At 49.2% G+C, this 71,467-nt stretch overlaps 2 protein-coding genes across 9 annotated transcripts in view; both read right to left on the bottom strand.

Annotated features, from left to right (window-relative positions):
• DOCK3 (dedicator of cytokinesis 3) overlaps positions 1 to 16,019 on the bottom strand; it is a 288,068-nt gene extending 272,049 nt beyond the window's left edge. For all 8 annotated transcript variants that reach the window (XR_006264627.1, XM_043443221.1, XM_043443227.1 and 5 more), the window contains exon 1: positions 15,613 to 16,019. Coding sequence is in view for 7 of the 8 variants with exons in the window: in XM_043443221.1 (XP_043299156.1) it covers positions 15,613 to 15,997 (385 nt within the window). In the remaining variant the exon portion in view is untranslated. The remainder of the gene's footprint in view (positions 1 to 15,612) is intronic.
• Positions 16,020 to 39,116: 23,097 nt separating this feature from the next.
• On the bottom strand, positions 39,117 to 67,497 carry MAPKAPK3 (MAPK activated protein kinase 3). Its single transcript, XM_043442843.1, has 11 exons — positions 67,320 to 67,497; positions 66,784 to 67,059; positions 47,532 to 47,671; positions 46,271 to 46,335; positions 45,774 to 45,853; positions 43,843 to 43,966; positions 42,553 to 42,628; positions 42,102 to 42,226; positions 41,567 to 41,652; positions 41,208 to 41,288; positions 39,117 to 40,550 (listed from the first exon to the last, which is right to left on the bottom strand). Exons 2-11 carry the CDS (start codon positions 67,006 to 67,008, stop codon positions 40,398 to 40,400), a joined length of 1,155 nt encoding a protein of 384 aa, XP_043298778.1. The 5' UTR covers positions 67,009 to 67,059; positions 67,320 to 67,497; the 3' UTR covers positions 39,117 to 40,397.
• Between the last annotated feature and the right edge of the window lie 3,970 nt (positions 67,498 to 71,467).

Here is a 71,467-nt window from a genome sequence, read left to right as displayed (position 1 = left end):
GGGTCCCAGAGTCGGATATGACCGAGCTACTGAGCATGCACGCATGCACAGACAGGGGAGTTACAGCTTTCTCTCCAAGAATTTGCGACTCAGGAGCACAAGCAGTGCACACACTGCAGCTCCAGCACTGATTTAGAGCTCAGGTGTCAAAAACCTCAGTTACACAGGCAGTTTTGAGAATTCTTAGTAATTAAAAATATATATATATATATACATATGTATATGATTAGAAGAAAAAAACATTAACATGTAGCACCATACTTCAGTTTTAGAACCTGTTTCTCTCATTTACCTAATTAAAGAATTCAAAAGAAAATGCAACCCAAGGTATTTAGTTCCATTTACTTTATGAGCTAATAAAAATGTAAAGATCATTTCCTCAATCAATAATCTATTTCCAACTTACAATCTCCAAATACCACAGAGAAAAATACTCTCATATGTAGCAAAGTTAGTAAGTCATTTATAAAGCAATAATGCCTACTATAACACAATATTTTCTTATTGAAACTATACATAAACTCTAATCTAGAGTTAGTAAAGATTAGTACATTGCATTTATTTTACTGAAGAGGAAAACAGAAGGTAGTTAAGTGATTTGTTCACAATCCTTACAGATTTTCCATGTGAGGAACAATAGTGACTAGTTCCTGTGAAAATAAATTCTACTATTCTTTTATCTCTTTCTCCTGAATCTAAAATCACTCTTATGCTCCTCCATTTCCATTCCTAAAATTGCTTTTTCCCTTGATCAAAATGTTTCATTGGCTCCCTACTGCCCACAGAATAAAACCCATATTCCTCCTTACACCCAAGGCCCTTGACACTCTAAGCCAAACCTGCCCTCTCAGTCTCCTCCCAATGAATAAGACTTGGTCTAGTCACTGTTCTCCAAAACGAGTCTCTAGTACATAACCTTGCACAAGTCTCCCTTTCATACCTCACTGCTTCCTACTGCCTGGATCCTCTCTCCTGCTTTCTCTTCACTGACAAAAATCCTATCCACACATCAAGACTGTTTTTGCACTCTTGGAAAGGAATCCTCCAGGCCTTGAAGTCCTCTGGCACATTCTACTTCTATCACACGACTGACCCTAATTGTAGCTTTGTGTATATGTGCATCAAGTAGCCCTATCACTTCACTGTTCGGTATGCCCAGCATTCCTAACTCTCAGGCTTTACAGAAACTGTCCCACTCGATGTGATTTCAGTGGGGCTATCAGTCAGACCCTCTCCACCACCTCCAAGTAGGCATGTAAAATAGACCGGGCCACGCCATTCACTCCCTGAATCTTTCCAACAGGAACTAACTCTTCCCTATTCCATCATGAATTGTAAAGATGTAACCCCAGAGGTGCCAGGAGCTATGGTCCCCAAAGTGAAAACAGTAAATTTTTTGAAGTTAATGACTGCAGAAAATAATTCAAGACATAAGCATCTGCCAAAATGTAAAATGGAAACAGAGATATCCTGACATGTTGAGGCCCTGATCCCAGTCTCCTGAGGTCAGATCCACTCACACCTTTTTTAGTTATATGACCCAGTAAATTCTCCTTTCTGCTTCAGTTTGAGATGGATTTCTAATAATTATAATTGAAAGAATCCCCGCAGTTTCTCAGAAAACTAAAAATAGAATTACCGTATGATCCAGCAATCTCACTTCTGGGCATAGGCCCAGACAAAACCATAATGTAAAAAGATACATGCACCCCTATGTTCTCAGCAGCGCTATTCATAACAGCCAAGATATGGAAACAATCTAAATGTCCATCGACAGATGAGTGGATAAAGAAGACATGGTACATATACACAACGGAATATTACTCAGCCATAAAAAGAATAAAAGAATGCCATTTGCAGCTACACGGATGAACCTAGAAACTACCATACTAAACAAAGTCCAAAAGAGAAAGACAAATACCATGTGATATCACTTATATGTGGAATCTAAAATAGGACACAAATGAGCCTATCTATGAAACAAACAGAATTATGGACATAGAGAACAAACTGGGGGTTGCCAAGGGGGAGAGGGTTAGGGACGGGATGAAGTGGGAGGCTAGAGTCAGCGGATGTAAACTTTCATACGCAGAATGGACAGACGGCAAGGTCCTGCTATACGGCACAGGGAACTGGATTCAGTATCTTATGATAAACCATAATGGAAAGATATACTTTTTAAAAGAATATATATATAATTTTATATATAATATATAGTAATAATATATATATAACTGAATCACTTTGCTGTATAGCAGCAGTTAACACATTATAAATCAACTATAGGTCAATTTTTTAAAAAAGATTCCTCAAGAACTAGAGTGTGTTTGTTTACTCCATTAAATTTTCCACAGTGCAGGTATTCAATAAATATTTCTAGACTAATTCCTATCTTCTGGTGGTTTTACACAAGATTCAATGATACAGTTGTTGTTTTTTTTTTAAGCCTTTTTAGGGAATCAGTATCTGAATTCAAGACCCAAATAGCCAAACTGTATAACTTTGAGTAAGTTACCATATGCCTCTGACCTCTGCCATCTGAAAAATAAGAACACTGTGTTACATTACAGTCCCTTCTAGATCTAAAGTTCCATAAATATATAATTCTTAGCTAAAAATTCTTTGTCTACTTGCATTGTTTTAACTACTAACTTCATAAAACTTCCCTAATCTAATTTTCACAATCATCTAGATTAAAGGTCTTGAAAGTAGGTAGATCTGTATAGTCTTCCTTCATTGTTCCCCAGAGCCTCAGTTCAGTTCAGTTCAGTCGCTCAGTCGTGTCCGACTCTTTGTGTCCCCAGAGGCTAGTACATACCAGATCTTCTATAAATGTCTACTAAATCAATAAAATAATCCATTTGAAGTATCTGCACTTTCCAATTAGACTTGTATTTTGAATTTCATGTTACTACCTGTTTTTCATTACCTCAGAAAACCTCCTCTGCCACTCCTGTCAAGAAACAAAGTTTAACTTTCTTTTCCCTTTTGTAGTTCCTGCAACAAACTATAGTTGATACCATCTTGCCAATCTCTGTAACATGTAATCTCAGTATCATCTTTATCCTCCACCTTCTAATCACAACTGAAAATAATTTCAAACCCTATTTTCAGAGCCAAATTGTTTAATAATTTCTATCAACTTATATCTTCATTTAAATATGTTTGAAAGGCTTTCACCAGTCTACAAGAATTGCATGAGTTCCTTTCTCTCAATGTTGGAGTTTATTTTAAACTACATACTCTCTATGAAGTGAAAATTGGGGACCATCCAGAAGAAACATCCCGAAGTTAAAGTATATTTAAGAACCACTCTAGGGGCTTCCTTGATGGCCCAGTGGTTAAGAATTCATGTGCCAATGCAAGGGACACAAGTTTGATCCCTAGTCTGGGGAAATCCCACTTGCCATTGGACAACTAAGCCCATGTGCCACAACTACTGAAGCCTGAGCACTGGGAGTTTGTGCTCCACAACGAGAAGCCACTGTGATCAGGAGCCCCCGCCTGCCACAGTTAGAGAAAGTTCATGCACAGCAACAAAGAACCAGCACAGCTAAAAATAAAATGTTTTAAATGGGCAAAGTACTGAGTAGACATTCCTCCAAAAACAATACACAAATGGCCAATAAACACATGAAAAGATGCTCAACTTCACTAATTACTAGGGAAAATGCAAATCGAAACCACAGTGAAATACCACTTTACACCCATTTGGATATCCATTTATAAAAAGCTTTTTTTAAAAAAAAAAATAACAAGTATTAGCAAGGATGTAAAGAGACTGGAATCCTTGTGCATTGCTGATGGGAAAGTAAAAATGGTACAGGCAATACAGAAAACAGTATGGGTGGTTCCTCGAAATAACTAAACACAGAATTACCAAATACTAAGTACTTCCAAAGGATTTAAAAACAGGTAGTCAAACAGGTACTTGGATGGCAAATGCTCATTACAGCATCATTCACAATAGTAAAAGACAGAAACAACCCAAGAGTCTGTCAATAAAGAATGGGTAACTGGGAGACTGGAACTGTCTTACATACACTCCTATGTATAAAACAGCTAATGAGAGTGTACTACACACCCAGGGAAGTCTACTCGGGGCTCTGTGACGGCCTAAAGGGGAAGGAAATTCACAGCAGAGGGGATCCAGGCGTACACACGGCTGATCCACCTCGCTGTACAACAGAAACCGGCACAGCAGTGCAGAGCAGCTACACGCCAATAAAAACAACAACAGTAAACAACCCCTCCTGCCTCCTGGTTCTCCTCATGATGACAAGATGGCTGTCACAGGACCAGATGTCTTACCTACATGCAGCTGTCCAGAGGGGAGACTGCCCCTGCATAGACCAAACCTGCACGCGACTCTACCACGCCCAGCTCACTGCCTCTGGTCCAAAGTCAGCTGTTCCCACGGAGCGCAGCCTTGGCCAGGAGTTAGATCTTTTAGCAGCCCTAAGGTTTTCATAAAGGCACTAAATCTCACTCCAAAGGAAAGCAAAGGAGCCACTTCTGTCTTTCACAGAGTTGATTACCCAGTTTCCCATGCACAAGTTCAATTCAGGTTTAGCTTGAAAATGCATGACTAGGGAAAGAAGTAAAGGGCAGAGAGGCTGGCAAATAGGAAAAGATAAAGAATAATACTCGAAGTAGCTACAGAGAACAGAGATGAAGAGAGTTAGAAAGAATATCAAAACAAAACTATCATTTCAAGTCGCTGACACCAAGCTGACGGAGTCTCACATATTCCCAATCCACCCTTGTCTGTTCCTCTCTGTGCATGCTCAGTCGTGTCCAACTCTCTGCGACCCCATGGACTGTAGCCTGCCAGGCTCCTCTGTCCATGGAATTTTCCAGGCAAGAATACTGGAGTGGGTTGCCATTTCCTACTCCAGGGGATCTTCCTGACCCAGGGACCAAAACCACGCCCTTGCATCTCCTGCACTGGCAGGTGCATTCTTTACCACCAGCACCACCTGGGAAACCCATATTCCCACCACCAACACCACCACCCCCAAATTCCCAGAGAGCATCACAGCCAGATGAGAAAAGTAATAAACAAACGAGCGAACCACTGACTGGAATTAATGATTTTCCTTGGGATTTCAGTAAGAAAGCAAACAAGCATCACTCCATTACTGTTATAATGCCTTGTTTGCATTAACAACATCCAATAGTCAGAAAGTCCAGTTAAACAATTGATGCCCAAGAAGTTGAAATGGTAGTTACAGAAGACTAGTTTTGTAATGCTTCAGAATTTATTCCACCAAGCCTGTATCAACTTTGAAATTTCTGAAGATGCAAATCTGTGGAGAAAATGATGCTCTATACTGCTGAGGGTGCAGAGAAGCAAGTGCTCTTACTGTTCTGGTGATAGTTAATTTCTAACAACCAACCGCTCAGAAGTAGGAGATTAGACAAATCACAGTACCTAACACAGTGCCTGATGGAACAGCAGTCATCAAAACAGTGGCATTCCAGATATAAGAGAAGGTTTGTAGTAGAACAGATTTTAAATAAAAGACTGTCGGAACTTCCTGGTGGTCCACTGGTTAAAACTCCACGCTTCCACTGCAGCAGGCACAGGTTCGATCCCTGGTTGTGGAACTAAGATTCCACATGCCATGCAGCCCCGCCAAAATATAAATTACTTGTGTTTTAAAAAATAAAAGACTTCTATGATAATATAAACAGTACAGCCCTAAATTTATTTTAAATGCTTGCATCAGAAAAAAAGACTGGAAAGATATGCCAGCATGTTTTGAGGGGTTATGTCTGAAAATAATAGCATATCTTAAAAGTAAGATATCATCCTTATTTTCTTTTTTGTGTATTTTTCTGTATTTACTAACATGTCTATAATAAACATGTATCTTATGTAGTGAGAGTGGAAATATTATACAGAAAAAGCTCAAATGTATTCAACATATTGAATTCACAATACAGGAAAGAACAGAACATATTATTTTTTATATTAAACTCCAACAGAAATCTTTTCTTGGTATTTTTAAAGGTTTAACCTTGAGTTCTATGGAAAAGTCACTCATCTAAAACACAGCTTCCTCAGAGGTGTCAGATGAAAGACATATTGTTGGCATTAGTCCAAACTGCATCCCAATTATCTGCTACAAGTTTTCTGAATCACTGCCGGGATAACTGTGAAACTCTAGGTGAGATGGATTCACACTGGAATCCTACAGGCTTCCACCCAAAAATCAGTCATCTAAACTCAGCCACAGGCAGTAAACCTTCCTAACAGGTTCAAGAAGGAGAAGAGCTGAGAAAAAAAAAATTGTATTCATGATGTCACAAATTTCTAATAAGTAAATATTATTAGACTTACAGCCTTTTAAAATACTATCAGGATCAACAAAGCAAAATAAAACTCTTCACTAAGCTGGATTCCTAATTAAGCATTTATTGATCCCTCACTATGTGCTAGGTCCTGGGGTTACAAAACATGAAGACAAAATTCCTTGTCCTTGAGAAGCTCAATCCCTCGAGGCAAAGAGATGCAATTAAGCATGATCTAAAAGGATACGTGCCATAACTAGAGGTTGGTACCAACTGCTGCAGGAGCAAGAAGTAGTGCTTATTACTGGGCAGAGCTGGGGAAGGCATCAAAGAAGAGGTGACATTTCAGCTTTTTAAGGGGGCATTCCTCAGGCAGAGAAAGGTAGTCGCTGCATTCTTGTCATATTATAAGAACTGAGCAAAGTGACAGAGGTAGGAAAGTTTTAGGTTTGTCTGGAAAAGGGTGAGCTGTCCAGCGTATCTAAAGTGTCGGGATGTGGAAAGAACAACAGAAACAAACAAGAAGGGCTTGGTGCCTCCCTTCCTCCTGTTCATGAAGATGAAAACAGGCTTAGGATCTTTTTAATGCTAATGTATCTCTGTCATTTCCCACACTTAAAAGAAAGGCCACACACACCTCTTAGCAGCATCCTCCCTCCTAGGCCATAAGCCACAGTCTGGCCAGGAAGCCACCTAACCCCAAACACTATCAGGTTCACAGGCGGCACAGGCACAGCTGGCACTGCCAAGAAATGTTCGACAAGTCACCCAAATAATCTGCATTCAAAACACAACAAAGCAAAATCTACTCCTTTATAAACTGGACACATAAATTTTTTTCCCCTATTCTGTTCAACATTTTTATCAGCTCACTTGGAAAAAGTCAGAAAACAGGTTTATCAATTGTGTAAGTAAAAAAGTTCAAGGAAAAGATAACAACAGGTGGGATGACAAACTCAAGCTACAAAAAAAGACTTGACAAGTTGTACTAATAAGCCAAATACAGGGAGCCTACTCTTCAACTTAGGGCCAATGAGATGAGCCAAATATGCTCTCCCTCAATGAAATGTAATGAAAATAAATGTAAAATCTTTTTAAAATGAAACTAAAGTTTTACATTCATGTCTATTATCAATAACACACGTTCAGGATGCAAGAGATCTAACTTGACTTCAATTCATATGAAATAAAATCTAGAACTTAGCTGTTATGAAACCAATGAGAGTAATTAGTGTGAAATGGCAGATGAAAAGTCTCCAAATATCAGGTTTTATACCACATTAACAAAAAACATCCAATTCAATCCTACAAATACGTATATGAAACCTTCTGCATGCCTGGTACTGAGTAATGTCTGTCAAGAACACAAAGATACAGTTGACCCTGTAACACATGGGTTTAAACTGTGCAGGTCCATTTATATGTGAATTTTTTCAGTAAATACAGTACTTGTATTTTCATTTTACAGATCTTTAAATCAACTAAACATGGGGGGAAATTTGTATTTAATTAGAGATCACAATATGTGGAATCAAAAGAACCAGAGTTGAAGTTCTGATTCTATTCAAACTGTTTTAGCTCTTAAGAGTCCCGACCAGGGATCAAACCCGTGCCCCATGAAATGCACTGGAAGCACAGAGTCTTAACCAATGGACTGCCAGGGAAGTCCAGCACAATCCCTACTTTTAAGAGTTTACAACCTAAAGCAGAGTTTTTAAACATGGGTCACAATATCAACTGAGTTGCCATCCATGTTTTTTAATGGAAATAGAAATGAACAGAAACTCCAGAGTACACTCTACAAAGTACTATATCATGAAACTTCTAATTTTTTCATGTGTGTGTATAGTGTAAACATATACACATAAGACGTAATATTTTAAATGTGTTTATTGTAGATCATAGTCAAAAGTTAGAAGGACATTAATCTAATGGAAGAGGATAAATTAAATATATCACTACAAGATATGAAGTATCACAGAACTTAAAAGAATAAAATCTATCTGGTTGGAGAAAGACAGGGGTATGGTCAAGGGTCTAGAAAAAGATGTACAAAGACAGTAATATATGATAGAAGCCTTTACAGACAGGAAAGAATCTGAGACAAAGATGGGGTTGGGAGCAGGTACCGCATGTAGAAAGAATCATATGAACAAAGACATGAAGCAGCAATTAACAAGAAGGGTTTACTAGGTGGCACAACTCGTACTGGCACATGGCAGCAATGGTGTAATTAAGTCCAGACAGAAGAACTTGGGGAAAGTTCAGTTTGGCTAAAGTGTAAAGTACAAGCAAGTCAGCAAATGCAGCTGAAAAAGCAAATTTGAGCCATAACATGCAAGTGCTAGGCACAGAGTAAACACTTAGCTCTTCCATTGGTCTTATTTATTATCCCTGGAGCCTCAAACCAGATCAGATTTAAGATGCCTCACAATTCTAAAATTTTATGAATAACTGAAGGGCTATGATGGAAGTTGTTTATATGTAGACACAGAACACAAACTTATAAGAAATTACAAGGAGTCTATTCAACAAGGAAGAATTTTCTCATCACAGCTAACAATAAAATTGGCCATCTCAAAAACTGGTGAGGGCACTGTCACTAGATGTATTTGAAGAAAAGTCAAAGTATGATACCAAGTCTGTACTATAAAGTCCTTCATTTATCATGCAGTAATTCTTCCATCAATTTTTGTTCTCATTCATCAACTGACAACAGCTCATGAATGAGTTCTGAAAAGAGAGGGAGAAACAGATGGAAGCAGGAGGTTGGGATTTTATTCCCATCATAGATAAGTGGAAAAACAGAAAGTTTCTGAACGACAGTTCCCAACATAGTCATTATTTTTACTAGAGTGTCCTAATGTGTGATATAGCAAGTCAACTCACGTACTTGGGCCACAGCTAAAATAATTTGGCAGTGTACTTCTGTAAAAAATTTTAAAGTTCCCAGAACCTTTATGTGAAAAAAAAATCTTGCTTTTCTATACAAAATCTGTCAAGAGGGGGTATGTAAGAGCCTTTAGAGCATAATCATAATAAACAGATTTGTTCATTATGGTAAAAGTATAACATTGCAATTAAAGTCCTAATATAGCATATCCAATAATGCTTACACACTGGGAATAAACTCAGATCATTCTTCTCATCAAGAATAAAGATGCAATAATTCAAAAAAGATTCATAATACAAACCATTAAAAATTGAAATTCAGCACCAGTGCAAAATATGGTATGAATATAAAGTACTTTCAACTTCAATGACCATTCTTTTGAGACATCATGCTTCAGAATGTGTCTAAAAATGACAGAAAATGTGTCATTTACAATTAAGCTTTTTATTTCTAAAGCACATTCTCTCATAACACTGCATGATAAAATTGGCCGTAACATTTGTATAGTCTATAAAATATTGTTCCATATTGACTTTTCTGTTAAAATGTTGATAATTTCCTGCTGATTATTTCCTGCTTACTTTACAGAATGGCAGATCAAAACAAAGCCATCTTGATTTAAGGAGGCATTCAATAAATGTTTGCCGAAATCAACGATTTTCTTCCCTACTAAAAATGCCTTTAAAAAGAGGACAGTAGTTACTCCTGGGCATATACCCAGAGAAAAATATGGTCTGAAAAGATAAACGCATCCCAACATTCACTGCAGCACTGCTTACAATAGCCAAGACATGGAAACAACTTAAATGTTCACTGACAGAAGAATGGATAAAGAAGATGTGATACATATATACAATGGAATATTACCCAGCCATTAAAAAGAATAAAACAATTCCATCCACAGCAATATGGATGGACCTAGAGACTCATTCTGAGTGAAGACAGACAGAGAAAGGAAAATATCATGATATCATTTATATGGAGAATTTTTTTAAATGATACAAATGAACTTATTTACAAAACAGAAACAGACTCACAGACTTAGAGAAGGAACTTACGGTTGGCGGGGGGAGGTGATGGGGAGGGATAGTTGGGAAGTTTGAGACTGACATATACTTTTAAACACACTGCTATTCTTAAAATGGATAATCCAACAAGGACCTACTTAGAGCATAGGGAACTGTGCTTAATATTCTGTAACAATCTAATGGGGGAAAGAATTTGAAAAAGTGTGTATAACTGAATCACTTTGTTGTACACCTGAAACTAACACAACATTGTTAATTAACTGTGCTCCAATATAAAAAAAATTTTTTTTAAAAAAAGAGGGTAATAGTACCCAATATACTCCTCAGGGCTGTTAAAAACCTGCCTTCTGAATTGTCATGCCTTCAGTCTGTTCCCATCGGCAATGCAAATCATTATATTCAGGAGCAGAACAATCAATACTATGCAGTCTCATAAAAATGCCTAGTATATAAATAAATTTTCTTAAATATAACTATCCAATTTAAGTCTGGAAGCCTTTATCTTTTGAGCCAGACACACACACTGCTGACAAATTCTTTTCAGAGGTAACATGGTATAACAAAAGCAGCTGTGGATCAGAATCCCAAAGTCCTAGGTATAAATCTCAAATCAGCACTTCACTGGCTTAAGTATCTTTGGTCACTTAATTTCTTTCTGTTAAAGTTTCTTTATCATCTGTTTAAAAAAAGTGGGGACAGGTGATATTATGGTGTCAGGCTCAGGCAGGATTATGACATGGAAGTTTCCCTGTAAACACTAAACCCCTGACCATAAAACATCAAGCACATCCCTACTTTTCAGAACAAAATTAAGTCCCGGGTATATGATGTCTTCTCTACTTCTGGTGGATGTCTTTACCTCTGAGAGGTATGGGGCCCTTTCAGAGGCTTCAAAGGATAGGACTCCCTTATGAGGCAAGTAACTAAAGAGCCCAATGCCCTCACACTGTTTCACTGAGTTGCAGTTCATTTACCAACAGATTTAGTCAAATTCTGGGAACACTGATTCTTTTAGATCTGGTTTCATAGACCTAGTCCCTGCCTACCTTCGCATGCCTCTGCACCACAGGCTCATTAGAAGTTAAATTTCTTTTAAAGATTTAGGGCTTTTTTTAAGTTTATTTTTTTTTCTTCTATCTGGGGGAAATCAAACAGAAAGAAATCAGGTAAAAATAAGGCAGAAAATATGCATTGTTTTTAAATAAGAAAAGAAATAAATATGACATCACAAAACTAAAATAGTGGTATTCTGGTCAGTAATGAGGAAATTTTTTTCATAGACTGCTAAGTGAGGATTAAAAAATAAGCAGTAATCACTCTAAATTATTACAAAATTTACCTCATGCAGTAGAATAAAAAAGACGACTTATGATGGAGCTACCACTTCTCAGTGGCCAAACTAAAACACATATATTCAAACCTGCTATTCTATTCTAGGAGTTTAATTACAAACTCTTATTTCATCTATTGGTGGTGTTCACTGCTGCTGCTGCTGTTAAAGGGTGAGAAAAATATTTGCTTGCTCTTTGGTTTCTATATTTGGTAGTTTGGATGCAATCAAGATGGGAAAAGACAGGTATTTCACAAAAATGGTTGGATTTTTTCTCACCTAATGCACTTTAGAATAGGAAGCTTCCTGAAAAGGTAAAATTAAGAATGAAAAGATGCAAGGCTTTCCAAGTTATTTATGGCAACAGAACTGGAAAGCAGAGAATCTCTAAAAGGGAGAAAGACCTAAGGAGTTAGAACACAGGTTATAAGGGTTCAGTAAAGAACAGTTCCTTGTAATACTAGAGAATGGCAGTAAAAGAGTCAAGTATATGACAAAACATTACCCACTGACGAGAAGAAAATTAACAGGAATATTCAATTGCTGAAGGACAAAAAGGACTGACATTCTCTGAGATCCAACTTCATCATCTGTATAATGAAAACAACCTTAGGACTGTCACCCCCAGCACACTGACCGGCCCATCACTGATCTTCAAAAAAGGGTAGTTTCTTCTACAAGCCAGAAGGGAAAGGCACAATATACTTAAAGTGATGAAAGGGAAGAAACTACAGCCAAGAATACTCTACCCAACAAGACTCTCATTCAGATCTGATGGAGAAACCAAAAGCTTCCCAGACAAGCAAAAGTTATGGGAATTCACCACCACCAAATCACCTTCACAACAAAGGATAAAGAAACTTCTCTAGGTAGGAAACACAAGAGAAGGAGAAGACCTACACAAAATAAACTCAAAACAATTAAGAAAATGGTAATAGGATCATACATATGGATAATTACCTTAACTGTAAATGCACCAACCAAAAGACTGGGCAGATGAAAACATATGCATGTATGCACTTCCACTTGCCACATGACTCTACTTAACCCCCCAAACTGCATGTAATTATTTTATATTGTCAGGTTAATCATGTTTCTATTATGGCTTGCAACTGTAATGATCGTTTTTGTCTGGCTATTTCTTGTGAAAACTGATAGACATCTTTAACTATCCTGGGGGAAAAAAAAAGGGTAGTATCCGCCCCTCCCTCTAAACTCAATCACAGAACATTACAATGGAAAAGAGAAGTTCAGACATCACTTAGTCCCTAGCGAATAAATCAAATGATTTGAAAATGTTACAACCTGTACAGAATTTGTATATCATAAAAGATTTTAAAGGCATTAAGGTATTGCTACAGGATCTCAAAAACCTTATCGAGGTCAAATACAGATGAACAGCTGCAGTGGGAGAGACTCCTTGGCACTGCTCCAACAGGGGACTCCTTCCCTCACCAATATCTAAGCAACTTATCCAAATTGGTGGGAAGAATGTCTAAGTTCTCCCTCCTTGCTATAAGAATTGTGGATGAGCAAGCAGAGAATAGAAATGTGTGCTCCAATCTGCTCGTAAAAATCAAAGTTGAAATGCAAAACGTTTTCTCATAGGAATTAATGATAACAGATTCTCAGGCTAGCAATTAACCAATGCAGCTAACACTCCAATTTTAACTGACTGTTTTTCTAACTATAATGTTTAGGCTACTTCATAGACTGAACTGGCTTTTATGAAAAGGCCAAGAAGTGTAACCCAAATATGCCTATGAAAAAAAATGTATTCTGGGTTTTGAACAATTCACACAGGAACTTTCAGACCACAGCTGAGGAAGGGATAGTAAAAGAAAGCTGTGAGAGAAATAGGAAGGAAGTTTCTTTGGCAGAAAGGACAAATAAACTACACGAAATTACAACTGCTAATCTCTTCAGAATAACTGTCTCTCTCATATAACAAGCATTTAAGTCGTATCCTGTGCCCAATGCTGTACCCCTCCACAGGGAAAAACTTTTCTAAAGCTAAACCCACAGTCCCAGAAATGCAGAAATTTCCTCCCATCTTCCTGAGTAAATCACACACCAAATCATAGTGCTTTGAGATTCACATATGCCTATCTTGATGACCTTGCACTGTCTCCGTCTCAGAACCAACACACCTGAGGATATGCCAAGTGCAGTTATTACTCTAAGTACTGTACTAAAGGGAAAAGAAGAAATTAACATTTATTAAGCACTCGGTAGGCTCTCATTTGATTTTCACAACCCTGTAGGTAAATATTATCCCCAACTTACACATTAAGAATGATGTTAAATAATTTGCCCACAACACCAGTAAAGAGAAGACAGGACTCAGAAATCTGCCAACTCCGCTACTCAGAGGTTCCTACCCAGAAATTACTACTTAGCTGCCAGTGGACAGTTGACCACTTTCACATCAATTATTTGTTTTTCTAATTAAGCAGGTCTGAGAGCAAATTATGGGAAAGATACACCACCAACTCTTCATGTCACAGAATATATTTAGTATTTAGGGAATGCTCCAAGAGAAAGGACAAAACATTCCCAGAGGTGAATCCTAGCTTTCACATCATTTCCCAGTCCCATCTCAATAGACTCTAGCACTAGGGCTCCTTTGATCACTTCCATCCTAGCCTGTATCAACGTGCACTTGTCATTTAGTCACTAAGCTGGGTCTGACTCTTGCAACCCCATGAACTGTAGCCCACCAGGCTCCTCTGTCCATGGGATTTCCCAAGCAAGAATAGCGGTGTCAGTTGCCATTTCCTTCTCCAGGGAATCTTCCTGACCCAGGGGTCAAACCCATGTCTCCTACACTGGCAGGCAGATTCTTTACCACTGAGACACCAGGGAAGTCCCATCGTGCCCTTAGAGCATAACAAATTAAAAACTTCAGAAAGTTACCTTTCAAAACAAGATTTTCTACCAGCACAGAGCTCTCTGCAGGTCCTTAAATTTAAATAATTCAATTTCTACATAATTTGCCTGATGGGATCCCTAGATGTTTGTTACCACTGACAGTTTAAAAAGTTACTTTGTAGTGAACTGTGAACTAAACCTTCATTGAGCTGCAGAAAATATGGAAAACAAAAGTCTATGTTCAGACAGATTTCACTATCTAAAATTCTCCATTAAAACTTCAGGGGGGAAAACCTGTACACTCATTTTTCTATCTAACTGAATAAGATGACAGGTGACTTACAATAATGCAATGTGGCTCAACTCTCTTGCATAATCACCACGAAACACTAACACTGTAAAAGTAAAACTAATGTTCAAGCCCTTAAATTATCGAACATTCTTTTCAAAATAATTCAACACTGTAAGAATTATTTAGCTTCTGGAGTTTAACACTTGTAACAGATTTTTTAAAAAGGGAATTTTAAGAGGAATAACGGTCTCATCTAAAAACGGATTCATCTGTTTCCTAACAAAACCATGACCATAATATACACTAAATACTGGGGCATGTGCAAGAACACTTCCTATTGTAACGTAATTACTCTTTCTAATATTGAAGCAAAACAAACTAAAACGGATCAAACATTTCCAGTCAAATGTCTGCAAAATTCTGAATAGAGAAAATGATGTCAACGTATTTTATCCCTTTTTTCTTCCCGTAAGGTTCAGTCCAAAAATAAACAGTCATCCGGCTCATCAACTCAGGGGCAGAAACTCATTAAAACTGAGGTTCGAGAGCAGAGAAAACAGATTCCCAGAAATTAGCTTCTTGGGTAAAACTGCCCTGTGCCCCGCACCAGAAGCCTCGGGAGGCCACCGGGGCCCTGCCCGCCCCTCCCGCCGGCCGCACCTGCCGAGGCCGCGCTGCCAGCGCCCCCTGCCGCCCTCCGCGCGCCTAGAGACCCGCTCCCACCCCCGCGCCTCGCGCCCGCACCGCCCCCACCCCGCGCACACCTCGCGCCGAGGCCGCGCAGCCGGCGGGCCGTGGCGGGGGGCGCGCGGGCGCGAGTCGAGGCGGGGCCCGCACGAGGCCGAGAGCACGGGCGCGTCCCCCCGAACCCCCGCCGCGGCCAGGCCCGAGCCTCACCTACCTACGCCGTATTTCTCTTCCTCTGTGGGGGTCCACATGGCCGGGCCGGGCGCGGCCCCGTGGGCGCGGCGGCCGGGCGACAGCGCGGCGGGGACGGCTGCGGGCCCGGCTGTGGCGCACCGCGAGCCGAGGCGGGGGAGGTCAGGCGGCGCGGGGCAGTGGGCGGCGCATCCCTCACAGGCCGTCCGGGATGCCGCCGCCGCCACGTCCGGACCGTGAGGCTCCGCGGGCGGCCCGGCAGTCCCGGTCGGCGCGGGTGAGGGCTCGCCACCTGTCCGTCCCCGCCGCTCTCGCGCCGCCGCTTCGTCCCTCACAGCTTCGCTGCTCGGCTCCCGGCGCCGCCGCGGTTCGGCTCGCCTCAGCGGGCTCGCAGGATGCCCGCGCATGCGCCGCTCCCCGGCGCGCGGGGGCTCGCGCCGCCCGAGCCCGCGCGCGAGCCCCCACGCGCCGGCGCCGCCGCGCGCCAGCGGAGGGAAATCCGCGAGAGGCGATTGGACGGCCCGGCGGGGGTCAGGACTGGCTCTTAGGCAGGCCCGAGGCCCTGGGTGGCCCCAAGCTCCGGAGGAGGCGGGGCTGGACAGGTGGGATGCCCTCGGGCCCCCACAGGCTTCGGTGTCCAATTCCCCCTGCCAGGCACCCAGAGATCGCCAGTCGGAGAGGAGAGAGCAGGGAAGAGGGAATGATACCGCTTTAAGACCCATTCAGCCGTCATCCACAGCCCTGTCACGACCCCATCCCTAGAAAGACCCCTGGTCCCGCAGGGCGGGGTCGCCGTGCCAGCGTGAACGAAGTCAGGCACACTCAGGCCCCTCGCTCTTTGGACTCTGGAACTCCTCCTAGGCCAAAGCCGCTGGCGCCTCCTTGGTTCTTGTTACCCTGAGTTGGCCTGTGTGGTAGATGTTTGGGGTCAGAACAATAACTGCACCCTTCCTAGTAAGGAAGCACTTGCTCGTTGGGGGCGTGGGGGTGGGGGACAGGGGGTGGTTGTTCCTGCACTGGGCACCGCCTCTGCTGCTCCTTGGTCTCTGTCTTACAGGCCATCCTGAGTTTCCGGTTTGGTCCCGATACTTTCCTCCTTTCTCTCCTCCCTAAGAATCCATTCACTCTTAGGTCTGCAGATATCACCTCGTGACCCTAGATCAGTGGCTCATCAAAGACCAGGGAGGTTTTGGCAACTGCAGGATTTCTCCTTTCCACCTGCATCTGGATCGCACAGTGTTCCTGGCCCTAATGACAGAAGATCTGTACATCTCTGTCACCAGCACCACCAAGTCAAAACCCTGGTGTTACCCCTCACTGTCCCTCCTGAACACTCTGACTCTTCAAAATCCAGTCCAAGGCGTCACCTCCAGAAAAACCTTCCCTGATCCTGCAGCTAGCAGTCTGGATCCTTATTTTGTCTGGGATTCAAGCTGTGTGCTTTTGTGTCTTACTTTTCCTGGAAGACTGTCAGCTCCCAAAAGGCAAACTCCAGGCTAAAGTTACTTTTCTGGTCCATCATGATGCAGCCCAGCACCTGACACACACTTGTTGAATAGGAAGTGAGACTAATGCAAGAATATCTTGGTAATCAACAGATCTTGTTGATTCTTCATTCACCATATTCTTTATGATTCATAACTCTTCCCAGACCTGATTGTGCTCACCTGGATCATTGCCACAGACTCCCATCTCTTCACCTATAGACCCCACCTCCCACCAATGAAGGCTGCCCACTCCTGCCCCCTGAAAAATGTTCTGTAAATTACTGAGTTTCTTAATAGCTTGATAACATTTTGATCCAAGAACATACTAAAAGACATATCCTCACTTATGTTGCTTTCTCTTCCAGAGAGCTAGACCCCTGCCCAATGGCCACCGTGGGATGTTTGCCACAGAATTCCCACAAAGCTATCTCCAGGGAGCTATCCAACAAGAGGTGTCAAGCTACACAGACCCTCTGAACAACCTTTTAAGAGCTCTTATTTCATCTTGTAGTTCTACTCCCGTTGACTGATATATGTGATGATAATCTCAGAGCCTAAGAACTAGTTTTCCCAAAGTTCACCTATTCCCTGTCTCAATCCATCCTAGATGATGACTTCCCCCATATAAAGACAATTCCAATCCATGTCTCTACAGTTCAGCTCAGGGGTGGGAGGGCTTTAATCCCAATTGGCAGAGAAGAGAGGGGGCCAAGGTGAGAGGGAGGGCATCTGATAAGTCCCAGACTCCTACAGTCTTGCTGTTTGCACTAAATTTAGCACGTTGACTTGAGTTGAAGCAAAAGGGCAAAGCACACATTGTGGAAAATCAGCATTTAGCGGGACAATGCACCTGCTCTCCTATACCTACAGCATCTGCTCTGAGCCTCTCCTCTCAGTCCACTCACCTACGGAGGCTCTCGATCCACTCTCACCCCACTCAAGCACACCCCTTCCAGCATATGAACCAACTTCCAGCTTGCCTCTGAAAATCAGGACCCTCAGTGCCCTACCCTCTCTTCCTTTCCACCCACTCTTCCACGTTCCGACCACCAGGAAACCACTGCACCATTGTTGCTCCCTGTCCCCCATCTTCATCCTCTTCTGCTCCACAGGCTGTTTCTGTGGTCCCATGAACACCTATTGGTACTCCCATCCCCTATTCCCTCTCTCTTCCTTTTCTCTCTACCTGACTTCAGAGAAGAGCTACCCATTCCAAACCCCTTTATTTCACCACAATGTATTTGACTCTCAGTTCCCTATGTTCTGGTTTCTGACACTGTCACCTCCAGGAAACTGCTCTCATGTAAGTCCCCGGGGCTATTCCAACCCCAGACACAAGCATATGCTATTCCCTGGCTCTTCCTGGACCTTTGTATATAATATCCCTCAGCCTATGTATTTTCCTCTCTTGAAACTCATGGATCCTCCTCACCCTTCAAGGACTGCTTTCCCCAGGAAAACTTCCCCAGCTGCCTCTGGCTAAAGGGGATTTTGCTCTTCCATAAGGAATTTTCCTGCAGCTGTTACTCATCCCACCCTCCTCCAAGAGATCAAATATGTCCACCTTGCACATTGCCAAACATTTGTGTCCCTCTTCAGTGGTAAAGATTGCTCTTTACTTATTTTTACCCCACACAGAGACTAACATGGTGCCTGCTACCTATCAGGAATTCAGTATATAGTCTTGGGTGGATGATCTTATATGTTTTCCAGGAACGTAATGAAGTAGATTGGGAAAGAAAACTGAGAAATTTACTTCAGGAAGTTACAAATCTCCAAATTCAGAAACTTGAGTTAATTAAGGTAAATTTCTCTGATACAGGCACACTGGCTTTAATTAAAAATTCATCAAGACATGTTACTGAGTATCTATACAGAAGATAAACATGGCAAAGTAATTTATCTAAGAAATAGAAATAGAGAATTTTCAAACAGTTTGACTTAACACATCACTATTACTTTTGGGTCGAACTGATTACCTCAGATAATAAATCATATCATAATAAATGAGAGAAGAGGGAATCAAGTTTTCAGCAGGATATTCTTTAAGATTGGTGACTATTAAAAATAGCCTAAAACCAATGGATGAAGAGGACGTGGTACATATATACAATGGAACATTACTCAGCCATGAAAAAGAATGAAATAATTCCATGTGCAGCCACATGGATGGACCTAAAGATTGTCATACAGAGTGAAGTAAGTCAGACAGAGAAGGAGAAATACCATATGACATCCCTTATATGTGGAGTCTGAAAAGAAATGAGACAGATGAACTTACTTGCAAAACAGAAGGAGACTCACAGACTTAGAGAATGAACTTACTGTTGCTGGAGGGAAGGATGGGAGGAAGGGATAACTAGGGAGTTTGGGATGGACATGTACACAAGGTTATACTTAAAATGGATAACCTTACTTAAAATGGATAACTGTACATCACTTGAAACTCTGCTCAACGTTAAGTGGCAGCCTGGATGGGAGGAGAGTTTGGGGGAGAATGGATATATGTGTATGTATGGCTGAATCTCTTTGCTGTTCATCTGAAACTATCACAACCTTGTTTGTTAATCGGCTATATTCTAACACAAAATAAAAAGATTTTTAAAAATTTAAAAATAGCCCATAACCGAACAGATTTTATAGTAACATAAATGTGGACAGCATCATCTTTTTCTCCTAAGTGGAACTCAAGTTAATCAACCACTGTTTAACATAAGCAAATTCCGTAATGATGATCCCCCCTCATTATCGTTGGTGAATGAGACTGGCCCTCTATAAACTCAAGGAGCTACACTTCATATCTTTTCTCCTCATTTTCTGCTGCCTGGAGAATCAGCCAGCAGTTTTTAAGGAGTCAGCCAGTCTGATGACTCAGCTCATAAAACAATGTGTGGCCACAAAGATGATGTTTATCCAGGAGCATCCTGGAGGCTTTTGCGACTGAAGTCGGCAAGCAGTAAGGCAAGTGGTACACGATGCTCATTCTCCAGAGAGGTTTTGGCCATGGTGCCAGAAGCACTCACTTCCCTCTCCCAGCAGCTGAGCTCATCTGGTGCTCTGTCCAAGCAGAATGATGGGAAAACTTTAGAGAAATGCAGCAGGTACAGAGGCAAGTCCAAGCAAAGTGCAGGTGATAGTGATGACATTTTGCCTTCTCTTCATCAAGAGGTGCTGCGTCTACAGCTTATGGCCATCTGCACCCCAGGAACATGTGGCTAAGAGGCTCAGAATACATGTTATCCAACTTCTCTCTCCCCTGCTGGGTTCATCTAGGAATGGGTCTTCTCTGGTTAATAAAGCATCTACAGAGCAGGTTTCCTTCATGGTAAGCTAGTCTCACTTCACCACCACCCCTTATGCTCCCCCAAAGCAACATCTTTTAGGAAACCTTCTCTCGGGAGGTAACACTGGAATAAAAGGCTAACAGAGTAGGTTAACACAGAGATGGCTGACAAAGTTAGGGTCCTTTCAGGTAAAGAGACCTAAGTAACGCAGATATTATTAGTATTTTCCTTTAAATTTTGTTGCATCTGAATATCTTTGCAGTGGGGAGGGGACAAGGAAGAGTGTGAAAACGAGACAGATTAAGCAGTGCAATATTTCATTATTTTCCCTAAAATGACAAACTTTAACCATCTGTTCCTATTTTACCAACCCATTCAAAATATCATTAAAATGCAGATTACTTGCAGTTAGCCAGGGTCTTTCAAATGAGAAGTGACCAAAGCCTCCCTGATTTTAACCACCAGAAATTGATGTGACACTTCTGGATGGGCTGTAGCTATCAAGCCTCACCAGGGGAAGCACCCTGGGATGTGTCACAACCTCAGCACCTTCTTCCTGACCATTCAGGACTTTGAGCTGGACTTCCCTGGTGGTCTAGTGGTTCAGGATCTGCCTCGCAACAAGGTTCAATCCCTGGTCTGGGAAGATCCCACATGCTGCAGTGCAACTAAGCCCATACGCCACAACTACTGAGCCTGTGCTTTACAGCCTGGGAGCCACAACTACTGAAGCCCACCCACCGTAGAGCCTGGGCTCCACAACAAGAGAAGAGACCACAATGAGAAGCCTGTGCGCCATAACTAGAGAAACCCCTTGCAACGGTGCAGCCATAAATAAACAAATAAAGACTATGAGCTACCTAGAAACAATGGCTTTTTTTTTTTTTCTGCTTCCTCAGTGCTTAACACACAGGATCTGACACATAGTAGATACTCTGTAAATATTGCTTGAATGAATGCATTAGTGAATAAGTGCTTTCCCCCTCCCCCAAGAAATGTAAATCTTTGTTCCAGTATGGTTTTTGTTTGTTTGCTGTTTGCTTCTGGCTAGGAAAATAAAAAAGAGACAGAATCAAAAACAAGATTCCCCCTGGAAGGAGGAGCAAGATGACAGAAGCTTGGCTTCACTTAGTTCACCTTTTCCTTTGGGGGAAATAACTGTGCCCTTGAATTTCTACACTAAGTCATCAAGGAGGAATTGAAATTAAAAACCTTGGAGAGTAATTAGCAACAAAACGTTCTAATGTCAAGAAGTGAATTTTATGGGACCATATTTGTAATATTAATTGGGCCTCTGCGTAGCCAAAGGGTGAAATTATTGCTCCAATACAAATAGGCCCAAAAGAGAAAAACAGCCCAAAATAGCACAGATATTGCAAATCAGAACAGAGGTAATTTCTCTACACATAAAAAGCAACCAATTGCAAAGCCTTTACCATTTCGCTTAAGTGCGAAACGAAGCCTGTTTGTTTGGTGTAGCACCACCTACCCCATCTCTGAATCGCTGTGGGGCTGGAACTAGAAAGGGAACTCAGGCTTCATTTTCACCAGCTCCTCATACTTTTTACCTCCAAGTTTATGGAAAATTTTAATCATTCCCCTAACAAATATTTATTGAGCACCTATTATGGACCAGGTCCAGGGCAGCTGTTCAGTCTTTCCCGTCACAGAGTTTAACCATTCAGTTGAGGGGAAGAAACCCTGAACCAATTATCACACAAGCAAATCTCTAATTAGAGACAGAAGTACTAGGACAGAAGAGTACACTTACAAAGGGAGCATTCACCAAGGGAACTGACCTAGTTTGACAAGTCTGGGAAGACTTCCTGGAGGAAATGATGTTTAAACTGTAACCTAACAGGAGAAGCCACCGCAATGAGAAGGCCGTTCACCGCAACAAGAGAGTAGCCACGAAACAACAAAGGCTCAGCGCAGCCAGAAGTGAGAAAAAAACAAATCCAAACCGGAACCTGACAACGCAGACAAACCAGCCAAGGAAAGAAGGAGGGAATGTGCCCTAGGCAAAGGGAGCAGCATCTGGGGAGGGAGGTCAGGTAAGGAAGGAGTTCAGTGTCTCTGAGGAATGGAAAGGCCAGTGTGACCAGGGTGTGAGAGTGAGCAAGTAAGTGGAGAGTGGGGAGAGATGTGGCTGGAGGGGGAGGCAGGGCCAGGTCTTGGGACCTGACTGGGTCTCGTGACACCGGGGCACCAACCATTGCCAGGCCGTGGGTCAGAACCACTCCCCAGCCAGGGCCACTCCAGGCTGCCCTCCCATTTTGAGTCAACCCTTCCTTGATTCTCTCACACCTGAGCAGAGACTTAGCCCTCATCTCCGAGGCTCAGAGGGGAAGAGTAACTTACCTCCTACAGAGCACTTCCCAGAGTCTAAGAGGGGTCCTGGGTCCACTGGTTAACTGTGATCTCGACTCGGTTTATCCCCCAGATCTGCCCATGCCAAGGGGCTAAGGCAAGAATATCACCAAACATGCCAAGAAGCAACTGGCCCTGAATCTGATCAGGGACCACTGCTAATCTCTCTCTTGAGGAACATTTAGTGAGTGCTCGCTCAGTCGCTCAGTCGTTTCTCTTTTGAGACCCCATGGACTATAGCCTGGCAGACTCCTCTGTCCATGGGACTTCCCAGGTAAGAATACTGAAGTGGGTTGCCACTCCCTTCTCCATGGAATCTTCCCAACCCAGGGACCCAACCAGCATCTCCTGCACTGGCAGGTGAATTCTTTACCAACTGCACCACCTGGGAAGCCCAACATTTAGAAGAAGATGAAAAAAAAAAAAACAAGACAACAAAAACCTCTAAAGAACTCTCTTGTGGAACTTCTCTGGTGGTCCAGTGTGTAAGACTGAGTTCCCAATGCAGGGGGATTGGGTCAATGCCCGGTCAGGGAGGTAGATCCCACATGCTGCAACTAAGAGTTTGAATGCTGCAACTAAAAAATTACACATTCCCCAACTAAGACCTAATGCAGTCAAACAAATAAATTAACTTTAAAAAAAAAAAAAGAACTCTTTCCTGAGAACAAACCTTAAGTGAGTACTCAGAATGTGTAAGACCCTGATCCAGGAAGCAGCAGCAGTACTCACCCTCTTGCCACTGAGAAAGAACAACTCTAAGAAATGTAGATTATTTTGTTCTCCAATTAGCACTGAAGGAGATGGATCAGAATTTATAATATGCAGTCATGAATTATGGAACAATCGTGGAAGTGACTCTGACCCGGAAACCTGCCATGCCAAGAGCCATGGCAATTTTTCACAAGAGCTTGTCACCAAGCTCTCTCACTGCCGAAACCATCACCCACACTCAGCCTCCCCCAACCCCGACCCCAACCTGTCACTTGAGGCTGCTGCCAGCCCTTGAGCTTTCTCAAGTTGTCAGTGACCAAGGAACAGCAAATAGAGTTTGAAGGCTCTGGCTTCACACCCAGCTCCAGACACTTCCCAGCTGGGTGACCCCGGTTTCCTTCTCTGTCAAGTGGAAACAATAACAGCTTCTATATCAGGGATTCTTCTGAGGAGAATGCCTGGGATGCTCTCAACACAGAGCCTGCTCCTGCTATTTAGCCACTTAGTCGTGCCCGACTCTTTGAGACCCCAGCCCACTAGGCTCCTCCATCTGTGGGATGCCCACATGAGAATACTGGGGTGGGTTGCCATTTCTTCCTCCAGGTATCTTTTCGACCCAGGAATCGAAACTGCATCCAGCCTACCAGAAAGTAATTGTTCGCTCAACATTGGAACCTTGCTCCTACCCCATCAGCTCAGATTGCTTCCCAGAAACACTGGGTCTCCTTCTGTTTGGGGAACCTACTTCTCCTCTGATCCAGCCTGTAAGAACTGGTTTCGTCACCCCATCCAGCTGGGCTGACCTCCTGTGTCCACCTCTCACTGGCCAGCACTTAGCTCAGCCCCAGTCCCTTCTTGCTATTTAACACCAAAAGGTATTGATTTCCTTGAGCTATTTCCATAATGCAACACTACTGATAACTGCATATCCCATCAGTTTCCTCTGTGACCATCATCCCCCCTGCTCACAACCACTTCCCCTAGAGCCCCAGCTGCCAAGGCTCAGGTCTGTTTCATTTTGCACTGATGGAAAGGTCAAACATGAATTTCTCCCCATTATTGTACTGTGTCTTGTCACACAGACTCTCTCTGTTTCATGCATTAGTCACAGTCTTGCTATCAAATTAAATATTCCTCGGTAGTTATTTTTAGAGAAATCTTTTTCTAACGCTACATGGTGCAATGATGTGTGTGCACCCACAGCTCTGGAATCCAAGCATTACCAGGTGGGCTCCAAATTGCGTGAGGGCTCAGATTCCTCTGGAAAGCAGCAGCAGCCAATGGAGCAGCGGTCTGTAACCTGGCTCTGTCCATGGAATCCCCTGCCCAGCCAAAAATAATTAATCCTCCAGACCTTGGACGACCCAGTCATTCATCATTCGGTCCAGGAAAGGCCCAAAGGAGGTTCTTAGCACAATTGTGAGTTAAGCAGAGCGTGTCTGTACCATCCCAACTGCTTGTTTGGCTGTCTCCTGATTCCTACTACAAGGACACCGAGACTAATTGCAGTCCCAGGCCCTGCACCCCATGGAAGCCTGCCTTCAGGAGGCCTGAGTTAATGACAGTGGTTACATCCCTACCCACTCCTATAGGGTCCTCATCGACCGAGGCCAGCATTGATAGAGAAATGAAGCCCTCAGAACAGAATTTCTAACTTAGTTGGGGCGTGTATACAGGAAGAAGGAGGGGCTTGCTAAAGCAAGTCCTTTTGATCCACTTGAAGGCACTGTGAGAAGTTATGCATACCTGAGCTTTAGAGCTTACAGTGGAAGTAAAGCAACAAAACCCACTGAAATTGACTAGAAAATAATTTAAGACACGATAAGGGGCGTGGACTGTGGGCTAGAAGGTGGATTTCTCACTTCCTTCCGATGTTCCCTTCCACATGCAAGTCCTCATTGGTTGTGGTACCCCAGTCCTCACTCACCCAGGGCAAGTGAGACTGGGGGACAGGGAAGAGGTGAGCCTAGTTCTGGGCTTAGTTCATGAGCCCCTGCATCCTCACACTAAGTTCCTTCTTCCCCCTCAGCCTCCATCAGTGAAGAAGGTTTGGCCAAGGATGCTTTGGCCTCCAACTGGGTTTGTATTTCCCGAGTTCTTCTGAAGCTGAATGGAGGACAGGGGATGACTTACTGAAGACCCTCTCAAAGAGCCCCTATAAACTATATATGCTATAGACATTCGGAAGCAGGGGGCCAGGTAGACCAGAAAAATCCAGGTAAGGCTCAGATGAGGAGGCAAGATCACAGATGACAGAAGTGATTGAACACGGCTCAGGAGTAAAGAGGGGCACTCTTGATGGAGGTTTCACAAACCCAGGCACAGAGCAATGGAGAAGCAAGGACAGGCAGAAAGCAGTAACAAGGCCAAGGTGACTGGAGCCCAAGAGCTCCTCGGGACAGGCGGCAGGTGGGTGGAAGCAGATGACAGAGTTCCTAGCAGTCAGTAGAGACTAGATTGGTCAGTTGGTCAAGGCATGTTTCCCAAAGACTCTGCCAGGTCCAGGGCAAGCAGCCAGGACAGAGTTGATGATGGCTCAGAGGAGAATCTGTGCAGCAGGCTGAGACACTGCTGTGACTATTCCACAGTTCCCTGATGTGGGGATGTGGGTCTGGCCTGGGGAGGGACACTGAAAACTGGGCAGCAGAAACTACATGAGACCCTCAGGAGGAAAGATGTGACCATAAAAATTGGTTAGGGCAGTGGAGGGGGAGGGGCATGGAGGGTGGAACCAGAGAGCCCACTTGGAAAAGTACAGGTGGGGGTCTCTTGATAGGATCTGCTTCCTCCCCTAAGGGGGAAAAGAACCAGCAAGTGAACATATAGGAAAATGAGTATCTTCTATAATCTTCAAGAAAGACAGCTTTTTAAGATTTTTTTATGTGGGCCATTTTTATAGTCTTTATTGAATTAGTTACAACATTGCTTCTGGTTTTTTTTTTTTTTTTCTGGCCAGGAGGCATGTGGGATCTTAGTTTCCCAACCAGGGATTGAACCTGCACCCCTGCACTGAAAGGTGAAAACTTAACCACTGGACCACCGGGGAAGTTCCCCGAAAGACCACTTGGAGCTGGAATGAGACCCCATCTTGGGCCTATCAAATAAAAAGAAACATTTTAAATGACAGTGTGCAAGCAGTTAGGAATATGAGAGTAGGCTGCCTCATGTAGTGTTTTCTCAGCAGGGTGGGTGTAGCTGACTCCCCACCAGCAATATGGCAAGTGGGTATCACAAACCCCAAAAAAGTTAGTTCTGTAAAAATGGATCCAGGGAAAACTCCACACACATAGATATCCAATGCAGTACTGTCTCTAAATACTGGAAGTAACCCAAATGACCACCGGGAGGGGATGAGTTAACTGAACATGGGGCATTCCCACATACAATTTTATGCAACTGATAACAACAGCGAAAGCTATATAACAACATGGAGAATGTCTATTATGTAACATTCAGTGAAAAATAATCAGGCCCAAAACTCTGCTCACAGCATGGTTATAATTATGTAAGAACAATTGCATGCAGAAACAAACCAGAGTCAAATACACCAAGAAGTTAACCTCTCCCTCTTTTCTGCAATTTCCCAATGCATATGTGGTGCTCTTACAACAAACTAACCTATATAAACCAGTGTAGCTTTCTCAGGAAAATAACATGCATAGGCAGGACGTGGAGCTGCCCTGTGAGTCCACCCTCTCCCTCCCCCCTTGCAGCCCATCCCTCGTGGTGATGAGCATAGAGGGCTTCTTAAAGCTGGACTGATGATAGCAAGCCAGGGAAAGTGCTGGGCATGGATTCCTGTGCCTATTTCATCCTTTCCTCTCTCCCCAGCCTGTCTCATCTACTCATCCACATCAGCTGGCCCAGGCTGTAACTTCCAGAGCACAGGGCTCACTTTTCTCTTTTCACACGGCCAGTGAGAGCTTTGGTCTCTCAGCAAATGCCTAGAGCCCTCAAGGCTCCTCACCAGGTGCTTTGGAGAAAGGCTGTCTCTCCCTTCTCTGTGCTCACTGCCACTGCTTCCATGTCTACATTTCCCACCTCCCCAGCTGGGCTTTCAGCTCCCTTACTCCATATCAATGCCTGTGTTGAGGTCACCAAGATGCCTGTAACAGAACGTCTTGTGTATCTCTGACCTTCTCCTATTTTTCTTGCTTAACAGCATCCAACACAGTGACCATCCCTTTCTGGGAACACTTGCACCAAGACACTTCCAAATAACTATACTCTCCTGGTTTTCTTCCTACCTCACGGTCACCTCTCAGTCTACTTTCCTGGCTCCTTCAGGTCTCCCTACCCTCTACCCCAGGATGAAGTCCCCTTTTCATCCTTCTCTGCGTTCTCTCCTCTCTTGTCTGGTCTTGTGGCTTTAGAGTCCATCTAAATCATGATGTTACCCAAAAGCTGTGCCTCAAGTTCCATCATTCCAGCTGCCCTCCTGAGACCTTGAAAGTCTAACAGTATTCTGAAATGAAAGTGGTCAAGGGGCTTCCCAGGTGGCGCAGTGGTAAAGAATTTGCCTGCAGTGCTGGAGACCCAGGTTCAATCCCTGGGTCAGGGAGATCCCCTGGAGTAGGAAATAGCAACCTGCTCCAGTATTCTTGCTTGGAGAATTCCAGCCTGGTGGGCTACAGTTCATGGGATTGCAAAGAGTCGGACATGACTGAGAGACTAGAGACTAGAGCCAATGCAGGAGACTCACATTTGATCCCTGGGTGGGGAAGATCCCACATGCCAAGGAGCAACTAAGTCTATGCGTGACAACTAGTGAGCCTGTCCTGTAGAGCCAGGGAACCACAATTACTGAAGCCTATGTGCCCCAGAGCTTGTGCTCCACAATAAGAGACGCCACTACAACTAGAGAGGAACCCCCGCTCTCCACAACTAGAAAAAAACCCTCGCGGCCATGAAGACCCAGCACAACAAAAATAAATAAAAAAGAAAGTGGTCAAAGCTGCACCCTCAGCCCCAATTTCTTCATCTCAATCGATAGCCTCTCCATCCCCAATCCCCCCAGTGGCTCAAGGCAATACTCCAGCGTCATCCTTGGTTCCCCTCTCCTTCCCCCACAGTGAATTCTGTGACTCCAAATACATCCCAGATCTCCCATGATTCCAGCCTAAACTACCCGCCTCTCTCACTTGGAATTCCGCAGCCTCCTTATCAGTCTCCCTGCTTCCCCTTTTGCTGTTACAATTCTTCCCAGGCAGCCAGAGGAATTTTTTTTAAGTGTAAATCACAGCATGGCGTCAATAGAATGGCCTCCCAAGAAACAAAGCCTCGGCCACACTGGCTCTTCTCTCTGCTCTCACACTACTCTACACTGTATTAAAAGTCCCAACCAGTGCACAGGCAAGAAAGATAAAAGCATAAAGACTGGAAAGAAAGAAGTAAAGCTCTCGTTATTCACAGATAACGTTATTGTGACCATGGAAAACTACTAGAGCTAATGAGAAAATTTAACAATGTCACAGAATACAGGTTAACATATAAAAATCAATTGTCTTTTTATAAACTATTCATAAAATAGTGATAAACTATTGAGAAATTAAATACTTTTTAATTCTACTTACGATAGAATCCGAAAACTAAAAATACTAGGTAGGAATTAACGTAATGCTAGATGCTCAAGACGATAAGATATTGCTAAGAAGCATTAAAGAAAGCCTAAATAAATAGGAAGATATGCCATGTTGATGGACTGAGCAAAGTCAAGACAGCATATGGTATTGGCAAATACATAGACAATCAATGAAAAAGAAGAGTCCAGGTTTATATGTAAGCAAGTGGTTTTTGATGAGTGCCATAGTAAGAAATATTTATTTTTCTTCCAAAATGCTGTTGTTGGGACTTCCCTGGTGGTTCAGCGGTTAAGAATCCACCTGCCAGTGGAGGGAACACTGGTCCAACCCCTGGTCCGGGAATGTTCTACATGCCAAGCCGTGGGGCCGACTAAGCCTGTGCACCACAACTACTGAGCCTGTGCTCTGGAGCCTGAGAGCTGCAACTTCCTTCGATTGCCCAGAGCCTGCACTTCACAGGTGCCTAGAGCCTGTACTAGAGGTGCCTAGAGCCTGTACTTCGCAGCAAGACAAGCCACCACAGGTGCCTAGAGCCTGTACTTCGCAGCAAGAGAAGCCACCACAATGATAAATCCACATAGTGCAGAGAAAAGTAGCCCCCACCCACTGCAGCTAGAGAAAGCCTGTGCACAGCAACGAAGACCCAGTGCAGCCAAAAGTTTAAAAAAAAAAAAAGAATGCTGCTGTCTAGATATCCATATGGAAACATATAAAACTCAATCCTGAGTTCTCGCCATATTCAGAAATCAATTACAGATGGCACATGGTCCTAAATGCAAAAACTAAAATTATACAGATTCTAGAAGAGGGGAAAAACAATTGAAGAATATCTTTGTGACTTTGGGATAAGTAAAAATTTCAGGTCAGAGGAAACACTAATCATAAGAGCAAACAATGATAAATTGAATTGCAAAAAAATTAAAAACTTCTCATCAAAAGCACCACAAGAAAATGAATAAGCAAGCCCTGGCATAGGAGAAAACATTCCCTAACTCATATCCTTTGACAATGAGTGTATATCCAGAAAATATAAAGAACTCCACAAACTCAGTAATAAAAAGACAAACAATCCAATGCTTGAAAATAAGCTACAGACTTGAACAGATATAACAATGGCCAGTAACCACATGAAAAAGTCCCCTACATCATTAATCATCAGGAAAATGCAAACTAAAACTACAATGAAATAACACTCCATATCCAACAGAATAGTTAAGACAAAAAGGACTGATAATGCCAAATGTTGATGGGGACGTGGAGTAACTGGAAGTCTTGTAAATTGCTGGTGTGAATGTAAAATGATAACAACCACTTTGAAATCTGGCAGTTTCTCAAAAAGTTAAACATACATTTAATATATGTCCAGAGAGTTCACTAGGTATTTAGTAGCCATTTCAGTCTAAAAGAAATGAAAGCATATGTCCCTAGAAAGACATGTACATGAGTATTCATAGCAGCTCTACTCATAATAGCCGAAAACCAGAATCAAATAACCACCAAACTGTGGTACATTAGTAAAATAAAGTATTCTTCAGCAATAAAAAGGAACAATAAAAAGGAAAGAGCTGCTACTCCATAAACATGCATGAATCTCAAATGAAGCAAAAGAAGCCAGACACAAAAAAGCTATCTACTTCCATACTGTATAACTTCATTGATATGAAAGTCTAGAATTTATCTGTGATGATAGAATCAGATCAGCATTCTGTGACGGGGGTTATTGGAGACTTTCTGAGGTGATGAAAATGTTCTCTATCTTGACTGGGATCCTGGTTACATGCGTACATACACTAGTTTAAAATTATCTAATTTTTTAAAACATTTTTATTGGAGGATTGAGAGAGTAGCATGGAAACATACACATTACCATATGTAGTAAGCCAGAAAGATAAAGAACATTACAGCATACTAACACATATATATGGAATTTAGAAAGATGGTAACGATAACCCTATATGCAAAACAGAAAAAGAGACACAGAAATACAGAACAGACTTTTGAACTCTGTGGGAGAAGGTGAGGGTGGGATGTTTCAAAGAAAGCATGTATACTATCTATGGTGAAACAGATCCCAGCCCAGGTGGGATGCATGAGACAGTGCTCGGGCCTGGTACACTGGGAGACCAGAGGAATCGGGTGGAGAGGGAGGTGGGAGGGGGGATCGGGATGGGGAATAAGTGTAAATCTATGGCTGATTATATCATGTATGACAAAACCCACTGAAATGTTGTGAAGTAATTAGCCTCCAACTAATAAAAAAAAAAAAAAAAAAAAAAAAGAAACATACACATTACCATATGTAAAATTATCTAATTTTACATTGAAGATTTCATTTTTTATAAATTATACCAAAGAATCAAACTTTGGAAGCTACTTGTTTGACTTTAATAGTGGCCAACAAACCTATGGGTTATTATCAAAGCCCCATCATAGACCCAATGCTATTCCTTATGAAAATCAAAGTATGGACTCAGATATAGCGTGGATGTGGTCGGGAGGGGTTGGATAAATCAGGTCTGGGAACACACTGTATGTATTTGATCTGATTCATTCATCAGGACCAAGCCAGGCCTTGACTATTGGACTCAGAATCTCACTCCTGGAAAGCAGGAAGCTAGCAGACAGGGAGGCTGCATGTGGTGGGCAGTCTAGGTTGAAAGGCTGGCTTATGAGCCTATATTTACTCATTTATAAGATGGGGATTAAATGCAATAAGGCACTTTCCAGCTCTGACTTTCTCAGATTCCATCTATTCATCCATTCCAGCTTTCAAAGCCATATCTGAGCCACACCTGTGTTGATTTTCACTGCTCCAGGATCTACTCCCATCCATGGAGGGCTAGGGTTGGCCAGTCCAGGAAGGCACACACAGAGGGGAGAAAGTGCAGGGGCCCAAGAGTTACCACTTTTCCCTTCAGGTAATTGGACTCTGAGGGATCAGAGTCCCTGAAGCTGGAACCCACAAGTTCTTTTAGGTCCATCCAGTCCTGATGCCCTCTTTCTCTACCCCCAAATTTAGAGGCATCTCCCAGCAGCCTTCTTTTATTCACAACTCCATTACTATATTAACCGTGTATGATCTTAGACAAATCAGCTCACCCCTGACCACCTTCCTTCCAGAGGGCAGAGCCTGTCTGCCTGTCCTTCTCCCAAACCTCTCCCCATCTATTGCATCTTCGCCATCTCCAGGCACCCGTCCCAACTTCAGGTGGGTGGGATGTATTCCTCAGAATTAGCTCTCTGAGAAGACCCACCCTACTGCCAGAGTAACAGAAGGAAGAAAGCCTTCAGGTCAAACCCTAAAAAGCAGGAGTGGGACCACTCATTCCTTGGTAGTGCTCCCAGCCCAGGTCCCTAGCCAGCATTGATTCGTGGGCTGGAGAAGGAAAAACCTTGTCTCCTGCTGATGGAGATTATTGTACACAGTCATTGTCAAGAATCTCTGCACAGCCTACATCCCAGGATCTCCCACCCAAGCACTGACACAATTCCAGTAAGATCAAACCCCATTTACAGGAGCGCACTAAGAGGAACTGATCCCGTCTCTCCTGGGCCCAGGGGCTTCCCTGGTGTCTCAGACAGTAAAGAATCTGCCTGCAATGCAGGAGACCTGGGTTCGATCCCTGGGTCAGGAAGATGCCCTGGAGAAGGGCATAGCAATCCATTCCAGTATTCTTGCCTAGAGAATTTCATGGACAGAGGAGCCTGGTGGGATACACAGTTCATGGGTTGGTAAAGAGTCAGACATGACTGAGAAACTAACTAACTTCTGGGCCCAAAAGTCAGGGCCTTAGCTCTCTAGAATCTATATCCAGAGTTAAGTTATATGTCATTGCATCTTCTCCATGCACAAATAGACACAGTACTGACTTTGCTGATGTTAACAGCCCCAGCAAGTTTTGCATGCACAGTTTAGTGAGTTCAAATTATTGTCAATGGTGAGATATTAAAGCCATTATCTCAGGGGAGTCGAGGGTTGATTCACATCTGGCCAAGCCGCCCTGAATCCTGGGTCAGACCCTGTGCTAGGTGGTCAGTGGCAGAGCCTATAGAAAGGCACCTCCTAAAAGCCCAATTTCCTGGGGCCCCATAAGGCCATCCACACACTCACTTCTGTCCAAGAGAGGCTGAACCAGCACTCTCCAGGCATATTGCACTCACGTTTGTTCCTCAAATACTTGAAGGTCTTTTCAGCCCCAGGGCCTTTGCACTTGCTTTCCCCTCCACCTGGAATACCCTTCCTCCTGTTCTCACAACAACTTTTTCTGGTCATTCTTCCTCAGCTTCACTCCCCTTTGCAGAAACCTTTTCTAACCCTCCTATCCCTGTCACCCACTTTGGCTATGAACTCTTGTCATTAAAGAAGAAGTTTTATCTTAGGTTGCCCCAGTCGATAGTCCGAGAGGATTACCCAAAGCAGACATTCTAGGTCAGGCCGTTCTCATCATCTGGCTGGTGTGATGACCAGCCCTGTGAGCTGCATTCCCTGGATACATTCAAGACCCTGTGAGGAAGAGCTCTGTGGACCTCCCGTGGCGGCCTCCTCTTCCTCACTGTCTCCCCTGCATCCCCAGCCAACCCTGCTGCAGAGCCCACTGGGCCCTGGCCTGACAGGGGCCTTCAGAGAGAGGTCACCAGGGCCAGAGAGAGGTGGGCAGCATACTGACTGCAGCTTCTTCCAAGAAGACAGCCTCCTCTCTGACGGGTTGTAGCCTACAATTCAATCCATCCCAAGACACCATCAGATACTATGGCCTCTTGTGTGACATGACATTTTCCAGGACCTACGATAGGCTAAGAGCTCTTCAGGGCATCCTGCCTTACCTTTCCCAGTCTCACAGCCCAGGGGGCAGATGTCGCTGTCCACATGTTTTAATGAGACGGGCTCAGAGAAGTTAAGGGAGCTGTCCATGGTCATGGCAGAGCTGGAAGGGGCCCCGGGCTGTGTAACCCAGCTCAGCTTCCATCTCATCTGCAGGGACGTGCCTTGGCCTTAAACCATGCTGACAGGTGCCTGGCACTCCCTGCCAAAGATTTGGGGCCAGAGATGAGGGGAGCCCCAGCTCCAAGGGCCCTTCCTCTGGCAACCAGGGGCACAGAAGACCAGGAGAAAGGTCAGGCAGGGTTGGCATTCTTTGGGCAGGGACAGCATTTCCGTTAGGGATCATAGAACCCCATGGAGAAGGAAATGGCAACCCACTCTAGTATTCTTGCCTGGAAAAACCCATGGACTGAGGAGCCTGGTGGGCTACAGTCCATGGGATTGCAAAAGAGTCGGACATGACTTAGTGACTAAACAACATAGAGCCCCAAGATCCTGGGTTCAGACCCCCACCCTGCCACTCACCATATGTAGGAACTTGGGCACTTTATCCCCATGCTACTCAAGCCTCAGTGATTTCATCTGTAAGATGGGCATCACCCCTGCCTAGGAAGGACAGGGAAGTACAGGTCACATATGAGACATCCTGGCACACTCTAAATGCTCGAAACATGGGCTCCAGCATGTGACTGGAGCAGACCAGGCCCTGAGCTGGGTAGCCTGGCCCCTCATTCACTGAGCCTTTTCTTTGTGGGGAGACACGTGGCCCATGAGTCGAGGTTCCATCAACTGGAAGCGAGGCTGCACTAGGGAGTTCTCCACACCGGGAGTGACTCCAGGGTGTGGCTGAAGGGCCCTCCTTGCTCTGCACAGAAGATCTCTGCCAGGTCTGATGGCTGACTGGTTTGCTGGTCTCTTTGGCTTGATGTGAGCACAGCTGAAGACTGGGGGTGGGTCTGGGGGTGTAGTCTGCTTTATACACACAGCCCCTGCAGCAGGGGCAGGTATTTGGGGATGAGGTAGGATCCACAATTTCTCCCCAATGCCTCCTCATTTCTATCACTTCCTCTTTGTCCCAACTTTCTCTCAACTCTCCACCAGAAAGAGGAAAGAAATCCTGCCTAAGACAGCTAGGATCACCACATCATCTCTGTTCCCCTTTTTAGCACCCACTTGCAGCTCATCGGACAGTGCAGGTGACTGCTCTCTGCCTGTCCCCATGGAGTCGGGACCCTCTGAGGACAGTGGAAGAAAGGACAATCGCGAGGGCATTTTTCCATATCAGAGCCTAGTCTTGGACCTCAGGAAGCTACTAAGTCACACTGAGCCTCAGTTCCCATCTGTAAAATGGGGTCATATGGCAGGATTTAAGATAAATGTTAAGTGTCTTGTTCAATGGCCTATGATTTTTTAAAATTTTTTGGCCATACCATATGGCATGTGGGATCTTAGTTCCCTGACCAGGGATTGAACCCATGTCCCCTGCATTGGGACAACAGAGTCTTAATCATCGGACCACCAGGGAAGTCCCCCACAAGCTTTTTAAAGCACATAAACCCTTGTTCAAATTAGACCTCAGAAGAAAATACAACACAGAAAATAGCTCTGTTGGAAGCACAGGCCACATCCTGAGGGTCCAGGGAGGCCAGTATGAAAAGATTCAACTCTGGAACCACCTGAAAAGGCCATACCAGCAACAGGAGGTGGACAGATTGTTTGACTGAGAACAGGGTATCCTTCTAGGAGAGGGAGATTTGGATATGAGGAGGAGGGAATGTAACCTCCACACACAAGATTGGCCTGGGAGCACTAAGCGAAGCTGCCACCAGGGGCCCACTTCTCACCCCTAAGGCCCCCACCCTGGCTTCCTACAGGAGATGGAGTGAGAAAACGAGAGACCGCCTGCCTCTCACTCTTTAAACAGACTTTTCTCTGGTCTTCACACGGCACACCCCATTCCTGCCTCCTCACCTTGCCTCACCCTATACCTGCCAGCTGGAATGCCCTTTCCCCAAATCTCTTCTATCCAGATTTGTCCTTCAAATTCACATGTCACTGCCTCTTGAAGCCCTCTATGATTGTCCCCAGCCGAAAGTAGGATCCCTTTCTCTGACCCCCTCCGGCTGAGACTGAGGGCTCAGTTTCTCCATCTGTGAGATGGGAATGTAAGGACTAAGTGAGATGATCCAGGCAAAGCACCCAAGTGGGCCTGGCATGCAATAGCCACTCAGTAAATGACAGCCATTTGTTATGATGCTATGGTCTTCCCCCTCCACCTAGGCAGGACCACAGATACCTCAGGCTCTGGTACACAGTAGGTGTCTACTGAATACTCACCAGGTGACCAGCAGGTGGCCCCACACCCCAACTAACCTGCCCTGACCAGAGCCTCTGAATCTCAGTAAACTGGTTCCACTGGCTCCTCCTCCTGGTCAGGGGAAACAAAGAGGGCAGAACTGGCAGAGTCCTCGTAGCTGGGTGTGGCACCTAGTAGACACTTAATCTGCATTGGTGACCAAGGTTTCGGGGCTTGACCACCCCTTCCCCTTTCCAGGCTTCTCTAGTGGCTCAGACAGTAAAGAATCTGCCTGCAATGCAGGAGACCCAGGTTTGATCCCTGGGTTGGGAAGATTCCCCTGGAGAAGGACAAGGCAACCCATTCCAGTATTCTTGCCTGGAAACTCCCATAGACAGAGGAGCCTGGTGGGCTACACTCCATGGGGTAACAGAGTTGGACATGACTGAGCAACGAATACTCCCCTTTCCACTGCAGCCCTGCCCCACCCTTATAAGGATTACTCCCCTTAAACAGGTAAGAAAACTGAGGCTCAACAAAGTGCATTACCTAAGACCATAGAGCGTTCTCACAATCCACCAGCCAGTGGCAGCACGTCCACCAAGGTGCAGAGAGGAGTTGGCCCTGATTAATCAATGTCTCATTTTATTGATGGGGACATCAAAAAGTGGAACAAACAGCTTTGCCCAAGGCTTCATGTAAACCAGAGCTGAGATCTCCTGGCTCTAAACTAAATAACCCCACCCCACCCTACACACAGGGTGGGAAGGGGCTTCCCAGACCCTTCCTTGCCTGCTGGCCTTGATTCCAAGGGGTGAACATGCAGGCTGTCTAGAGGGACAGAGCGGAGGATTTTATCCTGCTGGGTTTGTGGGCATCTGCGAGAATCCAGGGGGTGCAAAGGCTCAGACCAACACAGCCAGGTCTGGAGGGAGACAGTGACCTGTGCCCCTCCCATGTCTGCCAGAGAGAGTGCGCTTCTGGCAGACCTGGAAGCATCAAGACCCCTGCAGAGGTTGCAGCAAGCTGCGTTTTTGAGGCTCAGTTCTGACACTGCAATGGAGGGGCTGAATCGAGGGCGGAGAGGGGCTGGTGCGGAATAGCAATGAGCCAGGACGCTGGAAACCGGCCAGCACCAGGTCTGCAAGACAGAGAACGCTGCTGTCGACTGGGTCAGGGGGAGCATCACTGGGAAAAAATCTCTCTCACACACACAAACACACACACACACACGCACACACACGTGAATATACTTCTTACCGATTCTTTATTGAAAGCTCCTAGGGAAGCCACAGGAAGTCCATGTGAATGCATGTGTCTGAATAGGCTGATGTGAATATGAGGCCCCTGGGCTTAGTTTACCTGATAAAGCTAATTGTAAGGATTTGCTCCCATTTCACAGACAGCCACACTGAGACCCCGGGAGAAGCACAGACAGGCAGAGTTGAGGGCCACACAGAGTCTCTCTGTCCCTAAAGCCCTGGTTCTCCCTGAAGTTCTGCCTTCAACCTTGCAACTTATCAGGCACCCTCCCCAGACCCTGGGACATAAATTGCCTCTTTGATTAAACTGCACAGTGACACCTCCTCTCAAGCCTTGCCTTCCTTTTGTGGACCATATCAAGCCCATGATTCAACATGCTCTTGTGAGGTATTTTGTCCTTCTCCCTCACGTGTTTAAACTCCTTGAGGCGAGACTCTATCCTCAGCTTCCCCTGCCGCCTCTCCTGCACGCAGCACAGGGGCTCCAGCAGCGTGCGCCGAGCAGTCGAGGGACAGAGGCGGTCTGCACTGCTGCAGCTCTGTGACTAGGCAGACTTAACCTGCCTTTGCATCTGACCAGAATTTTACTGAGCTGAGTACAGGACAAGGGTTGGTCAGAACCACAGGCTCTGCGAGGCCCCCAGAATTCATCTGGGGAGTCTAGGGGCCCTTCAAAAGGAGGGGTCGCCCTCCTTGAAGCCCAGGGTTGGAGCCAAGGTCCAGGAAGCCCATACAGTGCTGTTCTGGAGAGCAGGCCCTTGGGAGTAAGAACCCCATGGATGGAGAAAGGTGGAATTTCTAGGCGGAAAGTCTCAGAGGTAGATTTGGGGCTGGACTGCTTTTCCCTTGAGCCACTTCAGGTTCTTCTCTCCTTCCTTACAGCTAAGGATGCTAGGGTGGCAAATGGGGGCCAGCCACGTACCAGGCACCCCAATGAGTGCTTCATATGTCATGTGCCAGGATAGCCTGTATGACTCCCCTCGGGGGGCACCAACAACCACACTACACAGCCGAGGAAATCTAGGCCGGAAAGCTGGGAGGCTTATCCAAGGTCACCAGGCCAGGAAGTGGCACTCAGCTCAGGCGACTTGCCTGTCCCGCCTTCTAACATCTCATTGCCCTCCCCTACACCCTGAGGGAAAGGGAGGTGGGGAGGGAGTGCTGCGGGTGCCAGAGGAGCTCTTGGGGACCTGGGAGGACAGAAGCTGGGGGCATCTGACACAGTCCGGGCCCTCCTCTGGGCAACCCGCAAGGGCTCTCGGGGGGCGGGGGGCGGAGGGTGCTCTGTTGCTGGAGTAGTCAAAAGACACTCTCCAGCGTCCCGCCCCCTCCCCTCCCCGACACTCTCGCTGCCAAATGAAATCTGGCAGCTTCTGAAAATAGCTCAGCGCTGCAGCAGGCGCTCTGCCCGCCCTTCAGCAGGCTGGCACACAGCTGGGGGTGGCCACTGTGGGCAGACGCCAGCGCACACCGGGCCGGGGGTGGGTGTCACACACACAGTGCACTGGGGACACGGGGCAGCTGCCATCTCTTCGCTCCCTTGACCTCGCCAAGCCTGGTGAGGCCAGGGTGGCCCTGGAGCCAGCCTGGCATGTCTACCAGGCTTGAAGCACTCTGTCCGGCAGGAGTGAAATCACTAGTGGGTGTGAGCACATGCCCTTGGGCTACTTTTGTTCACTCGTGTAGACGAGAAACCCAGGAACAAGGGAAAAATGCCAAAATGCTGTTTATTAATACCTGGATATAAAACCCAGCAGTGCGATCCTCCCTGACATGGTCTAGGGTTTCCCAGCCAATGAGAGAAGGGTGAGAAACCAGGAAGCAGGCTGGGGGCCAGGCAGTGGCCAGGCCCATATCAGGCATTCAGCATCCTGAGGCTCCCTGGGCAGTGTGAGGCTGGGTGAGCCTGGAGCAGCGAGGGAGGGGCCCTGTCTGCTCCAACTCGGGCAAAAAAGAAAGGACCAGACTCTCTAAGCAGCAGCCCTCCACTGCCTCGAGTCTGACCCAAAGTACAGAAAGAGGCCCTGGATTAAGGGGGAGCCCCTTAGCCCTGCCTCCAGCCATCCACTCTCACAAAAGTACATCAGGAGACAAGCCCTGCCGTCAACCAGAAGAGTAGGGGGTGAACTCTTAAGGACAGGCTTTCCTGCCTGGGATCCGATGAGCAGGTGGGGGCAGGGTAACTGTACTGGCTTTTGTCACAGTGACATTTTCCAAAGTAAAAAAGGGTTAAAAATATCTGCCCCCCCCCAAACCCCTCACTGAGGTAAGAGGTCACTCTGGGGGGGGGGGGTCGTAACAGGATGGCTGGGCTCAGGCACTCTGTGGAAGGAGACTTCCAAGGGCCCTGTGGGATGGGGCTGCAGCAACACAGCGCAGGACCACCCAGGGAGCCAGGCAGACTGACCCTGACACTTCAGGGAGACCAAAAACGGAGGGGTGGGGGGGAGTCTGAGAGGGGTGAGTGGCACAAGGAGAGCAGCCTCCCCAAGAAGGCAGGCAGACCCTCAACTGCCCCCCTCCCTCCCTTGCTCACTCACTCAGCATTCAAGACTGGCAACTCTGTCCCTGGTCGCCATGACAACCAGTGGCCGGATGCCTTTCCCAAGGCCAGGCCCATCTGCCCACCCTCCGGGGAGCTGTTTTCACAGAAGGAGGGGAGTCCAACCACAATGCCCAGGGGCCTAGAACTCTAAGGCCAGGCCCTGGGCGGGATGCAGCCACAGGGCATTCAGGCCGCAGTGATCAAAGGCACTGGAGCTGCAGCACGTGGCTCCCCAGGGCCCAGGTTTTGGCCCCTCTCTAGGGCCTGACCCTGGGATGTGATTCTGAAGGACTTGGGGTCATGTTCCCCCATCCTGAAGTTCCAAGTGACAAATCACAACACAACACAAACAACTCTTTTGTTAAAAAAACAGGACCCTGAGCCCTCCAGGTCAGGGCTTCAGCCCACTCCAGTGTGTCCTCTGGCTCCCCCAAGGTCGGAGGAGCTACTGGTTGTTGCAGCCCTGCGAGCCCGAGGAGCTGCCTGCCTGCTTCTTCCTCCGCTTGTTGAGGAGCCGGTTGTTAGAAGTCTTCAGGTCCTTGATCTTCACCTGGTCATAGTCCACCCGCATGGTTGCCAAGGCACTGGTCATTTCCTCCTGGGGATGGGTGTGGGGGGAGAGCAGGTCTACTGACCTCAAGAGACATTACCTCCTGCTTGAGTGGCCCCTTAATAATGTCAGTAATGGCAGTGACCACCTTTGCTGCCCAAGTGCCCCCATGTACCCAGCTCTGGGCCCACTGCTTTGCCTCACACAGTCCTCACTCCAGTCCTCTGCGGTAAAGACTGAGCTTACCTCAGACAAGGCACAGGAAGTGTGGTGACCCCCTGGGACCACACCAAGGGTAAGTAGGACAGGGACGTGGACCAATGTCATCTGCTCAGAACCACAGGGCCTTTAGGGGACACCATCATGCTGTGCACCCAGGTTACCAGCACCTGAAGGTTGTGTCCAGGTTGCCCCAGGCTCTGAGCTACTGCCCCACAGGCTCAAATCTGGCCTCTCCTGAGTCTAAAAGCAAGCTGACCGCCCTCCCAGATGCTGCAGATCATAAGAGCAATTATGGCCAAAGCCCCACTTCACTGAGGGAGCAAGACAGGAGCCCTGCCCTGAATGGGGTACTGTGGCCCAAAGACCACTATGTGGTCACTGACACGAGGCGAGAGGGGGCCAAAGACCCAGGTTCTGGGAGGTCACCACCCTGCAGTCCCTTTTTCCAAAACCCTGAGACCTGCAGGAAGATGGTCCACCCACCTTGACTTCATCCCAGTGGTCTCTGTCCTCCTGCAGCACTCGGGCTGTGTGGAGTGGAGTCTGAGGCACCACCATCGATTGCTGGAAGGAGACCCAAGCCCGTGGATCACAGCCTGCAAGCACCTGGGACAGCACTGGCTGCCCGCACCCCGCCGCCAGCCCCTTTCTTTGGGGCTCCAGTGGGGAATCCAAGGCTCAGGGCAGTGAAGGAACCTGATGAGACCAGGAGCAAAGGCAGGGAAAGGCAGGGTACTACCGCATGTCTGTGGCCCACCCCAGGGCCTCTGGAGCCGTCAACCCTCTTGGCAGCCCTGCTCGAGCTCGTCACCCGGCCCACCACAGGACGAGGAGGCACTCACGTTGATCCAGGGATGGTTCATGAATTGTGTGATGGTCAGCCTCTCGGTGGGGTCCGTCTTCAGCAGGAGGCGGATCAGCTGCTTGGCTAGCGAAGAGAGGGCAGTGGTGAGGCTCTGGAGCTGCTCAGAGCCAGTTCCCGCTCCCAGAGACCACCAGCTCTGCAACATGCTCCCAAATTCCTAACCCACAGAAACAGTGTGCTGATAACGGCTTCTTGTTGTAAGGCACTAAGTGTTTGGGGTAATTTGTTAGGCAGCAATAGATAACTGATACAGGGCAGATTTGTTCGTGGTCCCCAAAGGGAAAATATGAATGAAGGACAAGAATTAGGGGAAGTTTTGAGGCAGGTTTTGAGCCTATTTGGCAGACATAGAGAAGGACGTTCAAATGGTGAGATGACTTGCCTAGGATCACACAGCTGGGATGTGGAGGAAGCCAGGATCTAAACACAGGTCGGTTTGACACCTAAGTGGTCTCTCCCAGAAGGAAGGCTGCTGGGGTCCGGTGGAGAGAGCTAGGCAGAGAGTCACTCACCATCCTCGGAGACCTCGGACCACTCAGGGCTGGGGAAGCCATACTGGCCCAGGCGGATCCTCCTCTTCATCCCCGGCGAGATGGCCTGGCCCGTGTTGGAGTAGAAGGGCGGGAAGCCGCACAGGCTGGGGGAGGGCGGAGGTCATTCGGCACGGGGGTGGGGGCAGCGACAGGGCGGACCCATTCTCCTCCCCAAGACCCTGACCAGGAGACAGGCAGCCAGACGCCAGGGCAATAGTATCAGCCCCCCAACTCGGGGGTTCATCTCCAGGAACACCAGCTGCCCTTGGCATGGGGAGGCCTTCGGGGAGCCTGAAGGAGAGGTGTCCCCTGACCAGAAGGGAACAGAAGACTGCTGGAAGAGTGGCCCACTTGAGCCCCTCACCCCGGACGGTGGGGGCAGAAGTGGTTCCAAGGGTACCTGGGGGCGCAGGAAAGGGATGGTACTCACAGGATGTACATGATGACGCCCAGGGACCACATGTCACATGACTTGTCATACTTCTCTGGACCCAGGACCTCAGGAGCTGCCGGGGCAGAGGGCACAGAAGGACTCTCAGTCCAAGGGTCTTGGGGCACCAGCAGGCGCCTACAGCTGGGCAAGGTGGGAGCAGGTGCCCGAGCCGGGGATGGGGCAGAGCAGATTGGTGTCTGGCACCTTCTGGGAAGGCAGCATGTGTGTGAAGTCGGGGGAGGAACAACAGCTCCCAGATAAAATAAACCCACTTTCAGGCTGGGCTGTAAGAGATGATAACCTCCTAGCTACCTTGGGCCAATCTCAGCCATGGTGTGGTAGGGGAAGGAGAGAAGGGCAGTCAGGGGTTGGGTGGGGTCCTGCCATAGGGGAGAGGGCCCCAACCCAGCAGCTGCCCAGCGTCCCCTGTCTCCTGAACAGACAGCCTAGGTCATGGGCAAGGAAGGGCCATGGCCAGGGCTCTGGGTTCCACTGTTCACCTGGCAACCATCCCATGGGGCCTTGGTCTTCCCATCTGTGCAATGAGATCGGTAGGCCGGGAGATTACTAAGTCAAAATACTGCAAAACACGTCCTGGTAAACAGAGTGTCATTCCAGCTGTCTCCGGGGGCTTCCCACCCCTTCAACAGCTCTCGGAAGGCTTATCCTGAGGGAGAAGAGTCGTCTGTAAACGAGTCATCACCCCCACTCTCCCCTCTTTCTGGGGGCTGGGGGGGGGGTGGCTTCTCCAGGTCTAGGGGCTACCTGCTCACAGGGGAGCAGGGAGCTTTTCCAGGAAGCATGAGTGTGTGCGAAGCCCTGGGGCCCATCCTGGCCCTCACCTAAGGGACGCTTTCCCAAAACGCAGGTGGCTGGTCCCCTGCTTCCCTCTCATGTAGGAGGAGGCGCCTGCCCACTTTCTGAATATGACTCCCAGGAAGATAAAAACCGGAGAAAAACAACCGCGCTTGGGCTCCATCCCAAGCCGACGGCAGCCTTTTATCACATATATATTTAGAGCCACTGTGATGTCATTCAGCTCACAGGCCAGAGCCAGAATTTTCCTGGATCTATTTTCAAAAGCAGAAACTGAAGTTTGGGAGAATATTTTTGCAGCCTCCGGCCCCCCAGCTGCCGCCTCCACACAGACAAGAACCCTCCCCTCCCTCCTCACAGCACTTTAACCCTTTGGCTTCTGCGTCCCACAGGCTGCCCCAGACCACAGCGGGGAGGGGGTGGGGGGGCAGGGTGCAGTAAAGAGGTACCAGCCACATCCCAGGGACTCACCCACATAGTAGGGAGTGTAACATGGAGTTTGCAGGGCATTCTGGGTGGTCTCTTTGGCAAAACCAAAGTCTGTGAGCTTCAGCACTGCATCTTTGTCCTTGGATGTGTAGAGCAGGTTTTCAGGCTGGTCCAGGGAGAGAAAACATTAGTCTGGAGTCAGGCACCAGGTGGGGGCAGATTTCCACAGTGATCTGCAGGCAGATTTCCTTCCTCCCTCCCTCATCCAGACTGAGGCAGGAGAAGCCAGGTCCATCTCACTAAAAAAGACCTGGGTCTCGGCCACCAATGACGTGGGCCAAAGGTGGAGGAGACTAATGTGGCTGAGAGGTGACACCTTGTTTCACAGAGGGGAAACTGAGGCAGTGGTTCCACCAAGCCTGGGGATAACTGAGTGCCACAGAGAGCCCAGGGGCAGGGACTTCTGAGCTTGAGTCAGTGATGCTGCCATGAGATGCCAAGATGAGGGTTCCAGGGGAACGGGGGGCTGCTCATGAACCAGTGCTGCCTAGAACACATCCTGTACCCAGCCCAGAATGAACCTGCACAACAGGACCCCACCTGAAGTTGCTCGGGGAACTCAGGCCCCGGGAGCTGCACAGAGGCTAGTCTTCCTGGTTGTAGGGAACAGAAGGTCTGAGGGATGAAGGCAGTGGGGAGGTCTGCATGGAGGAGGCAGCCCTCGAGCTGCTTTCTAATGAATGGGTAGGACCTAGACCCACGGAGAGAAGCAGCACAGCTGGGGCAGAGGGATGGGGTGGTACATGGAGTTTCAGTTTGGAGCCAGTGAAAACTATTTCTCAGGTTCTATTTGAGATGATCCAAACTTGGACTGGGGTGGAAAACAGGGAAGCAGTTTTTGTATAGGAATCTTCTCCATAGAAGGCTTTTCTCCCCTTATGGGAAAAAAAGGAGGCCAGGACCAAAATAAAGCAACAGTTCAGAATGTGAGACTGTTGTGGCTCCATGTGTATCTAAAATCAAAGGGTAACCACACAAGTTGGCAATATTCAGCCAGGGGAAGAACCTGATGCAGTGGGTCTCCTCTGCCCAGTTTTAGGAGGAAATAAGTCTGGGGGGGCGGGGCAGTCAGGGTCTAGGTTGGGGGCCGAGGGCCCAGGAGTTGTAATTCTGCTCTGACAGTAGCTGGCACATGCATGTGTGTGCGTGTGTGAATGTGAAGCTGCCTCAGTTTGCATTTCTTCCGTCTGATCCTGATCACCTGTAAGATCCGTCCTCCCTGGACAGGAAATTTGGAGAGAACACTCTCAAGCCCGTCCACCGGAAGGACAGCAGGTCCAGCCGCTGGGATCACCTCCACTCCTCTGTCCAGTGCCCAGCAAAGGGCCTCCCTTCCCCTAAAATGCTGCCATCAGAGGGCTCTGCCTACAGGAACTATGGCTGTCACTTCACATAAGCTCCAACAGTGTTGGGCAGCCCTGCCCCTGAAGCCTGGCACACTGTCTTCACAAAATTCTTGCTGAGTGAACAAATGAATGCATGAATCCCCAGTGAGGCATCTGCAGAGCCTTGAGCAAGACAGTGCAGCATCTGCAGAGCCTTGAGCAAGACAATTGCTCTCTGAGCCTCGGTTTCCTCATTTGTCAAATGGGTAATGGCACCCTCTCACAGGGCTGGGTGAGGATTAAATGAGATGCTTCTCAGGACCCAGTGACTCAAGGTAGGCACTAGTTTATTCTCATGGCTACTGGGATTATATATGCTTGAAGGAAACAAGGAGACCTATCTGGCTAGAGCACAATGAACACGCTGGGACCATGGGAGGAGAGGCTGAGCCGTGCAGTATGGGCCATGGGGAGAGGCCTGGAATGCCATCAAGGAACATGGCCTCCATCCGGTGGATGCTGGGACCATTGGGGTCTGTGAATGGCATTCTTTGTCCTGGTCCCCCAACATGGGTCCTGGAGCCTCACCTTGACATCTCGGTGGGCAATGTTCCGGCTGTGCAGAAACTGGATGGCAGTGCCAATATCCCGCATGATCTCTGCGGCTTCTGCAGACACGGACAGAGGAGGGAGCCGTGAATGGAAGTTGAGGGTCAGGCAGCCTAGGGGGCCCCTCCCCATCACCCCTCTTGGGAAAGCACAAGATGGTGCAGTCCTGCCACCCAGGACCCCACCTCATAGCCTGACTCTGGTCCCCCTAGTTTCTTCTGGAGATGCCCCCAGCTCAGCTGCTGGCTGGCACCAAGAAGCATTGAGGCCTCCATCCCAGGCCCATGGGGAGTCCATCTCTGACAAGCTGCCACAGACTCACAGAACCCCTTGGGGGATGAACACTCTCCCACCCCCGCTTTTGTTCAGCTGGGGAAACTGAGGCACAGAGAGGGACAGGGTCTTGCCCAGCGTCACAAGGAAACTCTGTGTGCCCCATCTCAGCCCAAACTCCCCATGCAGGGGCACATCCATACCTCTTTCAGTGAAAGCCTGGTCACCACGCTCCTGAATCCTGCTGAACAACTCACCACCTTCCATGCTGTCGGAGAAAGCAGGGGTGGAGGGGGAGAATCAGGCATCGACCTGCCCCTGCCCTGAGTTGTGGGCCCAGGCCCCCAGCCCTAATGCTCTTCCCCTGGGGAACGGTCACTGTCAGCCTTGCTGTGTCTTGAAGAGCCTGGTGCATGGTGGGCTATTGGCTTGGGTGGGTTGAACTCAACTCTTAGAACTAGGGGAGGATCTTCCCCAGGGAGCATCTATGTTCCCAGGAACACTGTCTTGATCTGGCAGCCCCACCTTTATCCAAGTTTACCCAAGTGAGGAATGAGATGTCAGTTATCATCCTCATGACCACCGTTTTCTGAGCACCTACTGTGTGCTGTGCCCTGGGCAAACCCTTTGTGCATACTGCTGTGTGATTCTGGATGGGTCCCTTCAGCTCTCTGTGCCTCAGCTTCCTCTTCTGTAAAACAGGGATTAGCACACCAACCTCACAGAGTTGGGAAGACTGATTCAGCAGTACACACAGAGCACTAAGAATGAACAGGGTGGATGCCACACCAAGATCTCCCTCCACACTTTACATGGAAGTTACAGCGATCCAGAGAGGTGAGAGGCCTGCCCAAGGTCACACAGCTAGTGAGTGACAGAGTCAGGATCTGAACCCCAAATCTGACTCAAGAGCTGCTACCCTATGGGGTGAGGGGGAACTTGAAAGGCAGACAGGCAGGAGCTGGAGACCAAGACCCAGGGCCCAGGTTCTGAGGAAGGTTAGGGCTGAGCCACAGTGCTCACGGGAGAAGCCCAGGATGGAGGAGGCCACTGGGGATCCTGGCCAGGGTCACCCAACATCGGGGGTGGGGGGCGGGGGGGGTAGCCATGGGAGCGCAAATCCAGGTGAGGAGAAAGCCGAGGGGACAGCATATATCCCACTCTTCCCCCAGTCTCCCCTCATCCCAGCCACATTCAGGGCTTGGCAGCCTTCTCTGACAGCTCTTCCAGCCCCTCCTCACCGAGTGGGAATCACACCCAAGGAAGCCATATTACAGCCCCTGAGGATTTCACCTGTGCAGGAGTGCCCTTGGGGCCAGCTGCCCAGGTCCATCACCCTTCAGGGGCTGGGGGGCCTCCCGGGGCTGCTGTCTGAAGAACAGAGAGGTCCCCTAAAGAATGGTGGGAGTTGGTGGGGGCCATAGGGGTACAAATGAGATGCTGAGGGAGGGTGGGCCGGCATACCATTCCATGACAATGAGGAGACAGCGTTTGCTGTGATGCATATTCTCATAAACATCCAGGATGCGCACGATGTGGGGGCCGCCTGAGGCCTGCCAGTGGTGGTCCACCTCCTGCCGGGCCTTGGGGCTGTCGTACAGGAGCTGAGGGCAGGGAGGCACAGGCTATCAGGCCCAGAACCCACTTCCCCAGGAGCCACCCAGACAGTGCCACTGCCCTCACTGGGCAGACAAGGACACGTAGGCTCAGAGGGGCCTGTGACCTGCCTAAGGTCACCCAGCTGATGAAGGGCAAAAGGAGGATTCCAATCCAGGTTGGATGTATGACTCAATGAGCCTCTGCATGGCTGAGGGTCAGCTTCAAGCAAGCTTAGCTGGTAGCTCAGGAAGGCCTGGGAGGTAGCTGAAAGCTTGGAAAGGCTCAGAAGCCAGAGAAGCCCCCGCCTCCTTTCCTGGGGAGCAGCAACTGAGGTGGAAATTGAGAGGATTTTGTAGTCAAATCACACATCAGTTGTGAGACCCTGTGCCAGGAGCCACACATCCCCAGAGCCTCATGTTTCCAGTGGGATGAGGGCTGTGGGCCAGAGGTAGAGGCTGGCGAGGAGGACCCTGTTTGATGGGGGTGACTCCTTGGTAGGGTGAGGTTTCCAAGCTTGGGGCTAAATTCCTCCGTGACTCAGTGTGACCTCAAGCAAACATTCACAGCTCCAAGCCACAGCCCACAGCTCCGTAAAATGGAATAATAACAGTCATCCCCACAGGATGCATCATAGTGAAGCAGGCAGCAGGTGGGTGGGTGTCGGGATCTTTGCTCGGGTTAACTCAGCCCCAGACTGTGGCTGCCAACCTTAAGGCCAATCACCGGAAATGAGCAAGACCTTGAATTGGTCATGCTCAGAGGTGGAGTAGGTGGAGAAGTCGGCCTTCTGGGGGATGTGGCCCAGAATGGGGAGAACAGGGACGAGGCATCCCCCAGTAAGGCTGCTCACATCTGCTTCCTGGTTGAACAGGGCTAAAGAGTGAGGTTGGAAACCAAGACAGGCTGAGACCAGCTCCATCTGGCTCAGTACCCACAGGACCCTGGGCCACCATGGGTCCTGCTTTCCTTCCTGGGCAGGATGGTCTCCCCTCCTCTAGGGCATGTGCGGGGCAGCCTCCAGGACAAAGCTCTCTAGGCAAAGATCAACTGAGGTGGAGAGGAAGGCAGTGGACCTCCACATCTGCTGCTGCCGCTGGTCTGAGGAGCTGTTCCCTTTGACCCGAGTGTGGAGTGCAAGGAGGTGGGCAGGCCCCTCCACCAGCTCGGGGGCTCCCGCTCCGCTAACAGTCCAGAATGGGGCACACAGAGGCGGCTGTAGGCAGACGCTCCCAGCCTGGAAACCATGGATCCCTTGCTCGTGCTGCCTTTGCCGCCTCTGTTCCTGCCCACACAGCTCCCATGCACCAGCTTCTTACTTAACAGCACTGGGGGAAAGAGGCTTGGTCACATCAGCTCCCCCTGCCCCCACTGCGTCCTGAGGCGCCTCAGGCTTCAACCGCAGGATCAAAGATGCACCATTTTCCCTCCCTTCTCTGTCCTCTCTGCACCTCGTCTCTGCTTGGCCTCCCAACACTTCTCCCTGCCCCCTGCCACCTCTTCCCTAGCCGACCTGACCATGTCCTGGCAGGGCCTCCAGGGGGGTTCCTGGACCCCCACTCTGTCCTGCTTCTGGTACCCCGACCCCTGTACCAGGGTCCTCTCTCTTCTCTCCTCAAAGGCCCAGCCCACAGCTGACAGGTTTTCTGTGGGGTCCTCAGTCCCGCCTCCTCCTCTCTGGCTCCTCTCCACCTGTCCCCACCCTCACTCCTTAAATCCCCAGCCCTTGAGCTCCAGATAACGGCCACCTCCTTCCCTGGCACCCAGAGCACGCCTTCCTCTCCCAGCTCCCTTTCTGCTGCCCTGGCCCCAGAACACCTGGTTCGGGTTGGAATGCCAGACGTGCTGATCCCAAACAAGCCTCACGCTCCGCCCTCACCACGTGCTCTCTTGCTCCATCTCCTTCTCCACTGGGCCAGCTCTCCCTTTATGAGGAACGTTCTGGGCTCGGTTCAGATGTCTCCTGCTCTGAGAAGTCCTCCCAGCACCTCCCTCAGTGGTCTTTGCCTCTGCACCTCCAGCAGGCTGGAGGCAGCATGAAGGGAGAGGCATGTGGGGTTAACCTGGGAGTCCCCAGCTGGGGCCTGGCAGAAAACGCTGAGCTCTGGAACAAAGGATGGGATGATGGGTTTGATCCCTGGTCAGGGGACTAGATCCCGCATGCCGCAACTAAGACCCAGTGCAACCAAATAAATAATAAGCACAATTTTTTTTAATGTTAAGAAAACATTGCCTGCTCCCCAGAAAGCTCCCACATCATCGCCCTTTTCTCCTCCCTCCTGTGCATCATTTACTCATGACCTACAATTAGCTTGTTCCTTTGATAACTCTATAAACACACACATACACATATAGACGATACACTTTCAATATGCCTGGCTCTGTTCTGAGCCTTTTACAAATATTAGGAGGAAGGGACTTTATTGGAGGCAGAGGGAGGTGAGTAACTGATCCCAGATCATGCAGCCGTTTCCCCAGTCAGGCCGGCACCGGGCCGTCTCCAGCATCAGACTGTGGGCCCCCATGGGCAGGGCCAGTCTGGGTTCCAGTGCTCACACAGAGCACTGGCTCGGGTAATACTCGGGGATTTAATGAACAAATCTATAAAGTGGGGGTAAAGGGAAGAAACCCTCACAACCCATCGTGGGGAGAGAAGAAGAAACTGAGGGGCCAGGAAGGCTCAACAAAGGAGAGACGTGACAGCCTGGCCCAACTTACTCCCCGCTGTACTCACCAACCCTCTCTGGCCAACCAGACTTCACCTCCTCTTCTAGGAAGCCCATCCTGACTCCTCCAGCCCACAAGTCCATCACTACAAGTAGGCTTCATTCATGCAAGTACCTGAGGGGTCACTATCCTTCATAAAATGGGTCCTCAAGCAAGAGCCCCATCCTCCCAGGCATGGAAAAGAGCACAGGGCTAAGACAGGAGGCCTGGGTTCTACTCCTACTGTCAGTGTGACCTGGGGCCGGTCTTTTGCCTCTCTGTGCCTCTGTTTCCCTGGTGTTAAGATGCAGGGCTTGGGCTACACTGGAAGGATGGGAACCACAAAGGGGACCTCTGGTCAGGGGCTCCTCAAAGTACCTACTACAGCCCCTTTCCAACACCACTGTGCTCACAGAGCAGCCTCTGGGTCTCCATTGACCCCCATATCCAAACGCCTGAAACTGTTGAAGGACACTCAGTATCCTGGTTCCCAGTCACATGGCCTCACTCCCACCCGATGTCCCCGAGCCCCTCAGAGGTACACCAGAGCTGGGAGGGTCTGTGATGTCTCCTGAGTCGCTCCACAGCTCCAGCTACTGCCCAACATGCTCCCCTGCGCACCTGTGGGATGGAACCCTGGTTTCCTCCTCTGGGACGGCTCCCCGCTGTGCTGGAGGTGTGGCCCCCCACTGACGTCAGGTAAGTACTGAATCTGAGAGGACACTTCCTTGATCAAATGACAGTGCTCTAGTTCATGAAGTAACTACTCTGCTGAAGTGGTTTCCACTTTGCCCTCCTCCCCTTACTCTCCTTTGCCATTTCTCATCAACCCCCAGAGCCTGCAGCCAGATGGCCGAGATGCTGACCAACCCCACCAGACTGCAGAGCCCCTCACAGCTTGAGGGCAGAGGAGCCTGCGTCCCAGAGACACAGCCGCCCGTGTCCCTCCGGCTCTCCAGGTGTAATGGAGCCTCAGAATTGGCCAGGCTGCTCCACTACCTCCACACAGCGTCCCTTCCCAGTCAAGCACAGGGTTTACAGCGGGTGGAGGGATTCTTGAGTTCAGGACCTGGGAAAACAACTGCAGCAATTGACTGTTTGGAAAACAATTTACATTTTACAAAACACTCTTTTCCTTTATCTCATGGGAATGCTCGGTGCCACCCTGTGAGGCAAGCAGGGCGGGAACCAACAGCCCCAGTTTGCAGACTGAGGCAAAGAGGCTCTGGAGGATGAAGTCACTGCCCTGGGGCTGCCAGGCTGGAGTAAGGTGAGGCTGGGCCGGAGGAGAGCAGGACTCCACACAGAGCATCCAGACAACCCCTCCCAGAGCGGGGATGAGAGGCCAGGGTGGCCCCAAGTCAGAGAGGTGGTGGCCAAAACTACTGCTTGCAAGACTCGGGAATCTTGCTCCAAAATAAATGTGTGCATAGGGGCATGGCGTGCACATGAGCAGGGGAGTGTGTGTGTAAGTGTGTTCACGTGCTTGGAAATATGGGTACCTGTACACAGGAGTGCATGCATGCCAGGGGTACGTGCATAGGTGTGTATGGGTGTAGGTGGTATGGGTATGAGGAATGTGTGTCAGTGTGTGTGGGCCGTGGTATGTGTGTGTCTCTGGACTCCATGATATCAACTTTGAAAATAAGGCCCATTGATCTGTCCATTTAGGCTTCCCAAGTGGCTCAGTGCTAAAGAATCTGCTTACCAACGCAGGAGATGTGGGTTCAATTCCTGGGTCAGGAAGATCCCCTGGAGAAGGAAATGGCAACCCACTCCAGTATTCTTGCCGGGAAAATCCCATGGACAGAGGAGCCTGGTGGGCTGTAGTCCATGAGGTCCCAGAAGAGTTGGACACAACTTAGTAACTAAACAACAACAACAATCTGTCCATTTATTTGTCCAATATTTTCTATTTCTCTAAAGTGTCAAGCAAATAACTGGGCACAGACAGGTGCCCAAGAAATATTGGGGTCTTGCTGCCACAACTCAATCTGTGACAGTCTTGCCTGGGCAAGTGACCAAGCCTAGACCCTTCTGCTCAGACCTCCTCTCCTACTGAGATCCTATCTCCACTGTAGGACCCTCCACTTCACGTTGCCCAGAGCTGTGAAAGCACTCTGTCTGCCTTCATAGAGCATCAGAGAGCTATGGGGTGTCTGCAGTGACTCTGTAAGACACAGCCTAGGGACCAGCCCCCATCACTCTTCTTCAGCCATCTCCCAGCCCAGAAAAGGCTACCTTCCCAGACCCACATGCCCCTTCACATAGCCAGTTCACCCCTGGACAGGCTCTTCTCTAGTTCACAGTATCGCCCTCTCTCTCTCCCACACACACAGGACGCCCCAAGTCCCCGGGCTGGACAAGCAGCCTCTCCCACCCCACCCCAACCTCCACACTCCCAGCCAATTAACCTGCAGCCTTGGCCAAGCTGCTGGGGCCTCTGCCGGAACACCCACTCCTTCCGGGGGAAGACAGCTGGTTTATCATCTCTCCCATCAGTGAGACAGCAGCAAATTAAGAAATGTGAACTCTGGATTTCAGGACGGCCCACAGCCCGAGAGACACCAACCCTATAGCAAAGGGAACCTCCCAGAGGCTGGGGGTCCACTTCCTCGCGCTGATCTGTGGGTCAGCAAATTCCCATGACTTCCCCTTTCTTGGAATTCCAGCTTTGTTTGGAGCCAGAGGAGAGAGAGGGGAGAGGCAGGAAGGATTGCTGAGGTCCCCCAACACCTTCTTTCCCATGCCGGGGTCTCAGCCCAGCCTCAGGCAGGGGCGGGCTGAAATTCTCAGGAGTGGAATCTCTGGGTTGTTGATTACACCACAACACACATGCTGGGTGTCAAACACTCAGGCAGTGGGTCTGCACAGAATGTTACAGGAAAATCTAGCTTTGCAACATTTTTTTTCCACTGTGGAGAACCCCAGTTCTCTACAGAGGAAGGTTACAGGGGAGAAAAAGCTCTTTGGACTTACTAAACTCCCTCCCTGGTAAGAGTTTTCAACTCAACCATATCTGAAGTCCCTTCCAGCTCCGAGCTCTGTAATTATTTGGGATTATTTTCCCATGGGGACATATCTCTAACTTTGTGAGACACCACTGGAAGAGCAGAATTCATTTTAGAGCTAGATGTTGAGACCACCTGCCCTGTGTCGTCAGCAGCAGGCATGGCATTGTGGCCCCTGGCCAGTTCATGGGACCCCTGCTGGCTGCTTTGTCTACTTAGAACAGAGGGCATAGCCTCGGATGGGGTGGTATAGACTGACCTCAAGTTCAGGGTTCTAAGCAGGAACTTCCTTCTTAAGGTCTCAGTATCTTCTCTTATAAGGGCTTCCCAGGGGGCTCAGATGATAAACAATCTGCCTGCCTACGTAGGAGATGCAGGTTCCATCCCTGAGTTGTCAAGCACCCCTGGAGGAGGGAATTGGCAACCCACTCCAGTACTCTTGCCTGAGAAATCCCATGGACAAAGGAGCCTGGCAGGCTACAGTCTATGGGGTCACAAAAGAGTCAGACACGACTGAGCCACTAAATAACAATAACAATTTTCTTTATAGAGCCAGACTCATCCCCTCCTCACTGGCTTCATCCTCTCCTTCCCCACAAGGGCACCAGTGCTATTGGAGAGTTGTTGGTCACGTCAAATCTGACTTTTTAACCACAGTCTCAAATTAGAGCCTCAGACATGTGCCATTACTCTCTCACGCACTCATTTCCCCAGCTTTCGTAGCTCATTAAGGGAGCTAATGGAACCGATTTTGCAGCTATGGATGAGTTGGCCCCACGCCAGATGAGACCTCGCTTCATTAAGTTCTGGCTGTATCCTGTCCTCCTCAGCAGCTGAGTTCCAGGGAGGTCGGCTCACATGATGCTCCTGACCCCAGATGCCTGGGCCCCGTCTGAACGCCGGATGACTGACGGAGTTACACCCCCTTCCCAACAACTGTCCCTCCCTGGTGCTCAGCCAGTGCTGCGTTGGCCACGGTGCTTGGTTACAGACACCACCTCATTCAGGACTCACCATCTGCTGAAGAGAACCAGCATCGGCCTTTTCCTGTGGGGAACTGGTGACTCTGAGAGGTGAAGTGACCTGCCCAGAGTCACAGCACTGGGTCATGAGAGTCAAAACTGGGACCCGCAACAAAAGAATAATAGGACTCACCAAACCTACAATTTAATAGAAAAACCTGTAATCACTTTTTAAAATCCAGATGCATATCAGAATTATCTTGAAATTTTGGGGGAAAAAAACAAAACTTGGACCCAGACCCGTTGGCTTCTAGGCAGTGAGGACAACGCGGGCAGCTGCTGCGCTCTTTTCATGCATGGAGCTCAGCCCCACAACCCTGGGGCTAGACCAGGCTCTGCCATTTAGTGATCATTACCAGCAGCGGCAGCGGTTCACAGAGCGCCTCCTGGGTACCAAGCATGTTACACACACCTGAGCGTCTGTCCTTCAACAAGGACACCACTGACCATCCTTCTCAACCAAGAGACAGAGGCTCAGGAAGGTTTTATAGCTTCTCTGGGTCACAAGTGTCACACAGGGCCACCTCTGAGTCCAGGAGTCCTTTGGGAACCAGGAGTCAACCCTCTTCCCCAGGGAGGACTGCCCATTTTACAGATCTCTTCCTGACCCCTACAAACATTTACTGGCCCTCCCCTGGGGGCCAGGCCTGGAGCTGAAGTTGGGAATGCTGCCACAGACTGTCCTCCGGGACCTGGGGGTCTATGGATGAGTTACTGCTGGTTAGGATGCTTGATGAGGATACAGGCACTAAGGAACTGGGCCTAGATCCTTCTCCCTTTTTCTTTCTTTCCAGACTTAGAACCTGGCAGAGCAGAACCCAGGAACAAGGAGGGCCCCCAAAGAGCTGCTCCCAAACCAGGCCAAGGCTGGGGTATCTGATGTCTGGGAATGAGAGGAAAGTGGCTTGACTGGCTTAGAGCCCCCCTAATCACCTGCCGCCAGAGTCCTGGGAGGTGGGAGTGGCTAGGGCTCTGAGCCCCGTGTCTGCCTGGGAAGCTCTGCCAGCAGGAGAGCCAACACACATTTTGAAATTGTCAAATCTCAGGGGACTTCCTTGGTGGCACAGTGGTAAAGAATCCACCTGCCAATGCAGGAGACATGGGTTCAAATCCTGACCTGGGAAGATCCCACATACTGTGGAGCAACTAAGCCTGTGTCCCACACCTACTGAAGCCGTGCGCTCTAGAGCAGCTGCTCCGCAACAATAATGGGAAGCCTGCACATCACAACTACAGAATAGCCCCCGCTCGCCACAACTAGAGAAAGCCTGTGCAGCAATGAAGACCCAGCACAGCCAAAAACAAATAAATAAAATAATTTTTAAAAAAAACCTCGAGAACACAATAGTCTTCAATTTGCTAAATTTTGGTGGCCTCAGTTTGTCTGCCTCCTACCAGCCCCAGAAAACCTAGAAACAAAGGCAGAAGTCCCAGGTCTGGGTGGGGGTTGAAGGAGGGGGACAATGCTTCTGGAAAGAGGAAGCTAAGCCAGGCTCCCAGGCAGGCAGGGAGAGGGCCAGTGGGAACACGAGCCAGCTGGAGCAGGTCCGGGCCCCAGGGCCCCAGGGCCCCAGGCCAGGGACCATGCACTCTGAAGGACGAGCTATGGCCACAGGGCTCCGGGTCAGACAGACCTTCGTGCCGGATGCAGAGGCCAGTTCCATCCGATCCCCACCGGACCAATCTGGAAAATGGGGACAGTGACAGTACTCGCTGAGAACACACAGAGAGCTCAGACAAGCTCAGTGCCAAGTGAACACTGAGGTTTGCTTGGCTTCAAGAGTCCCCCTGGGCCTTGCTCTGATGTGGTCTCATGCTCTTCACCTCCCTATTCTCCAGAATTGGGGGCAATTCAGATACAGCCTCTAGAACCCAAGGAGGCCGATCCTCTCCAGTCCAGCAGGTCACAGGAAACAGTCTCAGATCCTGAGAGGGGCAGGACCAGGCTGTGCAGAAGTAGACTGAGTCAAAAGTCCATAGATACTGGGACTTCCTTGCTGGTCCAGTGGTTCAGACTTCGCCTTTCCAATCCAGAGGTATGGTACAGGTTCCATACCTGGTTGGAGAGCTAAGATCCCACATGCCTCACAGCCCAAAAACCAAAGCATGAAACAGAAGCAATATTATAACAAATTCAAAAAAGACTTTATAAACGGTCCACATCAAAAAAAAAAAAGTCTACGGATACCGTTTTGCTGTGAAAGGCTCGGTGAGGAGGGGCAGACCCTCCAAGGTGTGGGAAGATCAGGGCTGATCTCGGGGAAGGGACCCTGGGGCACGGAAACCACGGCTGAGTGCTAAGAACCTAAACCAGGGAACTGATCTGGACCTCAGGTTCGGCAGACTGGAGGTAGGGGCACATTCCCAGTCTCCCAGGTGGCAGATACCTTTACATTCTGGACTCCTTCATGCCTCCGTTCAAGCAATGTCCCCTTCTGCAGAGTGTGTAGTGACCTTGACCTTAGTGACCTGAACCCCAGCTCCTCATCTGTGAAATGGGCCTGCTGTCTCCTCACCTATGGCACTGAGGGGAAGGGAGCAGGCAGGTCTGAGACTATGGGCACCTGTTTTACAGGTAGGGAAAGAGGCCCGGAAAGAGCTAGAACCTCCTTCCGCTTCCGGAGGTTACACAGCGTGTAAGCGGCAGGATCAGAGCTCCCTCTGCCCCAGGAGGTGGCAGACCCCAGCATCTGGCCCACAGCCTTCCCACAGCGGGTGAGGAGAGCCCACACAGGTGCCTTACAAGCCCCTGAGTGCCTACTCAGAGGGTCTGGCTTCTCTTATCATCTAACTTCTTAGAGGAAAAGAGGATTTTTTTTTTGTCAAAATCAGCTACATAACTGGTGAAACGTTAGCCTGGTTCTGGTTCTTCTGTGATAGCATAAAAATAAGACATCTTCATCCTAAGACAGGAAAATTTTTAGCAAATGTGTTTTAGTTTAACCTCAAAAATGTCTCTTCTACCTATGGCTGATTCATGTTGAGGTTTGACAGAAAACAGCAAATTTCTGTAAAGCAATTCTCTTTCAATAAAAAATAAATTTAAAAAAAAAAAAAGGGTCTCTTCAATGGTCCCTCCTCATGAAGAGACCCCACCTTGGCCACAAAATCTGTGCCCCCAGCTGGCCACCAGTGCCCATAGAGCCCGCGTGAGGCTACAGAGGACTGGCGGGTGTGGAGAGGATGACTGAGGCCATGCCCAGGCGACCCCTGAAGAGGCCCCCGGCTGGCCATGCCCCTGGTCAGCTCTGGAGAAGGGACCCAGCATACCCGAGCTCTCAGAAGAATGACAGCTGGTCTCTTCCCCAGAGGACGAAGACGACAAAGGAACACAAAGTGGGGGAGGTGGGAGGCAAGACGGCACCACCCCCAGAGGCGTGGTGCTCAGACCCCCAGGAACCTTCCTATTCCACCCCCAGACTGACTCTTCCCGAAGCCAACCTCATATCTGCTCTGCATCTCTCCCGCTTCCCTTGGCTTCATCTGCGTCCCTGCAGCTCCCCACACAGGCCTGGGTGAGCACCAGCAGCCAGGCTCCTCCCTGGGGAGGCGGAGAAACCGGCTGCCCAGGCTTCCAGCCTCGCTTGGCGCCTGGCCCCTTTCTCTCTCCTGCTCCTGTTGGGTTAGAAGGCTCCAGGCCTTCAACACCCGACCCCTGGTTCCTGGGAGAAGTCTCTGGAGCCACAGCCGTGAGGAAGAAGTAGAAGGGGGAGGAGGAAGGCCCCGCCCTGTGCGGAGAGCCAGGGTGACAGCCTGGCAGCACTGAGGGACACTCCTGCCATGGGAATGGGCTGCGTGAGTCACCCTCACCCTCCCAGGCCCTCCACGGGTAAGGACACACCCCAGCACAGGCTCAGCTGACTCAAGGCGTGAACCGAGTCAGACAGAGCAGTGGAGGGGGGGGTCTTCAAACCTGAGTCATAATCGTCCAGCTCCTGTCCCTAGTAGGACACATACCCGACCGGTGGTGTCACCACAGCTGACTGTTCCCCCGGCAACACCACTGCCAGCTGGCCCAGGAGAGGCATCTTGGGGCATCCTCTTCATAGCCAGAAGGGGGGCCCTTAAGAAGCAGAGTGCCCAGCCCCTTACCTTACTGACCGGCAGACTGACCTGCGAGAGGGGCCCCACTCCTGACCCACACTGACAGGGCACACGGGAAGGAAGGCTGAGAGCCACCATCTGGCTGCCAGACAGGCCAGGGCTCCAGGGCTCCTTCGCCTTTCTGAATCTCAATCTCTGTGTCAGTGACACGGTGGTGGTAACAACCATTCTTAGATTCTACTGTGTTTGTGTTCAGCATGTTGGAAGCATGCAAAGGGACAAGAGGGTGCTCTTACCCTCACCCCACCCCCTGCGCCACTGCCTGCCAGAGGGCATGGAGAGCACTGGTCAGGCCCTCGGGCACACCCCGAGAAGGGGGCTTGTGTGGGTTCACAAAACAACTATGGAATAAACTGTGAGTTCCTTGAGGGCTTCCCTCGTGGCTCAGATGGTGAAGAATCTGCGGGAGACCCAGATTCAATCTCTGGGTCAGGAAGATCCCCTGGAAAAGGGAATGGCTACCCACTCCAGTATTCTTGCCTGGCGAATCCCTCGGAGGCTGAGCCCTTAAGAACAGGGCAGTGAAAGTGACCCTGGCAGGTCAAGGCTCTGGCCCTTCACACTCCTGAAATAGACTGTGAGCCACACTGAAGTGGGGGCGGGGGCAGGTGCAGGCTAGAGGGCCAGCGGCTCTGGGGTGCTCAGCCCAGGAGTACGGGGCGGTGCACAGTCTCACAGGCGGTACCTCGAATCTCCGAGCCCCTCTGCAGGCTCCTTCAGCCCCTCTCTCCCCAACCTCAGCCCAGGAATCCTGGGGGGGTCCCAGTCTTGCACCACTGTCCCAACCAAAAGGCTCAACCATTGAGCCATGAAAGGAGACCCACCGGCAGAGGCCACAGCCAAGGCTGACTTCCCACACTCCACAGGGGACGCCTCAGGTTACAGGTTTGACTCCACTGCTCCAGCTGCCAAGGCGGCCAGCACCCGGTCAAGGCCAGGAGCACCAGGAAACACTGAGCAGCAAGGGTGTGGGTGGGGCTCCTCCTTCTTGTCCTACCCCCCACCCCGAGCCGGTCCCTGGGGGTACCACAGACTTTCAGGGTGACTAAGATGAGTCCTGAGCACTGGACCAGCCCCCATCTGTCCTCTTCCTGCTCTCAGCCAACACCAAGCCCGAAACCCACCGGACAGAGGGGCAGGGTCTGAGAGGGGAGCAACCGGGTGACTGCGGGAGAAACAGCCGGGAAAGAAGAAAGGAGAAGGACAGGGAGGCGGAGAAGACAGAAAGGGAGAGCATCACAAAGGGAAAGCAGCAAGCACAAAGCCAGAGTCAAAAGAGAAAAGCGATCCTAATCCCAAACTGGCAAAAAATAAAACCCAAATCAATTTTTCTCAGCGTCTCTGACCTGTCCAGTACTGAAAAGGCCTCCTGAGGCTCCCTGTTCCCCCAAAGGGCCACCTGGTACTCCTGCCCTAAACACACCCCCACAGTTCCCACACAGCGGGATTTTAATCACAATTACACTGGGCCTAATCCAGTTAGTTCCCAAAGGGCGGAGGGTGGGGAGGGGATTCTTTCACACCATTCTTTCCAACCCTGGAAGCGGCTGGCTGCCCCAGGTGCAGTGTGAGCCCAAGTGAGTCCTCACGAAGGCCAAGAATCTGCCGCTAAGATATGCACCATAAAGAAGGCTGAGCACCAAAGAATCTATGCTTTTGAACAGTGATGTTGGAGAAGACTCTTGAGAGTCCCTTGGACTGCAAGGAGATCAAAGCAGTTAATCCTAAAGGAAATCAACCTTGAATATTCATTGGAAGGACTGATGCAGAAGCTGAAGCTCTAATACTTTGGCCACCACATGCGGAAGAGCCAACCCATTGGAAAAGACCTTGATGCTGAGAAAGACTGAAGGCAGGAGGAGAAGGGGGTGACAGAGGAGGAGATGGTTGGATGGCATCACCAACTCAATGGACATGAATCTGAGCAAGCTCCAGGAGATGGTGAAGAACAGGGAAGCCTGACGTGCTGCAGTCCATGGGGTCGCAAAGAGTCGGACACGACTGAGCGACTGAACAACAACAAAGAAATGCACCCAGGCCGCCTCAAATGAGAGCTCTTGCTGTCTCACAGCAGGACCCTGGGGATGTTAGCCACCAAGACCAACTTCTGCTTCCCACCACATATTCAAACCCCTTGGCACAAAAACAACTGTTTTGCAAAAAATTCCCAAACTGCCTTTTTCCAAGGTTACTTGGGAAGAAGGTGGAAGGAAGCCCAGAGCCCTGTCCTCTCTCAAGCCCAGGCAGCCTCTCATGTGGAGCCACACAAGGTCCCAAAGAGGCGGGAGGGAGGGCAGCAAAGTTCTCCTGAGAAAAGGTGGGAGCCTGCAGGAGCTGACTGGGGCTGTGGTCTCCCTATCCCTAAAGCAGCAGACCCACCCATCCAGGTAGGGCCTGGCACCCACTTTTACAGCACAGGTGTGCTTGCAAGGCGCCTCACCCAGGGACAACCTCTGTCACCAGTCCTTGCTTGGTGGCCATCACCTTTGGACACATGGCAGCCAGTTGCCAGGCTGGGACCAGATGAGGCTGGGGGCCTGCAGAGCCAGACACTCCACCTGCTGCACCCTCGCAGGGACCTCCTACGAGGATGTCCCAAGGAGGCCCTGGGAGAGGAAGATGAGGGATCTGAGCAGGAGAGCAACTTCCCCAAGTACAAACCTGGGGACCAGGCAGACACATAACAGACCTCTGTTGTCAGGGAGACCAGGCTCTGGGCTGAACAATAGCCCAGGTGACCCAGAAGACCCTACAGCATCCCTGGCAATAGCATTCCAGAAGGGTCCCGGTGACACTATGAAAGAAAGTTCTGGGAGAAGGAAGGCGGGTTTCTGTCCACCTAGTGAGGAAGGACACCAAAGACAGACAGATGCCTCAATGCGGGAGACCCAGGTTCAATCCCTAGGTTGAGAAGATTCCCTGGAGAAGGAAGTGGCAATGTACTCCAGTACTCTTACCTGGGAAATCCCATGGACAGAGGAGCCTGGTGGGCTGCAGTCCATGGGGTTGCAAAGAGTTGGACACAACTGAGCAACTAATACTTTCAATTTCACTTTCTAGTGGGATGACGTATGAATCTGAGTTGTGAAAAATGGCGAGTGAGAGCCACCGCTGACCTTTCCCCAATCCTTCAAACGCTACATAACTGCCTCTTCTTCCACAAGGCCCTTTGGTCCCTCCACAGCTCCCCAGAGTTTGTTAGGGCCTGGACACCACTTGCTGAGATGAGCATATCCTACGAGGACACAAGACAGGGAGTGGGGAAGCAGTACCCCACACCAAGTGCTGAGTTGTGCAAACCAGGCATGTTGTCACACACACACACACCCTGTGTCCTCCTCTGTCATCCACATGCTTCTCAGACCAGAGGCCTGCATGAAAGCTGGCAGTCTCTTCCAGGAAACCTCCCCTGGCTGGCCCAGTCCTGACAGTTTCCTCTCGCCCACTCACCGACCTAACTTCCTGCCTGTGGCACCCTGGACTTTTGCTGGGCTGGGCTTGTCTGAGACTCACAAGGCTTGAGATGAACCATACACCCTTTCTGAGGCAGTCCCACAGCTAGCACGGTCCTTGTGCAGGGACCACCACCTATCTACTCCCAGGCATAGCATCCTGCACAGTGAGGAGAGCTGGACAGATACAGACAAACAGCAGCAGGATCACCTGGGGCCCAGTGCAGTCATGGATGACATCGTTAGCATTCTTCCAGGAGCCTAGTCTCAGAGACCCTCCTATGTCCCCACAGACTTGCACGAGGCAGGAGGTGAATTAGGCGCTAAGACTCTGGGATCAAACTGCCTAGACACATGTCCCAGTCCTGCCACACATCAGCCAGCCATCTTGGGCAAACTGATCACCTCTCTGAGCATCAGTGTCTTCATCCATAAAATGGGAATGAAAAGAGTTAGGTAAGATAACGTGTATATGCACAGGGACAGGGCCTAGCAGACAGAACAGTTGTCCTAGCTCCGGACAACTGTCAGCCATTCCTGGGAGCATCAGACCCCACAACACCAAGGCCTGAAGCCTGGAGAGATGGCATCAGTTCCTGGCTGGGGTGGGAAAATGATTCTGAAAGTCCCAGCAGAGGGGATCCTGACAGCGGGCTAGGAGCACAGCTGCTGAAGCTGTGAGCGAGGTCAGCTGGGCAGGGCCGGAAACATCTCAAAACAATCCCCCTCTGGGACTTTCCTGGTGGCTGAGTGGAAGAGAATCTGCCTGCCAATGCAGGGTACATGGTTTCGATCCCTGATTCGGGAAGATCCCACATGCCACAGGGCAGCTAAGCCTGTGCACCACAACCATTGAAGCCATAACTACTGAAGCCTGTGAACCCTAGAGTCTGTGCTCTGCAACAAGAGAAACCACCGCAATGAGAAGCCTGAGCACCACTAGAGAGTAGCTTCCACCCGTCGCAACTAGAGAAAAAGCTCGTGTAGCCATGAAGACCCAGCATAGCGAAAAATAAAGAAATAATTTTAAAACTGTCCCCAAACCGTGCTATTTGCATTTCATAGGGTTTGACACCCTCCCTAAGATCCTCATTTTAAAAAACAAACTGCCCACTTCTGGCAGTTCAGAAGGCTACTTGAGTCTGGTAGTACTTGAGTTACTCAGATTCTTTCCTTTCAGGAGAGGGGCAGCCTGGAGAGATGCGGTAAAACCACTAGTGGGGACTCCACTGTAGGAGGCGGCCAGCCCTCCACGTGCTTCCTGATGTGTCAACTCAGTAAACAAGAGGCCCTGCAGAGGGTGATCTGACCGGTCTGGAGGTGGTAGGTGAAGCGGTGGCAGCTGCTAAATGAGAAAGTACCTGGCCTGCCAGGCAGCCCCACCCAGCCTCAAATCCAGCTCCACAGCACCAGCTCCAACAGGCCAGCCCCACCCAGGGAGCAACGCAGGGACCTCCTGGCATGTGGATTCAACACTCTAAAACTCCACTCTGACAAAGACAGGACGAGGAGGGCACTGGGAGCCTAACATTTTTCAGTGGACCCAGAGCCCGGACAGCAGGGCTGGGAAAGAAGACTCCCACTGCAGACCCCTTCAAGCTACTCAAGTCTTTGTTTTTTGTTTTCTGTGATTTACTTTTAATTGAAGGATAACTGCTTTACGATATTGTGTTGGTTTCTGCCACACGTCAACATGAATCAGCTGTAAGTATACATATGTTCCCTCCCTCTAGAACCTCCCTGCCACAAGCCTTTGTTTCCATTTATCTAACTGCCACTATCACTTCTACCTGCCAGGCGGCCAGGGACCACATGTGTACTTGGCAGAAAGTCAGGAGGGGAGACGATTCTGGTCTCTGCTATAATTTCCCATCCCAATCAAGTCATGTGACTTCTGACCACTAACTCCAGGTCCTGACTTTCTTACATGGATAAGGCTTGAGGGACTGGGTCTCCATGTGGCGGGGTGATTGTGTCCACTTAGGAGAGAAGATATGGGGTGTCAATGAACCGTGAAGGGATCACAAACAAGAGGTCAGCAGGAGGCAGTCCCCTGCCCCAGAAACTTGGCAGGCAGACCTCCAGTTCCTGCCGAAGGGGCTACAGAGGTGCTAAGGGTGGTGTGGAGACTGGAATGACAGCATTGGGGGTAGAAGCTGCCTCGGGAGAGAGTTGCTGAGTGTGAGGGAGGCCAAGATGGATCAGGCCAAGTGGGTCAGGGGCTCAGAGAAAGGAGAAGAAGCCCAGCTCCCCAGGAAGGAGGAGCCTGTTTCTCTGGGGCCCCCAAAGAATAGCAACAGCTACAGGGACACTGACCACAACTCTTCCTGTTTTATGAGTTCCTGCCACGTTCCAGGCTTCATGCCAAGCTCTATCTATCACTTTGAGCAACAGGGCCAGGAAGACAGGCACGAAGAGAGGGCAGGACACTAGGCCTGGCCCATAAATGGCAGAGATGGCCTGGACAAAGTCAGGTTACAAGACAAGGAGAGGTCTGCCTGGGAAGGGATGTAGGTCCAGGAAAGCAGAAAGGCCAGAGCCCAGGGCCTCTGCTTAGGCTGACCAAGGGCAAGAAGCAGAGAGAGGGCTGAGACCCACTCAGGGACTGACTGAGCTCCCGGGGCCCAAGACAGGCCATGTGCTGAGGTCTCCTGGTCCTGGCCCTCCTGTGCTGGGGCAGAGGCTATAAACAGAAAGGTGCCACCACCTCTCTAGAGCCATCACTTGTAGTATAGGTACGACGTGCTAGAGGTTGTGGTTGTCCCATCTTGGAAGCAGGAAAGGATCTGCCTAGCTGGGTGGGGACTTGGTCACTGCAGTGGGGTAGGGGTTGGCAAGAACTGGAAGGTGCTGGGGTGGGGGCCTCATCGAATCCATGTCCCCCTTGCAGGCCAACCTAGAACCAAATTCTGAAGGCCCCAAGCCAACATCTCTAGCCATGCTCACCCAAAAAGCCTAAAGGGGAACAATAGGGGAATCTGTTCTGGGTCTGCCCCCTTTCCAGTCCACAACAGGGGCCACTGAGGCGCTAGATTCAAGAGCAGGTGCTCTGAAAGTTGTTGCAGTCAGAAGTTCCCCCAAGTCACTTATCAGACACAGCACCTGCAGGAAAAGGCTTAGAGCTAGTTCTGCTTAAGCCAGTGCTGCCTGGATCCACGAACTCCAGCCTCCCACTCCATCCCTGTCTCACTCACAGCCTCTGGAGTAGCACACGGGGTGGTCAGAGCTCAGCCTGGCTCACGGGGCCAAAACCTTGGTATTAAGAAGAGGCCTCAGATGGCCCCTTGCCCACCCAGGCTGCACCCTGACCCAAGCAGGAGTGAAAGGGCCAAGATGGTGCTGAAGGAGAGAATGGAGATTGTCACTGCTCACTTCCTTAGCTCCATCTCCCCTCGGAAGAGCCACCCTTTTCCTGAAGTACTCAGAGAATCCCCCGCCAGGGGCTCCAGAAGGGCCTCCCAACCCCACTCCACTGCTGGGTTCGTAAGCAAAGAAGTTGTGCCTGAGACCCAGCCTCACCAGCCCAGCCCTGAGATCTTCCAGACCCATCCTCATGAGCCCTTCCAAGACCACCCTGGGGAGATGACCCCCTCTACCACTTCTGGTGCCACTGGGAAAGACACAGGGAGCTGGGCCTAGGTTCCTGCTCAGACACTTGCAGACTCTGTGCCCTAAGCACGTCCTGTGGCCTCTCCAGGCCTGTGCCAGGCCCTGTACCACTGACTCTACATGCATGATTCCATTCCAAGCTCACATCAACTCCTTATCTTAACAACCCTTGAGCAGAGGAACCTGATTTTTGAGAGTCCAAGATCTAGTCCAAGGTCACGGAGCTGGCAAATGCAGGCCAAAGATTAGAGCTACAACTGCAGGACTCTGGGCTCGGGCTCATAATTGCAACGTCTGTAAAATGAGAAGATCCTCAGCTATATTCAAACGTCCAGGAGCCACTCTCCTTGCCACGCTCTACCTATCCAAGGGGTCATTGGCAGAGGCTGCAACTAAATGAAGTTCCCAGCGAGGACAGAGTCAAGGGATTTGAGGTATGGGGCACGGTCCTGGGCCCAAAACTGTATGACCTAAGCCAGAACTACATAGCTCGGTCAGCCACCCTCAAGACTCCCGGGCCTCCAGCTGTATCAGTGCGGTCTTAACCAGGCCCACAGAGTCTATGGTGTGACGTGGCTAGATGGCTGGCCCGCCCTCTGCCCAGGAAACAGGGTGGGTCAGGTCAGAGGCAGGGCCTGCCCCTTGCAACATGGGTCTGGCTGACTCATCTGGAGCCCACGAGTAGCTTCCTGCCCACAGGGGCAATGGGTGTCAGGCTTGCCCACCAGTCAGCCCTGGGAGACTGTCGCCACTCCATCCTAGGCAGGCAGGAGCCTCAGGAGAATGAGCCCCACCCCAAGCTTTTGTGGGGACTCAGCCTCAGGCAGAAAGTAAGTGAAACCCATTCCAGTCAGAAGAGTTTCTCATAGAAGGAGCAGCCAAGCTGAATGCGGGTCCCCCATGGGCCCAAACTCACAGGCCCAGCCAGAAACCCAGAGTCAGGAGTCACTCCCTCCTTGCTTCCGGGTACAGCAGGCTCTACCCACAGCTGACTACACGCCTTGCTCCCTGGGACATTCTGAGCTTGGCTAAGCTAAGCCTCAGTTTCCCCACCTGTTGAAGCAGGAAGGACCAGGAGCCCAACCTTACACAGGAGTAAGAGGAGGAAACGGTAACGCTTAGCCTAAGAAGCTTAACAGAGGCCCTAGGCATAGCCCGCATCCACAGGTCTCTGCTGTTGGGGCCCCCGCCCATGCGGGCGCGCGGGGTCACTGACCTTCAGGGCACACTTCTGGCCAGTACGCCGGTGGAAGCACTCCAGCACCTTGCCGTTCACACCCAAGCCCAGCACCTGCTTGGACAACTGGTAGTCATCGGTCACTGCGTACTTCTTGGGCTCCCGCCGCCCCCCGAGGGCGGGAGCGCCGGCGGAACAAGGTCCGCAGGGTGCACTTGACGGGGGCGCAGGGCCCCCCTGCTCCTCCGCTGTCTCCACGTCCATGGCCCCGCGGGGCGCTCAGAGGCGGCCCCAGCCTGGCGCGTCCGGGGCCACCTGGGAAAGAGACGAAGAGTGAGTTCCGCTCAGACTCCTTCAGTACACTCCAGCCATGGACGCCCTAAGCCGGACTGGGCTCCGGGCCGGGGACAGGGCTGGGAATGAGGAACGAGCTGTGGAGAGGACGGACCCGCGACAGGGGGCGGTGGTCACGCAAGCCGGGCACCAGGCGAGTCCTGCCCCGGCCACCAGTCAAGAGGGGAAAGCGCCGCGGGGTCCCGGGATTGGGAGGTGGAGGGGGCCCTGTGAGGGCGTACCTGACGAGGGCGGACCTGACGGCAGCTCACGGGGCTGTGGTTGCCCGTAAGGGGCAGGGACAGGGGTCGCCAGAGGCCGCGGCCCTGGGCGCCCAGAGCCGAGAGTCGCGCCGCCGCCTGCCCACGTGACCGCTCCCCTCCCCCGCGCGTCCCCGACTACAAGCCGGGCTGGGTCAGCCTTAAAGGGCCAGGCTGGCCCAGGCAGGACGGGGCGGGGCCGGACCCGCCTAGAGCGAGGCAGAAATAGGGGGCGTGGCTTCTCGAGGGGCGGAAACCTCCGAGGCTCCGCCAGCCGCCGGGGAAACCCAGCGCTAGAGCAGCCGGCTACCGAGTGGGCTGAGCGAGCAGCCAATTGTACGCGCCACCAAGGAAGAGGCAGCACAGGAAATCTCTTGGAGTCTCAGGTAGCCCCTGGAATCGGGTGTTTTCTCTGCAAGCTCTCGAAAGGGCCTCCAGTACAATTTGTAAGGTTTGCAACTTAGTGGTGGCCCACTGCCAGTCTATCTAAAGTCTTACTTTTTGTCAACAGAGCGAATGAAATGGAATTTTGTTGCGATTCGGGTCTCTCTGGTTCCTGGTTGCTCTTGGGATCTTTCTAGCACTGGCATCTGTCTCCTTCTGTGCATCTCTTGTTCATACTCCCTTGGAACACAGCATCCTAAGACTAGTGGAGTCGCTCAGTCGTGTCCGACTCTTTGCGACCCCATGGACTGTAGCCTACCAGGCTCCTCCCTCCATGGGATTCTCCAGGCAAGAATACTGGAGTGGGTTGCCATTTCCTTCTCCAATCCTAAATTCCCATTTGGTCATATCCATCAACTTGTCACCTTATGGCTTGAGCGTTTGGTGTCATGTTTAAAAAGTCTCCTCCTTCCACCCTAGTGCCAGATATTCTTTATTAGCTAAGTGGTTTTCCCTTCCACTCTGAGCCCATCTTAGATTGTGTGCTTAGTCGCTCAGTCATATCCGACTCTTTGAGACCCCATGGACTGCAGCCTGCCAGGCTCCCCTATCCATGGGGATTCTCCAGGCAAGAATACTGGGGTGTGTTGCCCTGCCCTCCTCCAGAGGATCTTCTCAGCCCAGGGGTCAAACCCAGGTCTCCGGCAATGCAGGTGGATTCTTCACTGTCTGGGCCACCAGGGAAGCCCCTATCTTAGATTACCTTACATATTTTGAACTCGTTTTCCCATCACAGACTGTTAACTCTTATTTCACAAATAAGGAAACCGAGGACCCGTGAGAGGAAACAACTTGACCCGAGCTGCAGGATGTGTGCCCATCTCCTTGGACCAGTCTGCACTGCTCTGCACTTCCCTCTCACCCCACAACCCAGGAGGCGGCTCACTTGCAACAGGGAAGATTGGATTGAATTGGGGCAGGGATCTCTGTGTGGGCCTCTGCTGCCATCTACAGGCCACTAGCAGGACCTGTCCCACCAGTAAGGAACTCCTCCGTATACCCAAGTATCCAAAGGTATCTTTGGGCCTGCATCTTTTAATTTCATGGCTGCAGTCACGGTCTGCAGCGATTTTGGAGCCCAAGAAAATAAAATCTGCCACTGTTTCTATTTTTCCCCCATCTATTTGTCATTAAGCGATGGGACCCGATGTCATGATCTTAGTTTTTTGAATGTTGAGTTTAAAGCCAGCTTTTTAATCATTACTACAAACAAGGCTAGTGGAAGTGATGGAATTCCAGTTGAGCTATTTCAAATTCTAAAATATGATGCTGTTTAAAGTTCTGCACTCAATATGTCAGCAAATTTGGAAAACTCAGCAGTGGCTATAGGACTGAAAAAAGTCAGTTTTCATTCCAATTCCAAAGAAAGGCAATGCCAAAGAATGTTCAAACTACTGGACAATTGCACTCATTTCACATGCTAGAAAGGTTATGCTCAAAATCCTTCATGCTAGGCTTCAGCAGTATGTGAACTGAGAACTTCCAGATGTACAACCTGGGTTTAGAAAAGGCAGAGGAACCAGACATCAAACTGCCAAAATTCATCGGATCATAGAGAAAGCAAGGGGATTCCAGAAAAACACCTACTTCTGCTTCATTGACAAGAAAGCCTTTGACTGTAGATCACAACAAACTGTGGAAAATTCATAAAGAGATGGGAATACCAGACCACCTTACCTGTCTCCTGAGAATCCTGTACATGGATCAAGAAGCAACAGTTAAAACCTTACATGGAACAATGGAACAGACTGGTTTGAAACTGAGAAAGGAGTGCAACAAGACTGTATATTGTCACCCTGCTTATTTAACTTCTATGTAGAGTACATCATGTGAAATGTCAAGCTGGATGAATCACAAGTTGGAATCAAGGCTACTGAGAGAAATATCAACCACCTCAGACATGTAGATGATTCCACTCTAATGGCAGAAAGTGAAGAGGAACTAAAGAGCCTCTTGATGAGGGTGGAAGAAGAGAGTGAAAAATCTGACTTAAAGCTCAATATTCAAAAAACTAAGATCATGGCATCTGGTCCCATCACTTCATGGCAAATAGATGAGGAGAAAATAGAAAGTAGTAGGTTTTATTTTCTTGGGCTCCAAAATCACTGTGGATGGGGATAACAGCCATGAAATTAAAAGATGCTTGCTCCTTGGAAAGAAAGCTATGACAAACCTAGACAGCATATTAAAAAGCAGAGACACCACTTTGCTGAAAAAGATCCATATAGTCAGACCTATGTTTTTTCCAGTAGTCATGTATGGATGTGAGAGGTGGACCATAAAGAAGGCTGGGTGCTGAAGAATTGATGCCTTTGTCTTGTAGTGCTAGAGAAAACTCTGAGAGTCCCTTGGACAACAAGGAGATAAAACCAGTCAATCCTAAAGGAAATCAACCCTGAATATTCATTGGAAGGGCTGATGCTGAAATTCCAATACTTTGGCCACATGGTGCAAAGAGCCGACTCATTGGAAAAGACCCTGATGCTGGGAAAGATTGAAAGCAAAAGAAGAGGGTGGCACAAGATGAGTTGGTTAGATAGTATCACCAACTCAATGGACATGAATCTGAGCAGACTCAGGGAGACAGGAAGGACAGAGAGGCCTTGGGTGCTGCAGTCCATGGGGTCGCAAAGAGATGGATACGACTTAGCGACTGAACAACAACAGAGAGCTGAGGGTGGAGGCTGGCTGCCTGTTGTAGCCAAGGGCAACAATGCATGCTGTGATCTCTGAGCTCTCTTATTTTCTAAAAACTAGAGTTAGATTACAATTGTTCTAACACTTTTGTATTTTTAAACTAATCTCTTTTTATTAAATTTTAATTGCATAAGCAAGCTTGCTTTTGCAATTAAACCATACAGAAATAAATTTGAACCATACAGAAATGTAAAAAGTAAGCAATGGCAATGGCTCTTCTTTCACAGTGTCCATGCCAAAGCCAATAGGTACTCAGCACACACGGTCTCCACATAGGTTCATCACAGACATGTTTCACAACTGACTCGGGGGAGCCAGAATGCATAGTTTCCCCTCGCTGCTCACACTCCAGCAAGCATCTGCCACCTGCACATTGATGGGAGGATTCAGTATTTGGGATGGCTGGGTCAGAGCAGGTGGGCTGTTGTTGTTTCAGTCACTAAGTTGTGTCCGACTCTCTACGACTCCATAAACTGTAGCCTGCCAGGCTCCTCTGTCCATGGGATTTCCCAGGCAAGAATACTGGAGTGGGTTGTCATTTCCTTCTCCAGAGGATCTTCCCGACTCAGGGATTGAACCCACGTCTCCTGCATTGGCAGGCAGATTTTTTTTACCTCTAAGCCACCAGGGAAGCCCAGCAGGTCAGTACAAGGTAGCAAACTGTGCCACACAGCCCTCCGTGAAAACTGTATGTCTCGGGATGGAGACCAAGTGGTTTTCAAATAACTCACCATGACCATGGGGCCCAGTGAGTACCTGTGGCAGGGGGCAGGTGAACCCCCTCTGCCCCAACACATACACACACACACACACACACACATCATGTGGACTGTTCTTTGGGGAGATGAGAGGCTGCACATATGAAACTTTAGAGAGCAAACGAACCCAACTTGAGGAAGGCACTGCTGTGTGCTCTCATGACCCACCTGTGACTGTTCTGGGTGGGGAAGGGCAGAGAGATCCTGCAACCAGAATCTCTAGGGTGCAGG

This window comes from Cervus canadensis, chromosome 22 (assembly GCF_019320065.1).
Source record: "Cervus canadensis isolate Bull #8, Minnesota chromosome 22, ASM1932006v1, whole genome shotgun sequence".
In the NCBI taxonomy this organism is placed as follows: domain Eukaryota; kingdom Metazoa; phylum Chordata; class Mammalia; order Artiodactyla; family Cervidae; genus Cervus; species Cervus canadensis.
Note: the sequence above shows the minus strand (reverse complement) of the source record. Positions and strands in the feature narration are given on the sequence as shown.

Excerpts from the sequence above, each read along its gene's own strand:
- MAPKAPK3 (XM_043442843.1), bottom strand. The coding sequence starts at position 67,008 with ATGGACGTGGAGACAGCGGAGGAGCAGGGGGGCCCTGCGCCCCCGTCA. Across the intron at positions 41,653-42,101 it reads GTCCGAGGTCTCCGAGGATG|CCAAGCAGCTGATCCGCCTC; the intron begins GTGAGTGACTCT and ends TCTCTTCGCTAG. Across the intron at positions 41,289-41,566 it reads TGAACCATCCCTGGATCAAC|CAATCGATGGTGGTGCCTCA; the intron begins GTGAGTGCCTCC and ends GTCTCCTTCCAG.